Source organism: Piliocolobus tephrosceles, chromosome 2, assembly GCF_002776525.5.
Source record: "Piliocolobus tephrosceles isolate RC106 chromosome 2, ASM277652v3, whole genome shotgun sequence".
Classification (NCBI taxonomy): domain Eukaryota; kingdom Metazoa; phylum Chordata; class Mammalia; order Primates; family Cercopithecidae; genus Piliocolobus; species Piliocolobus tephrosceles.
The window spans coordinates 23,350,001-23,422,089 of record NC_045435.1 but is presented as its reverse complement, the minus strand read 5'-3'; positions in this window follow the sequence as shown (position 1 = coordinate 23,422,089).

Genomic DNA, 72,089 nt, shown 5'->3' with positions numbered 1-72,089 from the left:
AGTGATTGAAACACCCATCTCAAAAAAAAAGAAAAAAAGAAAAGAAAAAAAAGAAAGAAAGAAATATGGAAAAGAAAATGGAAAAATATGGCAAAGAAAAATGGAAATTTCTTCCAATTTTGAAATGGAAGAAAATCGGTTACCATTTTACCATCCAATGGCAGTTTGAAATTTAGTTTATTTAGAAGTGTATTATCGAATAATATATTGACTTATATGAAATTTTCAGTATTGAAAAGGAATGCTAATGTTTGTCTTTCACAGAACTGCAAAGATAATTTTGTCACAGTACTGTTATTTTTTCAACTAAAACTTATAAACAATCTTGACTTATAATGTTGATAATATAGTTTTCAACACATCAGCATACTTTATAAATGCAGGTAATGTACTTGTATATTGTACAAGGAGATTGCAGAACTGGGTTTTGAAAGTAATAATAGTACTGTTTTTTAAGTTAAGTTAGTTCAAATATGTTGTCTCGAACTTCACATGTCCGTAGAATGTACTCAATATATATTTGGTGAACAAAGGTTTATGTAATAATTACTTTATATAATAATTAGTTTATTAATATGAACAAAAGTTTATATAATATGTATATAATAATCAGTTTATAATAATGTAAATGAAAGTTTATATAATAATTAGTTTATATCATTCAGCTGTTGAAAATCTAATTTTATCTAGATGTTATTTCACATGAAATATCAATATCAAATAATAACATTAAAGAAAATTAAATTTGAAGTATAAATTACATGAGAACATAAAATTTGACCATGATAGTCAGAGTTTATGAAATTTGGCATTTCCTCCCTCATTTGAGTTACCCACTCAACCTAATGCTTCCTTACTTTCATTTTATGAATCTGAATAAATGTAGTACTGTCCCTGTGGCAACTGCATATTCGACTTTATCCATCACCACTGCTAATGATTATTTGGCTCTGAAGATTAAGCATATCCTCTTCAGTATGCCCTTTCCTGTACTTTGTGAATGTATTAGCCCCGTTGACCTTCCCTGACTAATCAGGGGACACAGTTGTAAGCTGCAGATTGGGAGCAATTCTTTATTTCTTTGATGTTTTCAAAGCAATTGAATAATTTCATGCTGAGTGTAAAGTAACTGGAGGTAAAGAATGTTTCAAGATACATGAACTAAAAGGTGTGAGATGGATGACTAATAGTATTTCTTTTTAATAGTGTATCCAATTCACACTTATTTATAGCTATTCTCTTCTAAGAAAATTTTTCTGTTAAAAGATTCCTGAAATTTTACATAGAAATGCCAAATAAGAGTTGCAATCAAACTTATAGGTTATAGTATAAATCACTATGTATAAATAGTATCAATATAATGGCTAATCTTTTTTCAACCAGAAACTTACATTGAAATTAATGAGCCAGGCAATGTGTAAAATGCAATACTTGCAGCAAGTAGTGGAGAATAGCAAACGTTATGACAGACTTAGATAGGCACCCCAGTTCTGCATTGTTTTGGTCAGTTTAGGAAGATTACTTAATCTTTAAACCTCAATGTCTTCTGTTGGATAAGGACACTCATATGAAATTCACAAATTGCTATAAGGGGTAAATACTGCAGTCTGTACAAAGCACATTCACAGTGCCTAGCACTTAGTTGTGCTCACTGAATAGCTGCTCTCTCCCCTTTTCCTTTTTCAGTTGCACATAGTTAAGCCAACTAAGTCACAAAATTTTCAATATTTCAAAAATCTGTCTTCAGATATATCATTTTCCACCATTTCATTGGGATACAGAATATTTACTTTAAAATTCAAGTACATATGGGCTATCTTATTTCTGATCATGGATTCAAAAGTATCTCAAAACAAGAACTGTAACATTTGCCTCAGCTGTTGTAATAGATTCCAGAACTGTCATTTTAAGAGGATTGTGAGATACTGACCTATAAAACTCAAAACTCTATGGTTCCTTTTATTTTTGCATTCTTCCCAGATTTTGAGAGCTATATTTATTGACTGCTACAATATCCTTTAAAAATCTGATCTAAACTCACTTCATGCAAAAGCTTTCCTTGAATACACGAAGCTTACCATCACTGCTCATTTCTTCTTTATTCTCCCTGTCATTATGTTAAGATTCTAGAATAACATATTGGAAGTATAGAATTTGATTTTTGCTAATTTTGATAAGAATTGGAATAATGTATACTTATCTTTACATATTAAGAAAGTTTGCTAGGTAAACTTAGAATCTGAGTAAAATATTTTTGTGGGCTAGGGAGATATTGGAAACATAAGTGAAAATATCTTTTCAAGTAACATTTAAAAAAATTTTTGAACTAGTTAAAAATATTGTATGTTAATTTGACAGAATATCTACTCATAAGTGTAGTTTAAGCTAATCTACTGGGCAACTCTACTTTGCTACATAGTTTTAGATATTATGAATAATTGGAAAGATTAAGGTTTTACTTGTTCTTTATAAGAATCTATTATTTAAACATTTGACTAATAAAAAATGTGCATTCAAATTGTTACCTTTTGGCATATTTGAATGTATTAATTGTACTTATTGGCATTTTTTTGTTTTTGCCCATCTTTAGTATTGCAAGTTTTCACATATTTTGAAAATTATACATTCTATAACAAAGAAAACCAGAAGTTCTTTTAAGATAGAAAACTGTTTTTCTTTCACTGGTATCTTTATTTCTATCCCAGTTCCATGGTGTCAGAATATAGTCTTAAATATTGGCCACAATCTGATATTTTTACACATTAGTTCCTCTTTAGTGAAATAAAAGTAAAATTGCCTCAGTGCTTTTCCACATTCTCCAACAATGCTTGTAAAGTATACATTGACTATGGACATGTCCTTATATTTGGAGGTTAAGTATTACTTTTAGAAAAGTGGAAGTGACAATGAGTCCATGAAAAAAAAAATGAGTTAGAATTGTTAGAATTTTATTTTAACTATTTTTAAATTTTATTTATTTTAAGTTCTGGAGTACATGCGCAGGATGCGCAAATTTGTTACACAGGTAAACATGTGCCATGGTTGTTTGCTGCACCCATCAACCCATCACCTAGGTGGTAAGTCCTGCATGCATTACACAGTTTTCCTGATGTTCTTTCTCCTTCCACCCCCCGACAGGCCCCAGTGTGTGTTGTTCTCTCCCTGTGTCTATGTGTTCACATTGTGCAGCTCCCACTCAGAACACAGAACACGCGGTGTTCGGTGTTCTGTTCCTGCATTCGTTTGGTGAGCATAATGGCTTCCAGCTCCATCCATGTCCATGCAAAGGACATGATCTCATTCCTTTTGTGGCTGCATAGTATTCCATGGTGTGTATGTACCAGTTTTCCTTTATTCAGTCTATCACTGAGCACGCGCCTGAGGTCCCAGCTGCTTGGGAGGCTGAGATGGGAGGATCCCTTGAGCTCAGGAAGCTGAGAATGCAGTGAGCCTTGAACAGGCCACTGCACTCCAGCCTGGGTAACAAAGTGAGATCCTGCCTTTAAAAAAAATAATAATACATATAATAATATTTATTATTATTTTATATAATATAATATATTTATTATATAATGTATTATTTATAATATATTATATAATATATTGTTATTTTATGATAATTATATAATTACTTTATAATTATTATATAATAAATATAATATTTATTTATTATTTAAATATAATAATAAAAATAAATAAAATAAAAAAAAAAGAGGAAGAAGGTATTTTCTTAGGGTGCCTCAATTGTTTCCTATTGTCCTGAGAATGTTGTCATTGAAAAATAGCATTGATTCACTATTATTGAGTTTAGATTAATGTTAATCATGTTATGGCCATAAAAACAGTATCACTCAACTGTATTAATTATATTATGCTACAGAAAGTGTAATCCAATGAACTCTCTAAAATAATGATTGACTGTCAACTTCAAGATCAAAATTATCTTTCTTCCTTTACTCTGCCTACTCTACTTCTGCTTTCAAATATGCATGTTTTTTTACCTTCAGTAATTTGAATTTTGTGCATTCACTCAATTCCTTCAAAGTAGTCAAATTTGGTTAGGTTTTATTCTTTCATCTCAAATTAAATTTTTTTTAGAGTTCTTATTTGCTACATTTCAAAATGTCCATTCAGTTTTTCAAAATATTGTGTCAATGGATTCTCAAAATCTATTTTACATGTACATATACCATATGTCCATTTATGTATATATCTGACAAAATTTGATTGTTCCAGTTGTACAATTTAAAAAACAATATTTCATTTTGATGACTGTGACGACCTATCTGGAGTGGCCACTGTGAGGGTGTCAGCTGTAGCAGAGGAGGCACATTTGGGACTCTGTGCTTCATGGTCCAGTGGGAGCCAAGAAAAAGTGAGAGCCCCATACCCTACCAAGTTGGTGGGGCAGGAGCCTGTGATCCTGGGCACAGCTGCAGCCACCCAGCCACAGCTCCAGACCCTAGTGTGCCTGTGCTCTCAGGGGCTCAGGAAGCCCCTTGCCCCTGCAGGTTTGAAACTACCTGCTCCTGTTCCCTGGCCTCGCCCTACTCCCAGCACCTGCTTTGGAGTGGAGCAAAGTTGTGGCTGAACCTGGGTTCTGTCACAACACACCCAGGTGTGAGTGCACTCAGGATGGTGCCACTTTGGCCACCTCCAGACTTTCAGCACTGATGAGCACAGGAAGGAGGCCGAGGGGGTGCTGAGGGTGGCTCAGTGTGGGCCTGCAAGCACCCTTCAGCATGAACAGCCTGAGTGCCATGGAAGGAGGCTGAGAGAGTGCTGAGGGTGGCTCGAGGTGGGCATGCAAGCACTGCTTGGCATGAATAGCCTGGGTGTCGTGGAAGGAGGCTGAGGGGGTGCTGAGAGTGGGTCAGTGTGGGCCTGAAAACACATCTAGGCATGAACAGCCTGGGTGCTGTGGATGGCATGTTGACGGCAGCAGGAGGCAGACAGGCCCCTGGGCAGAAAAAGGTCCCTGGTGAAACTCTACCTTCAAGCCAGGGACAGCCTGAAGCCTACAGGCCAGGCTGCCAGTTCTGGTTGGAGTCCACGGCACAGAGTGAGAACTTATGGTGCTTTTGCCAGGCCTCCTCATGGCTACCCTTTGACCAATCAGTATGCACTTCCTCCCTTCTGAGCCCCTAAAAACCCCGGACTCAGCTAGACTCAGACAGACACTGGGACTACCAGCTGCGGGAAGGAGCTACCCAGTTCGAGTTCGAGTCTCGTTGACTGGAGATGACCTGCCTTCGGAAAGGAGCTACCTGCTAAAGGCCTCCTCTCCGCTGACAGCTGGAAGCTTTTCGGGACAACCTGCCTGTGGACAGGAGCTACCCACTGCGGGTCTCCTGAGAGCCGTTTTGTTGCTCAGTGAAACTCCTATTTGCCTTGCTCACCTACGAGTTGCCTGCATACTTCATTCTTCCAGAACGCAGGACAAGAACTTCGAACCTACCCAATGGATGGAATGAAAGAACTGTAACACAAACAGGGCTGAAACACTCCCTCCCACTCACCATGTTGTGGGCGAGGAGAAGGAGAGAAAAGATGTAGCCCTTTGGGGAGCCCATACTTAGGGGGTCCCCACACCAGGGCCATGACACCCTCTTTGGGGTTCTGCAGTTCCTGGCGTCTCCATGCCTCCAGGTGCCACAGAGTTCCCCTCATCCAGATGCAGGTGCCCACAGCAGAAGCTGCATGTGGTACATCTGGTCCAGCCACAGCCTCACTAGGAGACAGCACCTGTGCCAGCGCCTGGAACTGTCCGCCCCAGCACAGCAGCCAGCATGCCTGGACCCCGCACTCACTAACCCACACGTCCCTCACTGCTCCACGCCTGGCTTGCCCTCGGCAGCTGTGGGATGCAGGCTGGTAGTGCAGGCTGAGCGCTGTCTGCCAAGCCAGGTGGCTGGGATGAGCCCAGCAGGTGCGACCAATACCAGACAGAAGACACTCCTGGCCACGGAGGTTTCTGGTTGGTAAAGCGACACCCCAAGTATCCTGTGACATTTTGTTTGCAGCCATTTCTCATTATTCACAAACACATCAAATGTGGAAAAAATAATAGTTATAAAGACGAGATGCCATTTTATAATTCAGTATTTGTTAAAATTGTAATTTTGGTCAGTTACTGCCTTCATCTGAATAGTTGCTGATTTGGTCACAAACAAAATCTTAAAAAGCAAAGGAAATATGTTTCCCAGTTCAAAATGTCAAACTATGCCTTAAGACCTGATCATTCTAATGCATTGCATAAGTCCTAGAACGTTCTTCATTTTCTCCGTATCGCCAGGCAAGCATCACATGATAAACCTCCACTCATATCTGACAAGTGGAAACTGCTCATTCTTTTTTCAAACATAAATGAAAATAATTCCTTGGATGTAAAATGCATTTATTATTTCTCCATTTTAATATTAATTTTGAATATTAGCTGAATTTTCTACTATTAGCAGATGCAAACAAAGCATTCCTCGGAGAATGCATTAATATTTTCAGCTTTAGCAATAATTTTATTCAGTATCTCTGGAAGAGCAAACTTGATAGTTTGTTTATCTATTTATCTATATTCCTATCGCTTATAGTTGCTAGCATACCAATAAAAACATAATATTTTCCTAGTATTTAACTTCTGGATTGCTGACACAACCATCTATACAACTGCCTCTGATATATTCTAATACTCTCAGAATCATTATTTTTTAATCTCCCTTACAACCTACATATAGCCAGAGAGTGAATCCTGCATATCTTAGAAATAACCTCTTTATTCTATGTTTGACAAAATAATTTGGTTTAGACCATTATATATATATTTGTCACAGCTACTTGTAGTGAATGCTACCAAGCACTACTTATGCTTCTAGTTGCTTGTCATCTCCTCATTAGTATGTAATTTTTAATCACCAACCAAATCTTCTTAAGAAACAAAGCCAATGTTAGATAACATTTGCGTACAGGACAATATATAGACTTCTAAGCGTACCATACAAGAAAATTGATCTTCTCATTTCTAACTACTTTGCCTAAATTTATGTCACTGGAACATTTGTCCATCACCCTTTCTAAACACGAACTTTATATTCCATCCAAACTGACTGCACTGTTCACTGGAAATGGCATTATATTTTATTGTACTATGTGTATATACACAGACATACGTAATTCATATATATGTAAAATTTCATGTTCCTATCTCTCCCTGAATTGTTCTTCCAGCTTCTTTTCCTGAAATGTTCAACTAAAATTGTTGAATTAAGCCTCAAATATTACCACGTGCTATTAAATAATCACAAACCTTCTCATTCAATCTAGGTTAAGTAGTAATTACTTTGGATTCCCAAAGTGCTTTATACCTATAACACTTCAACATATTTATCAACTTATTTATGCATTTCCCTGACTCAACTGAGGTCTTAAATGATCATTGACACTTTGGGGAGTTTCTCTTAAGGTATCTGATAAATGTTGAATAAATGGACATGAAAACGTTTAATCATTCTCTAAAAAACCTGATTTACAGAATGATAAATGATTTTATAAAAAAGAACCAAAATCAGTGAATCATGGATTTTCCCTTTAATTTCCCTTAAGAAATAGTGCAACACTGTACTTATTTTTTACATAATTAAGTAAATAATTTTACATAATTAAAATCAGAGTCAAAACTTCATTAATTACTTGGATTAAAATAAAAAGATATTACACATAGCCTCAAGCTTTTTTAATTTTTGGAGTTCATAAGAAGGTAATCAATTAACTAGAAATATCTTGTGAATGTCCATGTAATTTTTTTCTCTTCTTACTATCAATGTAACAAACTCATAATCCTTGTCAAAATTATTAAAGCTATACCATTTGGAAAATAAATCTTTCACAATTGTCACCCACATTTAATAGTCATATTTCATTTTGTTATTTTCTGTTTTCATTTTTTAAATATAGTAATATAATTTAAATAGGTTGTTTTGACTTACTAAGAAATAATATTATTAAAAACAAGTATACAACATCATTATGTATAAGTATATGGCAAAGACCATTATTCAATCACTAAATTAATTCACTCGTTTCTTCCCCCTGAACAAAGATCTAGAGTGAATGAGGTATACTGCTGAGTGTCTATGAACTGTGGGTAGAATATAATGTATGCGTCTTCCAGGCCTGACCTACAAAACTCTCTGAGTCACGGTCCTCCGTGTTTTTCACACTTTCAGGTGACTGGGATGAAAGCAATGACAACAATCTTGGAAGCTATGTGTTAAAGATGGTAGAGCCTCTGTCAGCCTGAACCAGCAATAACTGCATAGAAAGAACTGCTACTGGCGGGGCGCGGTGGCTCACGCCTGTAATCCCAGCACTTTGGGAGGCCAAGGAGGGCAGATCATGAGGTCAAGAGATCGAGACCATCTGGCTAACATGGTGAAACCCTGTCTCTACTAACAACACAAATTAGCAGGGCGTGGTTGTAGCCACCTGTAGTCCCAGCTACCCGGGAGGCTGAGGCAGGAGAACAGCTTGAGGTCAGGAGGTAGAGCTTGCAGTGAGCCGAGACGGCGCTACTCACTCCAGCCTGGCAACAGAGGGAGGCTCCATCTCAACAACAACAACAAAACAACAACAAAAAGAAAGAACTGCTACTGCAGTAGAAACTCCACCTGTATTACATGAGAAAAACATAAAATCAGCTTTCTAAACCACAGAATTTTGAAAATCTGTTTGTTAATGCAACTCAGCAAACCCTAACTAATACAAACATGCAATTATAGTAACACCATCAATAATAATAATCTCTACATCATATTCTGCCCTAGACAAAATAGTAAGATGTTTACATGCAGTATTGTGCTTATTCCAGTAACTCTCTGTTGGGATTATTATTTCCAGATGACAATTAGATGGCATAAAGAATGTGCACAAATCTTGTATCTAATGAATGAAATGTAAGATTCTTCTTCCTAACAAGATACAATTCTGCCTTCTAAGCCTTTTATTAATTTATAAATACAATAGCAATGAACATTTTCTCATATTTCATATTTTTTCAATTGAGTATTTGTAAAAAAATTACTGGTTCAAAAGCAAGAAACCTATTTAAGGCTTTGGGGACAGATCAAATTAATTTCTATGAAAGGTTAAGCAAATTTACACTTTTCTAAAAAGTATAGAACTTACATGTCTCTTCACTAAGCACCATAATTTTGAATGTTGCTTATTTAAATATGACAATATCTATACATTTATTTTTTCATTCTCCTCCCACTCCTATTCCAGTTCTGTTCCTAACGGCACTAACATTGATGGGTAGTCTTAATTGGACAGTCGCTGTTTTAAAGATTTGACATGCATATATTATTTCATTGTTATCACCACAGCATTACTTCAGGAACAAGAAAATGAATTGTTGATAAGTTTTAACATTTGTATTCTGTATTTCTTCTTGACTAATTTTTATTTGTGAAAACTCTAATCACAGTTTAAAAAATTTATAACTGCCCAATATATCATTTCCTATCTTTTATACTTTTTTTAACTGTACCTTTTCTATGTTTAATGATGTTTAGATATACAAACACCATTATATTACAACTGCCAACAGTATTCAGTAAAGTAACAAACTGTGCAGGTTTGTAGCCTAGGAGATTAGGCTACACCATACAGCCCAGACCTGTAGCAGGGTTTATTATGTGGTTTGGCTCTGTGTTCCCACCCAAATCTCTTTTAATTCTAATCCCCACATGGTGAAGGAGGGCATGTAATCCCCACATGTATAGGTTGGGAAGTGATTGAATTATGGGCCATTTTCCCCATGCTGTTCTTGTGATGGTGAGTGAATTCTCATGGGATCTGATGGTTTTAAAATAGGCAGTTTTCCTGCACTCGCACTTCTCTCTCTCCTGCTGCTATGTAAGATACACCTGCTTCCCCTTCTGCCATGACTGTAACTTTCCTGAGGCTTCTCCAGCCATGGAGAACTGTGAGTCAGTTAAACCTCTTCTCTTTATAAATTACCTCGTCTCAGGTATTTCTTTATAGCAGTGTGGAAAGCAGACAAATACAGTATGCCATCTAGTTTTATGCACGTAAGTACACTCTATCATGACAGTATAAAGATGAAATTGCCTGATAACACATTTCTGAGAATGTATCCCCATCCTGTCATTAAGTGATGCATGACTGTATAAAAATACTTCATCCCACCAGGTGCGGTGTATCACGCCTGTAATCCTAGCATTTTGGGAGGCCAAGGTGGGTGGACCACCTGAGGTCAGGAGTTCAAGACCAGCCTGGCCAACATGGTGAAACCCAGTCTCTACTAAAATACAAAAATTAGCCAGGCATGATGGCGGGTGCTTGTAATCCCAGTTACTTGGGAGGCTGGGCAGAATTGCTTGAACCTGGGAGATGGTTGTTGCAGTGAGCCGAGTTCGTGCCACTGCACTCTAGCCTGGGTGACCGAGCGAGACTCCATCTCAAAAAAAAAAAAAAAAAAAAAAAAAGAATACTTTATCCAAAGATTAAATATTCCCTTATATTTCCTGTTATAATTGATAGTTTTTTTAACATTAATTTGACTGGAATATTATTTTTTGAATGGTTTCACATCATAACTTAAAGAACTAAACATTGTCACACCTTGTATCTCTAGAAAGATAGAGGCACTATATATCATTTTCTTTCTCATAAGGAAATAAAATGGCAACTCTATTATTGTGTATTTAAATTAAACTATATTATCAAATGTCAGATGATTGCGGGTAACTATTATATGGGTAAATAAATAATTTTCATTGCTGTCCTCATGTATCTTGATTTATTTTTAGTATTATTGGGATTTTAGTTTTAATGGTATAATAGAAGAAATGAGAAATATGATTTGCTTAATGTATTAGTCTTTTCTCATGTTGCTACGAAGAACTGCCTGACACTTGGCAATTTATAGAGAAAAGAGGTTTAATAGACTCACAGTTCCACATGGCTTGGGAGGCCTCAGGAAACTTACAATCATGGAGGAAGCCACCTCTTTACAGGGCAGCAGGAGAGAGCATGAGTGTCAGCCGGGGAAATGCCAGATGCTTGTAAACCACCCAATCTCATGAGAACTCACTCACTGTTGTGAGAACAGCATCGGGGAACACCTGTGTAAAACCACCCAATCTCATGAGAACTCACTCACTGTTGTGAGAACAGCATCGGGGAACACCTGTCCCATGATTTAATTATCTCCACCTGCTCCTGCCCTTGACACATGGGGATTATTACAACTCAAGGTGAGATTTGGGTGGGGATACGGCCAAACCATATCAATTAATAAACCTATTATAGTCAATTATTTGATTATCTTTCTATTCATTTTTATGAGGAACATTGCATATGACTGTTGGTTGAATTATTCTTGGTTAGACGTAACAAAATTAAAGGGTGTAGCATCACCTGTAGAGTCTCTTTATGTAAATCACAAAGAATTCAGGAATAGTGAGAATAACCTGATTGTCCCCTGTCAGTGATGGAGCAATCCAGTGACTCTAAAAGCCATATTGGTGTCAGGATCAATAATCACCTCCTAAATATCAGATCAGTTGAATTCTGGTTCCCACCAGCCAATAATTTAATATAAACTTGGACTAATTTTTTTAACCAGAAATTGATAACTTTGATTTCAAGGAAAGAAAACAAATCATTTCCCAATGTTTGCCTTAACTATGTCTTAGATTTATATTTATTCCCAAATTTTGAAATACCTAGAGTGATGAAACTCTAAACAGTGTATATTAAAACCTTCTGTTTAAAGCATTATGTTGTTTTATTATAATGGTGATTAAACAAATACTTTTCTTGAACAACATCTTAATCAGAATATCTCCATCTCACCTTTGCCTAGCTCATGGGCTCTGACAAGTAAATATCTCACTATGGTTTTTTAGGCTAATGATATTGGCATGTATAGGTCATTTTGTTTTACAAGTTCAAATAAATTTTAGTTTTCTGATAAATGAGAATACTTGTAAATAAACTATGAATATGCTCTCTCAAATACTGTAATTACACATTGCTAGAATAAGAAAAAGGATATTCCATTTTTATGAAAATTCGTTAAACCAATAGGCGGTTGCTATATTGTTCATATCTTTCTATTGAAATATAGTCTGTGTAAAAATTAATCTTAAGCTAGAATTCTCCATACAACATTATTTATTCATACATGAAATTGGAAGAAGTTACCCCTAAAGGACCATACGCTATGGCCTAATATTTGCTCCAGATAGCAGAGCAGAAGGAAACAATTCTCAAAGCAGAATAGAAAATGTGTGTTTATTTTTTCTGAAGCTGTTGGAGCTGAGATACAGGAATAGGTCTGAAAACAAAACAGAAATAAATGCAATGCTGTTATTTCCAAGGATTAGTATTAATTTGTTACTTAGCATGATTAAGAAAATAATAACTTTACAGCTAAAGTAATATATCTAAAATTAATAAACATTTAGTAATTATGCTAATTTGTAATGAAGAGTAAAAAAATGACCAGAAGCCAAATGTGACAAACCAAATAATTGTCTAATATACAGATACTGAAAGGAGGTAGAATTAAAGTATGTTCTCCCTTCAAATCTCAATTGTTTCATAAGTATATTTCACCTAGATAAATTTGTTTTTGCCTTTTTAATGTAATTTAAATTAGTTTAACATATGACAAATTTTAATTTATTGTAAGTAAATATGACTCTTCTCATTTATCCTCAGAGAATTGATTTTATGCTAGATTATTAAGCTAAATCATAATGTTCGTCATCCTTAAACATTTATAAAAGGTACTAATCTAAAATAACAGGAGTTATTTGTAGTGAAATAGATAATTCCATACATATGTATCCTGAAGTTTTAAATATTAGGTCATTTTTTAGTAGTATAAATTTGACTGAAACATTTTTCTTAACTTGCTATCAAGAAGCGTATTTGTAAAATTGTGTTCATATGAAGGCACCAAACATGTCAAATTATTTTTCAGGACATTTCATGTTATAAATGACACAAAAATAACTCCAATTGGATTAAAGGGGAAGCAATATTTACTGGTTCAATCAAGTATATAGCTAGGAGACCTAACTTCCCTAACTTCTATACAATGGCTCAAACAATGGCTCTCTGCTGGTAGGCGGTAATCTCCAGTTACCCAGCTGAGGATAAGGCCTCTCCAAAGGTGTTAGCTAAGTGGCTGCAGCAGTTTCATACTCTACATTCTTCCATGAAAGATCTTGGTCTCTCGCATTGAATTACCCGTGGAATATGGGTGTCTCTCCCGACATCTCCAACCAAGATCTCACTGTTTCTCAATGACCAAGAAATACGATCTGTTGATTGGCTTAAACCAATTATGACACATTCTTGGAGCTGAAAACACAATTAATTCTCACACGAACAACATAGGTAAGAATGGGGGAGGAGCAAATTCCTCAAACAAAAGTCCTGTTGATGAGAGAAGAGGGAAAAGGAGAGCCAAGGAACACTTGTCCATTATAAGTAATACTTTAAGTGGAACTAGTGGATTTGAGTAAGTGCAGCTGATGATATATAATCAAAATGCATCAATTTATATAATTTAAGAACACGTCTTTCCCTCCAACCTATTTCACCTAGGTCTTGTTTGCTGGGGGGCTTCCTGGCTTCTTAGAAAAGGATGTGACTCATTTACCCTGTACTCATCCATTTACTCCATGCAGTTACTGATCCCTCCGAGACTGTAGTACCTGGAGACAGCGGGAGAAGGGAAGGAAATATTCTCACCTAACTGAAACCCTTTTAAGATTGCTCAGGCTCTTTGGTAATGGCAGATGCTTGAAATTCACGCTTGGAATCTTTGATGATGTCATGAAATCTTCAGAGGGCTCTTGCTGGATTGGACAGTAACACCCACTGGTAAGGGGCTTCCCTTAGCTCTTGATTGTCAAGTGTTCCCCCCACATCCACTGATATGAATTCTCTTGGGTCAAACCCAATTTTAAATGGCTCTAGACTGACTGCCATGTTTGGCCCACACACGAGGAACACATTGCTACAAGCTTTACCCTGCCATTGTTGGAAGGGCAGGTACTTTTCAAATGTAAGTCCCTGTTTTTTCTCTGCCCAGCTGCTCAGGCTAATAGCCACTTCCTCATATTAAGATTTCTCTGGATAACTCTTATGTAGTCATTCAGTATGCGTTGGTAATTCCAGGGTAACTCATGAGTTATCTAAAGGCATTTCCTTAAAGTTTTTTTCTACTAGCACTTCCTCTCCCTTCTGAAAGAAGGTGAAAAACATTAGCCTTCCCTCAAGAAATTTCTGCACAAATTCTTGTGACGCTTTTAGGACCCTGAGCGAGTGGTTCCAAGTGACAAGAAATACATTCTAGTTTCTTGTAGTACTCCCTTTCTCTCCCATATATTTTTAAACCTTCTGTTCAAGGCAATATATTGTTTTATTACAATGACCATTTCACAAATACTTTTCTTGAGCAACATCTTAATCAGAACTTAATTGTCTTAATTTATAACTTAATTTGTTTCAAAACTAATTTTAGAATTGTAGTATTGGCTATCAAAGCATTGTAGTTTAAATTTGTTAATTTAAATACTATAGACATAGCCATACCTACATATATTATCAACACTTAATAAAAGTAAGTACTATCATCTGCACTATTTCTTAAATTTTGATTTATACAGCAATTGGTCTATTAAATGACTCGACAAAATATTGAAACGTTAGTCGGTGCTAGCAACTATCTATTGAGTTCTTATTATATGAAAGTCTCTTTTGAAAGTGGTTTACATGTGCTAATGCATTTAATCTTTTTTTAGTTGTCCATGACATATATACAAGTTTAATTTTACAAATAATGGAGTGGAAGCAAAACAAAGTGAAATAATCTTGCCCCAAATTGCAGACTTAACATAATATGCAGACCTAGAATTTAAAGTTAGACATCTGACTCTAGATCCACAATTCTTGACTAGCTACAGGATTTCTTTCTAAAGATTTTCAAATGCTTGTATGTCTCTAAGAATTTCATGTTGCCTAGAAAGCAATGTTGTAAGAGGGTTACTTTTGTGAAACAGATAAGCTGGAAGTTAAGAAAGGAAGGGGGTTAATCTTTGACCAAGTATGATATTAACATATTGTTTCCTTTAGCTGAAAATAAGGGGGGAGTCTTTTCACTCAGAATTGCATCTTTTACCAGCTATTTTACACTCTTTAAACTAATTGTCCTTGGAGGCTGCAGCTCTTAGAGGGAACAGTTTCTGGAGAGAATGCAGGCAGTGACTCCTTTAGCACTGCTACCCCACTGCTAAGTGAGTTTAAGGAGTAAGTGCAGATGGAGAACTCGCCTCAATAGAAACACACCACACTCATACTTTTCCGTGATACAAAGATTAGTTTTGTGATAAAAACATAATTCAAAAACTCTGTCATAAGAAGTTAAACTCTTAGGAAAATGACAACCTTACCATGTAAAAGGGTTCCGTGGCTGGAAGTTCCCGGTGATAAAACACGTGTCATGTCACATGAGCCTTTCTTGCTCCACTTGCACACAAGTTGCCATTAGGGTCATGTCATGCCATATTCTGCACACGGTGATTGTTTAACGTTGCACTCCGGTGTTGCACTAAGTACCATATCATTCATCCTAAATGACTCCCTTGAAAATTGCTTCTAAAAGTTTGTGCCAAAAATGCTCATGAAATGAACAATTTACTATCCTTTAGCTATTAAGATACTGAAAACTGTCACTTCAGGAAATTGAATACCGTATACCCTGTAAAACATGTTGTTCTGAAGCTTTGCTTCAACAATTACTACCTATCATCTGTCAGCTTGTGAGTATTGTGTTTAGTCAGTTGTTAAATTTAATACTGTAATCACATTCTGATGTGAGAAAAAGAGAAGTACTGGAATCTCAGTGTAGCATTTTGAATCTGAACAAACTGAAGGTGTTCGTATCCATATTATTGTTTGTATTTTATAAATTCTTGATTGAGCTGCCAAGAAACTCAAGTTATTTTGGGGAACCCACAGGGTTTTTCTAGGTTTTTAATTATGGTTACTTTCATTTACTTCAGTAGACACCATATTGGCCATCATTTGACTATATATCAAGCACTAAGGACTAAAAGTTTCAAATAAAGTCTTTCCCAACAATATCTACTGTTGTTAACTGAATGTCTATAAATTTCTTTAATGTTGAATAGACCAAATTTATTTTTGGCCAATTTAAATGGCAGAAATAAGCTTATAAATATATACATATATTTATGTACACATAAATATATTACATATTTCTACTATATAGAAATATAATATATAAACAATTATAATTATATATAATATATAAATATATCATTACAGTTGTATATATAATATATAACCATATAATTATAATTGTATATATAACATATAACATATATAATTAAAATTTTACATAGAATATATAATATAAATATATATATAACATATGTCACATATTATGGATTATATTTCCATGATACATTTATTTCTCTATATATTTATATATGTGTGTGTATATATATACTTCTTGTTATATGCTTATTTATATAAGATATACCTGAAACAAAATTAAAAAGTTGGATTACAATTCAAATACATATCCAACTTTCAAAGCTCAACTTCAGCTCCTATTCTAGCAGAAAAGTGAAAAGTGTTCCAGACTTTTTCCCCTGCAGTGACTTTTCTTTGTTCTGAATTCACAGCACTTATCCTTTTATCTAACAATTAATCAAGAACAGTCACTTGGCATCTTTCAAATTTATATATTTCCATTTAACAAGTGTTTTAATATTTCATATTTAAAACCCCATAGCAATGAGCATAATAAATTTGTAGTTTGTTGAAACCGTTGTGAAAAATACAGTAAGAATGATAAATTCTAGCTCTGGTATTGAATGAGTCACTTAAAGTCTCTCTAACTCAGGGATTTGTTCACTTTTAAAAATTGAGCTATAATTTACCTGCAATAAAATGTATTAATATTAAATATTCAGTTCAAAGAGTTCTGGAAGTTTCACACACCTTTATGACCATAACTCAAACATCTGTAGCACCCAGAGTTCCCTCATGCCTCTCTTCAATTCCTCCCACCATCCCACTATCTGGGGCAACCACTCTCTAATTTCTATGACCATGGACTGATTTTGCCTGATCCTGACTTCATATGAATGGAATGACCCAGAATGTATTATTTTCTGCCTGTTTTCTTGTATTTAAGATGGTATCGTTGAGATTCATCCATGTTGCTGCATGTATTTGTAATCATTTGTTATTTGTTCTGGATGTTGATCCATTGTTATGAGTAAAGTACAATTTACTTTCTTTCCCTGTTCTTGGATATTTGGGTTGTTACAAAGTTGTTGATATTATTAATCTGTGTTTTAACTTCTCTTGAGTAAAATGAGTATGTTTAGTAGGTCTTGAGTCATCTTCTATGTTACTGTTTAAAACTACAGATAAAATGGTATATTATTTTTGTCATCTTTCTAAATTAACTTATGATGGTAATTTTCTTGGTAGATTTCTTCAGATTATCTAAGTAGACAATCATTCCACATAAGAATAAAGACTGTTTTATTTTTTACATTCCAATATTCATGTAATTAATTTTATGTTTGTGGCTTATTGCACTAGCTACTACTTTGAGTACCATGTTGAACATGGTTAGTGATAGCAAACATTTTTACTTTATGATGATATTGTATCATTAAGCAGGATGTTAACTATAGGTTTTTTGTAGATAGTTTTTAACTAATTAAATAAGTTCTTTTTTATTCCCAGTTTTCTGAGAGTTTTTGTCATGAAAGGTGTGGAATTTTGTCAATGACTTTTTCTATATCATTAAAAGTATTTTATCCTTTATCCCCTTAATGTGTTGAATTTCACTGATTGATTTCAAATAATAAAGCAATCTTTAATTTCTGCCATAAACCCACTTAGTCACGATTCATTCTTTCTCCTACCCTTCCTCTCCTCCCTGAGGGGATATCTCATTTCTTTCATTCTTCTTTAGTATAAGGGTTCAGCTGGCCTTCATACCTCCTTCAGTATTTTCTGAAAGTGTTTTTATAGAATTTGTGTTATATCTTTTTTAAATGGTTGAGAAATTTCACTGGTGAATCCATCTGGTTGTTGAATTGTATGGTAGGAATAATTTTAATTAGGAACTATATTTTTCAATAGATATAGGTATATTGAGATCATCTATTTCTTCTTGTTTTAATTTTGGTAATTTGTATTTTTCAAGTCTTTACCGAAAGCAAAAAAAGTTGTTAAATTTGTCCCCTTTCATTATTTTTTGCCTGTGGGTTTGTCATAGATGACTTTTATTACATTAAGGTATGTTCCTTCTATGCCAATTTTTCTGAGGGTTTTAATCTTAAAGGGATGCAGATTTTGTCAGATGTTTTTTCTGAGTCCGTTGAGATGATCATGTGATTTTTGTTTTTAATTCTGTTTGTGTGATACACAACATTTATTGACTTGCATATGTTAAACCATCCCTGCATTCCCTTTGAGAACTGGAACAAGATAAGGATGCCCACTCTCACTTCTATTCAACATAGTACTGAACGTCCTAGCCAGAGCAGTCAGACAAGAGAAAGAAAGGGCATCCAAATTGGTAAAGAAGAAGTCAAACTGTAGCTGTTTGCTGATGATATGATAGTGTACCTAGAAAATCCTAACACCCCCTCCAAAAAGCTCCAAGAACTGATAATTGCATTCAGCAGTTTCAGGATACAAAATTAATGTACACAAATCAGTAGCTCTGCTATCCACCAATAGAGACCATGCTGAGAATCATATCAAGAATTCAACCCCTTTTACAATAGATGTAAAAAACTAAATTAAAATACTTAGGAATATACCAAACCAAGGAGGTAAGAGACTTCTACATGGAAAACTACAAAACACTGCTGAAATAAATCATGGATGACACAAACAAATGGAAACACATCTATGCTCATAGATAGGTAGAATCATTATTATGAAAATGACTATACTGCCAAGAGCAATCTACAAATTCAGTGCCATCCGTATTAAAATACCACTATCATTCTTCACAAAACTAGAAAAGACAATCTTAGAATTCATATTGAATGAAAAAAAGTCTGTATATCCAAAGCAAGACTAAGCAAAAAGAACAAATCTGGAAGCATCCTGTTACCCAACTTCAAACTATACTATAAGGCCATAGTCAACAAAACAGCGTGCTTCTGGTATAAAAATAGGCACACAGACCAATGGAACACAGAATAGAGAACAATGAAATAAACCCAAATAACAGCCAAATGATCTTTGACAAATTAAACAAAACCATAAAGTGGGGAAAGGATACCGTATTCAACAATTGGTGCCAGAATAATTGGCAAACCACACACACAGAATATTGAAACTGGATCCTCATCTTTCACCTTATAAAAAAATCAACCTAAGATTGATCAAGAACTTAAATCTAGGACCTGAAACCATAAAAATTCTAGAAGGTAACATTGGAAAAACCCTTCTAGACACTGGCTTAGTAAAGAGGCTTAGGCAAAGACTTCACGACCAAGAACCCAAAAGCAAATGCAACAAAACTATGATAAATAGGTGGGACTTAATTAAACTAAATAATTTCTGCACAAGAAAAGAAGCAATCAGCAAAGTAAACAGACAACCCGCAGAGCGGGAGGAAATCTTCACAATCAATACACCTGACAAAGGACTAATATCCAGAATCTACAAGGAACTCAAATTAGCAAGAAAACAAACAAACAATCAAACAATTCTATCAGCAAGTGGGCTAAGGACATGAATAGACAATTCTTGAAAGAAGATATGTGAATGGCCAACAAACATATGAAAAAATGCTCAACATCACTAATTATCAGGGAAATGCAAATCAAAACCAAGATGTGATACCACCTTAGTCTTCCAAGAATGGCCACAATTAAAAAAACTAAAAAAATCTAAAAAAAAAAAAAAAAAAAAAAAAATGTCAATGAGAATGCTGTGAAAAGGGAACACTTTTACACTGCAAGTAGGAATGTGAAGTAGGACAACCACTACGGAAAACCATGTGGGGATTCCTTAAAGAACTAAGAGTGCAACTACCATTTGATCCAGCAATACCACTCCCGGTTATCTACCCAGAGAAAAAATGTCATTATACAAAAAAGATATTTGCACACACATTTACAGCAGCACAATTCACAATTGCAAAAATATGAAACCAGTCCAAATGTCCATAAATGAATGAGTGAATAAAGAGATTTTAATATATACAGACACACACACACCATGGAATACTATTCAGACATAACAGATAATGAAATAATGGCATTCTCTACAACCCGGATGGAATTGGAGAACGCTATAACGGTCATATCGAAGAAATAATGTTTTAATCTGTTGCTTTTCTCTGTTGTTTTTCTTTTACAAAACAAATTTTATCTCCTATAGTTAATTTTTTCTTCTACTTGTGTTGCAGTTAATTTGCCTTTCTTGTTTTTTTTCTTTCCAAAGTGGAATTTTAAAATCCCAATATTGTCTTTCCTTGTTACTGATATACAAATATAAACCTATAAACATTTCCCTAAGCACTGTTTTAGTTGTATCAACAAATTTTTTCTTTATTATCCAGTTCAAAATGCTTTCTGATTTCCTTTGTGACTTCTTAGACTTACAGGAAAACGGAATATTAATTGTTCTGATTAAAAGAAATGTACATACTAATTGTTTGTATATGTTGTGTAATAGTTTTCCTGACAAAAGTATAACTGAGATATTAATTAATAGCTTTTTAAAACTAGGTTATAAGATAAGCAAGACCATCAGCTTTTTGTTTGATTTAAAGTATCTGTAAAATGGCAACTTATTTTTTTAAAGGGCTTATATAGTATTCCTGATAAAGCAGAGACCATCTTGACAAATCAGGTTCAGCTTAAAAATAGCTCTATATCTTCTACCCATTTTATCACCACTTGAAATTTATGCTAACAAAACCTCCTGTTAGCACAATTGTCGATTAATTGCCCATAATTTGAACTTTTACGTCTTAATTTTTATTTTTTTAATGTGTGCAGTGAGTTATCATTTTTCCTCAAATTATATTTGCAAAAATATAAAAATGTGTTGTGTGTTACCCTTTGCTGTATGAAACTGAAACATCTAACTTAGCTTTAACATAAATGTATTCTTGTTGGTCTTTGGCTGGTGGTCTCTATTGAATACAGTCTCAATAAATGTCAAAGAAAAGGTGGTATATAAAACACAGTTGTTGACCACAATGTAACGAAGTTACAGAGCAATGAAAATTTAAGTAGAAATATACAAACTAAAATACCACTATAACCTAGAAAAATGAACTGTAATAAAAATTTAAACTTTTAAAATAAATACATAACACTGAAAGTACTACATTTTAGAACTTGTTGAGTTCTAAACTTGTTAAGCAAATAAGAGTTGTTAGTTGGAATTTTATAGTATTCAATGCTTATCCCATCCAGGTCCCTTTTTTTCCAACATTCAGGTTCTTTGTTAGAAGCTAGATACTCATTTTGATCAAAACACATACAGCCCTGGCCTTCTAGCAGCTTAGAGTCAATTATGTATTTTATTCTTAATCATTTATGCATTTGTTCATCAAATTGAGTCTTTAAATGTAAAAGTTGGTGCAGTAATAAGTGAATTATATACAACTTGTTTTCTAGATACTTGCATATCATTAGAGAGAACATATAATGACTATATTATATTACATATATAATATGACTTTATATTGACACTATATAATAACAATAAATAAATAACTAATAAAAATGAGGCAATACGTAGAAAAAAGATATAGAGAGAAAACATAACATGAGATAAAAGCAGAAAAAATATTGTATTTGGGGTAATTTACCAGGAAAACACACAGAAAAGGTTGAGGAATTATAAAGAAAAAAGAGTTTGTGTAGAAGTAGAATTACAGTATTTCATTTAGCAGCTATAAAACATTTCCAAAGTCATCTGTCATTACTTAAGGTTGTGATGAAGAGAAACTTTTCTGAAGCAACTTCACATGAGAATATACTCAGAGGCATGGCATTTGGGCAGAGTGATGTCTGTTAATTACAGAAACCTTGGTGGTTTGCCTTCAGGCAAGAAGTATTGAAGGGCCGGGGCAAGAAGGATCTTTTGGGAGACAAGTTTCCTTAGATCTCTCATATTTCTGCATGTCTATCTACAAAAGGCACTGAAGGCCTTGGTTCTTACTATCTTTTCAGGGATGTTTGTAGTGCCTACATCTGGAACACCCACCAGATATATTTATTTTTCAGTATAATAAAGATGATATCTCCTCCCAGGGCATAGAACAAGCAGGCTTAAAGTCCATTAAAAAAGATTTATGTTCTCAAAGACAGAAGTTCTCCAACACCCACTGTGTGTACAGCATCCACATCAGTCCCTCCACGGTGCCCCATGAGACATGGGGCTCAATGGGGGAAAAACACACAGACATACACACACACACACACACACACACAAACACAAAGCTTGTTGTGCCATGAGTAATAAGTCCTATGTCTCTGATCCGGAAATCTTATGTCTTCTACCAGCATACATAAACTGTGGCATACTAACACCTCGGCTGACAAGTAAAGGGAGATCTCAACTTGACTCAAACAGGACAGAGTTTGCTTGCATCGAAGAGGTACACTTACGTAAGCTGTCTAAAGTTCCAAACCACGGAGGGGGTAAGGGCTCTGGTAGAAGTGGTTTAAGCACTACCTCCTATTCTTTATCATGTGAGGGATCTTATATGGGTGGACTATACAGCATGCCTGTCGTATACAAGAATCTTTTGCACATCCATCAAAATGTGGTGTTGATGGTTCATCAAGTAATTTGGAGATTGCCTGTACCATTTTCTTCCCCTTCTCCTAGGAACGGCGTTAGTTTAAGGAAGAAAATGGGCATTGTGTCTGGGCATGTTAAATAAAATTATTGATGTCATTCTGGCAGGGCCTGATTCGAATAGTGATGTCATAGAACTAATTCAAAGATGCTCTGCCACAAAATATAAATTGTCCAGTATTTGACACATGGGTTTTAACCACTTTTTTTTTTTTTATCATGATCAAACAATGATGAACCATGCATTTTAACCAGAAATCTGGAAGTGAAACATGGCAAGCTTCATCAAGAACAGATGAGTTCATGATCAATGAGAAATGGTGGGTATGCCAATGTTGTGCGCTCAACAATTTGGCGAGTAGGTAAAATTTGGCAAGTAGGTAAATAACTGTGGAAATAGATGGTGGACAACTGAGCAGGAGAGCAGCGGTGGCAGGAAACAGTCTTAAATCTGATAGCAGCTTCTTCATCCAAATTGCCCTGGACAGGTGGTGAGAAAATAATATAGTCTTTGTTGAATATTAGTAATACATATGATTGTGGGTTGCTCAGACCAGTGCCAAAGGAAAAGAAGTTTGATGTTTCTGCTGAATAAAGAAAAACGTAGCAAGAAAGAATATATTGTATCTCGAGCAGCGCAGGGATGATGTTAAATTTGAAAGACCTCGAGTTAGTGATGGAGTGGAATGCAAGATTGCATCAGCCCTTGTGTCAGACCAGTTTAAAATTCATTCACATCCCTAATGATAGAAATAATTTCACCAAAAGAGGAAAAAGCTGAAATTATGAGAAAAATTTTTAAAAAACGCAGAAAAAACAACCAGGATGGGGACACCAACTAACATTTTTGTGAATGAAGAGAAGTAGCTTGGGAGAGCAAGCCCGTCTTGAAAAAGCTAATAAGGAAATGAAATCCATGCCGTATTTTAAGGGAATATGGAGCTTCTCTGAAGGAACATCCTGTATCTTGATATGAGATATGGTAGTAGAAAAGAATGATGAACTGCATCTTCCTGAGGGAACTTTTCCTAAATGTTGGAAAAAGATGCAAGTCTAGGTGCGTGCAGTAGAGGAGGTATAGAAAGTGAAATTTCTCCTGCTCCCCTCTTTGACTTTCCTGGTCCCTGGTGGATGTTGAGACCACATACAACTCCTCTTACTCAGTCATTCTGTGGAAAACATCCTTTGCTTCAGGTGGATTAAACGTGGCTACACTTCTACTTGTGTCCTTATGATGACCCTGAAATTTCCGGAGACATTTGTGGTGTCAGGAAAAATGGTTACATGTGTTAAGTGTCCAGCCTCGGGGCAACAACTGTAACTATTTTCGTTTTGAATTTGCTGCTTTGCTAATAGCCTGGGGCCTATTGTCCAACTATGCTTCTCATTCATGTGCTGTTGTAAGCTGGCATGTTTCTGAGTTTAGATAGCGTTTATTTCACAGATGCCCAGCAATCAAAGAGCGGACCAACAGAAAAGCAAGACAAAGATACTGAGCAAGTGGAATCACTCTCCTTTACCGGGGTGGGGGGATGTTAACGTGTTTTAGAACCGTAGCATACAGTTGAGCTAAAGAACAAGGTCAAACAGCACATTAGATGTGCCACGAAGGAGGTCAGTGTAGCAGCAAGAAAGAGCTAGGTTCCAGTTTTGGCACTGTTAACAGCAGACATGTCTTCCTGCTTAATGGGATCATCCCAGTCAGGGCATGCATTGAATACCCACTACAGTAGTTACTAATCCATGGAGGGTCATCAGAGACTCACTGGAGCTACAGATGTGGTCCATTGCAACCACCTGCTCCCTGGAGAAGCTACTCAGCAGCTCAGAATCTCCACTCACCATAGATTTCATATTGTTTGAACTACAGAATGTGACTCCAGGTAAGTGTTTTGTAGATTTTTCTAGAGCTTTGATTCTTGAAAAGAAAGAAGGCATTTCCTACAACAATCATGGTGATTTGTGAGGATTGTTTTGATTGTCTCAAGTATAGGTGGGGAGAGATGTCAGGTGCCAAAAGCTTTTAATGGGCAGAGCCAGGAATGTAAGACATTCTGGAATGTCTAGGATAAATTTTCATAGTGAAGAGTTTCTCTGTATTTCACACAATGTAAAACATCCCCCCCCAACTAATCAATTATGAGAAAAGCCTGTTTAAATCCTATAACAAAAACTATTTTGTATTCAAATATAAAATATCTTTATGGATTTAATATGTACTAAAATTGCCATGGTAGGATATTATAATATATATCGAAAGAAGAACATAAGCTTTTTTTTTAATGACCAAGGATTAGGGTTAATTTCAAGAAACTGCATAATTGATGTCAATAATAATCAAGGTACTTCAGTTCTCAGCACAACATTCCTGATTCACTAAGAATTTGTAACCGGGTTTTATTGTGATTATTAATGTGTACGTATCTGTGTGTGCATGTGAGTGTGTATGTGTGCATCTGTAGATATGTGAGTAGTCATCATTCATTAGGTTATTTTAGCATGATCATGCTTGAGGGTTTAAAATAAAATGATTTTGTTATAAATCACATAATCTTTTTTATTCTTTTTATTCCAGTTTGTATGTTATATTTTGAAATTCTGTGTGCAATAAATGAGGTGTTACAAAATATTTCATACTAAGAGAAGACTTCAATTCTGCGATACTTGAGAACTATTTTTCCAGACTATGCATGCATTTCACTGGGCAATACGATCAAACATGCTGCCACCCTCAGTGCTGTCCCCTGTCACTGTGCCACCCACCAAGTGACACATGTAGCTGAGTGCTAGCTGGGCTTGTACTTCCAAACCTTCTGGAAATGATTGCAAGGACACTCAGTAGGATACAATGTTAACTCTGGTTATGCTGGCAATGGATAGGATGTTTCTCTGTTTTCCTCAAGCAGGAATATTAATCCTTTCCTCAACCATTTCTGCACATTCTTTTCTTTGAACTCTCTAATTGTATTCCAGTTTTTTTTTAAAATAATATCAGCAACAAATTGAATGCATTGTCTTTCACTGATGATTCACACTTACTTAGCAAATTATAAAATTTCCCCTTCTGTTGACACTGTTTCACAATTAATTTGAAATTGATAACATTTGCATAAAATTAGAGAATAAATAAAGTGGGCTCTAGAAGAGATATAGTAAACCTTGATTATTATATTTAGTATTTCATGAATTATTTCCTTCAGTGTTTCTTTGGAAAGCTCTGTTTTTATTTTTGACGGAATCAACAATACATTGCCTCATATAATAAGTTCTTGTAGGACCATAGTTGTGTTTGGGTCACTTTGTGCAGTTTTTGATAGAGGGTCATATAAAAATGCTTTAAATACATAAAGACAGGACAGAGCTGATAGCTTCCTTTTCATCTTTCTCTGTCTCTCTCTCTCTCTCTCCTTATTGTAATTTGAAAGTTGGCCTATTTTAAAGCAGTTCTGTTAATGCAACAGTGGTTTTGAAACACTGTATTAAAAGAGACCACTTTAAAGCAGCCACTCAAGAAATCGTTAACAGCTTATAAAAAAAGAAAATACCATATAAGGTACACTTTTATGGCTGAGATCTGACATTCACAACTGAGAGAAAGGTTGGGGAGAAGTCTTTCTTCATTAGCAGCATGACCAAAGCACTTAGAGATTTCACTCCCTCACATCCATTATTCCATCTATTGTCCTAATTTAATTTTCCATGATTTTCCTGACAGTGAAGGTTGGCAACTCTTAAGTATAGTACAAAAGGTTTGCAGCACTCATGTTAATAATTACACAAGCTGCTGAGGTTTTTTGCTGAAGGGTGTATTGTCAAAAATATCAAATTTTAGACAAAAGCAGAAGCTACAGATGTGAGTGGAGCTGGAATCCCTGAGTGCCTTTGTTTTTATCCATAGAAAGAAGCCACCTCATGAGGTCTAAATGTTAATAAAGCATTCATACCATTTGGGGCCTTTGGGGAGCTCTAAACAGGAAAACAAGATCTTGGAGAATTGCCATCAAATTGTTGCTGCTATTGTCTCTGCTGTTGCTTACCAGGGTTGTTCTGACAATGTAGAATCTATTATTTTTATATTCTTTCTTAGTCAAATAGATTTGTTTTCTCATGATTTCTCATGATACGTATAGGCCAGCTTTGGAACACTTAATCTAAAAATATGTCTTCTTAACTGTAGAAAAACGTAAACTTTAGTCCATCAACCTTCTATCTTTGCTTTAAGGATGCAATAATTTGCTTTCCTTTCTTCTTCTGTTTGTCATAGGAGGCTGAATTCCTTGCAGTGTGAAATGCCTTGTACCACCTATGCCCATGAATTACCAATTATCCACACCTGTAAACCATACTCCAAGCAAATAAGGTGGCCATGGCTTATTAGAAGGAGTCATTCAATATCTGTGCTCATTAAAAATTGACCATAGGCTGAATTAATAAGATTCTATTTACTTTGTACCTAACATTTTGTGCCAAACACAAGTAGAAGATTTGGTGACTAATAATACACAAATACACTTAAAAGTATATTTAGATTCCTAACATATTGTAGGTTTATACACATATTTGACATATAAAACCAACACGTGTATCTCATAATTCCACCTTTTCTCCACCCATTAGATAAATACCATTGTAAGCCCAGAGAAAGCTAGAACTATAAACAGAGAGCTGCTCATCTTTGGATTGTAGTTGATGTTCTTGACTCAACTGGATAATAACAATTTTTCCAAAATGTGTCCTTTGGAGAGAAAGATGGTCTTTTTAAATGTCAACATCTTTAAGAACAAAGTTCGCCATAAGTAATTATTTAAAGAATTTGAATACAAGGACTATTTCTTCCCCACAGAAAGGAGTGTGAAGTGCTTGTACGCCCTGAAAGGTAAGTCTAAATGACAGGTTTGCAGGGATATTACCAGGTGACGACTCTGCCTGAGTTGATATAAAGGGTCTTAGCACCAGCCAACATCCCAACCCCCATACCTGTAGCATTTCATATATATTGAAAGTGAAACCTAAACGACAGAAAGTTTGTGCCATTTCTTCTTTGGAGTCCACGAAGCATAACAAAGCAACTGCATTAGGACAGAAGTGATGATAGGACGTACTTAGGCAGGAAGAACATCAGAGACAAGGGTCTGCATACAAATAGATTGTATATGGCATGAAATAGACCCACACATTCTTGTGTCATCAATAAGTAGCTAAGAATTGAATGAGTGGGCCTGCTAGAGTTTAGCTGAGAGCTGAGTCGAGGTGTCCCTGCAACAAAGGCACCCCTTTGAGGGCTGGGCAGATCTAAGCCATTGTCAGAACACAGTGGAGTCACTGGTTTTAGCAGCACCTGAGGGGTGTGAATAGGAGCATATAGTCACCAAGGCAGAGTGTTACCCGAGTGGACTCAAGAGAGTGACTGCTTGAGTGAAGATACAGCATCCTTGGTATTAGCTGTGTGACTTTGAACATGCTTCTCAACCTCACGAGGCTTCCATTCCATCATCCATATGAAGTTATTAAGGGTGTCTTTTTTAGGACTGTTATTAAAGTAAATGCTTTGTAACTATCATGGACTTAGAACAGTACCTAGTAGGCACTACATGTGAGCGTGCTAAATAAGTAAAGTCAGAAGGGGTTAATGGCTCCGCTCCCTGTAAGTAATCATGGTGTGCTGCTACTTCCAAGAGAACAGACGCTCAATTACAGCAGCCACAGGCTCTTTCTCAGTGGATGCTTACAGGACAGAGGCCAATGCTCAAAGCAAGATGGGATGACATTTCCTCACCACCGATTATGAAGGGGAGACAGCAGGTAACAATGTATAGGCCAGATACCCTTCAATGCCACTATGATTTTGTTTAAACTTTTCACTATAATGTGATTTCACTCAAGGGAGGTAGGAGAGAAACCTATTTGAAATAAATCATTAAAGAATGAGAGTATTTCTTCTTAAAAAATAAGAACAAGTTTTCACACCTTTTTTTACTCTTCTGAGGGCATTTGTGAACAAAACACGAAATGAGATTATTTAAAAACTTTAAAAAATTAATTTATACTTTCTTTCAATTATATATAGTATATTTTAGTCATTGTGTTAAATTCAGACTCCAGAAGAATAGCTTTTTATCTGAGAATTTTTAAAAATATTTCTTTTAAACCTCTGCAATTACTAGTTTATTAGAATCATCCAGGACTCAGATGTTCACTAATCCTCCTGAAATTACATAAGCAAATGCAAATGGAAAGAATCCAAGTCAAAATGATATAACAAAACAGCACTTCCTCACAAAAGCATATAAAAATACAAGAACGCTGTTTTAAAATATGGGCACTTTAAGAAAACAATAATCTCAAAAAACACAAAATTGACAAATTGTTTTCTAAACTGCAAAGTAGATAAACAGGACTAATGAATACGTTTGGGTTTTGTAAAAAAAAAAAATATTCAAATACATTGACTAATTCATACTGAGATGCAAAATTTGTCTTCTTTTCTCCTATTTGATTTATGAAGGGGCAACACATGATATAGGAAAATATACCCTATTTTAAATGCAGTATCTTCATTTCAAAGCTGGCCCAATTAATTAAAAAAACTTTTTTTTTTTTTTTTTTTTTTTTTTGAGACGGAGTCTCGCTCTGTCGCCCAGGCTGGAGTGCAGTGGCGGGATCTCAGCTCACTGCAAGCTCCGCCCCCCGGGTTCCCGCCATTCTCCTGCCTCAGCCTCCGGTGTAGCTGGGGCCACAGGCGCCGCCACCGCGCCCGGCTAGATTTTTGTATTTTTTTAGTAGAGACGGGGTTTCACCGTGTTCGCCAGGATGGTCTCGATCTCCTGACCTCGTGATCCGCCCGTCTCGGCCTCCCACAGTGCTGGGATTACAGGCGTGAGTGACCGCGCCCGGCCCTAATTAAAAAAACTTCTAATGGAGAGTCTCAGCTTCCTGAGCAGCCCACATTTAGATAAATGGGAAAAGACAACTACAGCCAGTATTTTCACAGTCTTCACTGAGGCTAACATCAACTCAATACTTAATATGGTCTTGTATTTTTAAAAAATATTTATTTATTTATTTATTTATTTGTTTATTTTTTGAGATGGAGTCTCACTCTGTCGCCCAGGCTGGAGTGTAGTGGCGCGATCTAGGCTCACTGCAAGCTCCACCTCCCGGGTTCACTCCATTCTCCTGCCTACAGGCACCCGCCACTAGGCCCGGCTAATTGTTTGTATTTTTAGTAGAGATGGGGTTTCACTATGTTGGCCAAGATGGTCTCGAACTCCTGACCTCGAGATTCGCCCGCCTCGGCTTCCCAAAGTGCTGGGATTACAGGCGTGAGCCACCGCGCCTGGCCGCAGTCTTGTATTTTAAGCTCACACTTTTGGTAATACAATCTCAGGTCTTCTTTAATATTGGAACTGCAAAATATAGCTGCTATTACATATAAAGATAAAATAGCATATATGTAATATGCTATTACATATAAAGTTACTTTTCTATTAGTCCTTTAAGGACAGACTTTTAAAATGTTTGACTCTAATATCCCCATGCTGTAAATAGATTGGTCACTCTTCAGTTTGCAAATATAAGTGGGCCATGTGAAATTTGTTGTCAACTGATCAACATTTGATCCATGCATTTAGTTATGGACGTAAACTGCCTCAATTTAACTATTTACCCCCATCATGATAGGTAGAGTATGTAGACGAAAGCTTTTTATCAGCTAACTATATGAAAGGATAAACACTGTAATAATTCACGTGCTCTTAAATGGGCAAAAGCAAAAGACTAGCTTCCCCTTAGGAAAAAAAAAAAAAAAAATCAGACTGATGAAAAGGACAATACTAAAAAACAAAAAATTGCATTTACTTAGTAGCATTCAGAATGTCAACAAAACAGCTGCATTTTTTTTTTTTTTTGCAATCACCAAGTGGTATTTAGTTAACAGAAAAACAATTATTTCATATATTCCACATCAAAGACAACCGATGAAAGATGAAAAAACCACCATCTCCATATGTAACTAATTTGTGCTGCACACTAACAAGAAGCTGCTTTGAATTTCCAGCCAATTTACGACCCCCACACTATACTAGGCAAGGTTAGTGGCTATTGAAAATACCACCAGGACAGGGCTATCTAAAGACACATTTGGTAATGTGCTAACTATACATAAAAAGACACTTTACATTTTAAAAACAAAACTTCCACAGCCTTACATTTCAATTTTCTTCTTTAAAGGGAGTGAGTTGTGTACGGGGGGCTAATTGCTTTATAGACAAGAAAAAAATAACTGTGCTAGAACCAACTTATCCATCATCATGACCTTCTTCTTCATCTTTCTTCTCCTCATCCTCTTTATCTTCCTCATTTTCCTCTTCTTCCTTCTTTTTCTTGGGTTTTTAGCCTTGACGACTCCCTTTTGCTGCATCAGGTTTTCCTTCAGCTCAGTATGCAGGGATATCCTTTTGTACTTTTCCTTCAGCTTCACAGCCTTCTTTTCATAGGGCTGCTTGTCATCTGCAATAGTGTTGCTCCTCTTCTCTCCCAGGTTCCTCACAACATCACCAATGGATAGGTCAGGATATTCTCCTTTGATTCTTGGGTGATTCTGGGAACAGAACAAGAAAAAGACTGAAGAAGGCCTCTTGGGTGTGGTGGGATCCTTGAGCTGCTTTTTTGTCTTTCCACTAGGATTCCCTTTTATAATGGGCCTTATCCGCCTTTGCCATGTCTTCGCATTTTTCTTTCTCCTTAGTAAACATGGTCTTCCACCTCTCTGAAGTTGATTGAAACATGTGGGTGCTTCCCCTTTTGCTCGTCCCAAGTTTGCACAGAGAATACCTATGGTGACATTTTGCCTCTCAGCTTCTCAGGATCTCTTTCACCCATGTTTAGCTGTTCTCCCTCTGTGAGGCACAGAGTCGCAGAGTGCCCATCCGACTCTCACCTGCCCCAGTGCTGTCTCTATGGAGTTCAATGTACTGCAATGGCTGAATCAATGGGAAGTAAAAATGCTATCATGAGTCATATCATTACAAAGTTTTTTGGATTTTGCCCTTTTTATTTTGATACAGTGATCTTGATTCTAGAAATATTTGAGAATCATATTTTGGATCTATTGCTTCACCCTTGGCATGACTTCTGTCAAACAAGTTGACCTAAATCTGTTTCATGATTTCTCACTTTACCTGCAAACTGAATACTGAATCACCAATAATATCAGAAACTCCTCTCTTTACGAGAGACAACGTAATATTTATGACACCATGAGTATCATTTACCTAAGGTGTTTTATATTTTCAGATCAACTAAGACAATTGAAGTCTCGTCTAATTGTCCATACTTAGCTCTTAGGTCATTTGACTCAATATTGATGGAATAGTTAATCTGGTATTATGTAAGTTTCCCTAGAATATGTTATTAAAACCAATATAAAGTATGGAATATCAATTTTGATTTTACAGTCTCTACAAGCCTTAAATGCTTCAGTCTTAGAATATTTTATTAATTAAACATAATTATGAATCTTTTAAAATTATATCAGGAAAATAAAGTTTCATATCTGTTTAAACACATAAATTAATGTGAACCTTAAATAATTTTATACGTTTAATTTTAGTAAAAGCACAAATTAAATCCATATTTATATTATCAACAATGTCAATAATATTTTTTGAAATAATATATTAATTTATTATAGCAATTCCCGTTAGGAATAATAGAATATTATTTGTTTTTAACCCATAATATATATGAGTCTCCACCAAAAATAACTTACTGACAACCAGCAAATAAATAATCATCACAATAGAGAATAACTATCCTTTTAAAAGGTATTTTTTGCATAGTGTGTATAATTTTCACTGTATTTGCACATACTTCACTCACTTCTCTTCCATTCTAACCCTTTAAATAGATAAGACAGATAATAAGAGAATAGAGCAGATAGAGAGTGATTTTGTAACTTTTGTCCAAGGTCATCCAGATAATTAACGACAGAGACAAGTATAGAACAAAAATTATTGAACTAATGTAACATACATGTAAATGGTTAGATGATAGTTATGCAGGAAAACTATGAAAAAGCAAGCAGAGAGCTTTTAACCCCAGTTTATGCAGTGGACGCATTTGATTGTGAATCTCAATAATGAACCAAAAGGACAAAAACAGACTGTAAGATCATATTTACCTGTTTAAAACGGGCTGGTTTCTCACCCTTTTTATTGCAGCAGTGGCAAACATTCTCAGGAGATGTAGGTTTTTGGTTAAGAAATTAACCAAATTGTAGAAATTTGGTTATTAACCAAATTGTAGAAATTTGGTTATTAACCAAATTGTAGAAATTGTAGAAAGTATTGTATTAGCAGAAAACACTCATATTCAAAGAAAACACTTTGAGAGTCTCACCTGCAGAGTTCCACAGGACGGAGAACAGGATTATGAACAACTAACCAGGAAAAAAAAAAAAAAAAAAAAAAAATGTAGTGTCTGAAATCTGTGTAATACAATAGATAAGTTATCTATGTTAAAATACAGCATTTAGACCAATCCGAAAACTGTTCCACAATACAAGGGGCTATCAGGGTCAGGACAAGTGATCTGCAGGGTCAAGAGATGTGGCCCCACGACGATGGCCATCTTATAAGCTGTGTTCTGAGGGTCAGGAGATGTGGCCCCATGGAGACCACGGCCATCTTGTAAACTATGTTCTGAGTATCTGGAATCCTTAAACCTCCACTCAGCGGGCCCTGTTCATTGATCTGCTTTCAGGACTTGTGCCTCTTTCCCAGGATAATCCTCCAGAGGGTAGACCACGAAGGCCCACAGGATGCTCAGAAGAAGTCCTTTTATCTGGAGAGGGGGTGTTGGATAAACTAGGATGTTCACATGTGAATACTTGAGGGCTTTCACCACGTAGAAGGGAATCAAAGTTATAAAGGAATCCCCTTGAGTTGTCAGGTTTCAGCATGAAACTGAAGAAAATGAGAATTTCTATCTTCAGTCTGTCTTCCAGGTCATGAAAACATATGAAGGTATGTTTTCAAGGTAAAATGCTAGATATAGTGCATTTAATCATTTTTTTACCTTGATTTAAAACTCTTAGATATTTGGACATGAAGTATATGGCCCTCCCTTTATACTATTAACCCAGGCTCCATGAATATCAGGCATAGCTAATTCTGCAGGCTTGTAGTTATTATACATCTAATTAAAAGTTAATACCAATTTTTCCATTTTGATGGAAGTGCTATTATTAATTCCCTATGCTGCTGTCTTATTACAAGACCATGATTATTTCCCACTTGTCCTATGCACCTGCTTAGACTGAGATCACCCAATCCTCATTTCATCCTCCAACCTCAGGCCTCTTAGCTTGCTGGCTAAATACATTTAATTATAATTAATTAACATAAATTTTGATAATAGTATTCTGTAACTAAAAATAACAGTATGATTCCTTCTTTATTATAGAGTTGTCTTCAAAATATTTAATGTGGCACAAAAAGACATATTTCAAAGTCTCATATTTGCCCATTATCTATGGCTTCTTGACTTCTGTATCTTTGCAAGTATTGCTCCTTTTACCTGTAAACTGTTTCCTATTTTCTCAGCCTGAATAATGCAGACTCATCCTTCAAGATTCAACTCATGCTTTATTTCCTCTATGAAGTTTCTTCTGTGTCCCTCAGACTGAGTTAGGTGCTCTTCTTTGTGCTCCCACCCATGCATATTTCCATCATTGCTTACTGTTGTTACCAATTTTTCTTCTGTCAATTATAGAATATAAGCAATTTAAGATTAGTGGCTGTGCTGTTTTACTTTATTTGTGAAATCATTATACAAACATTTGTTCAGATCTGCTCTAATCCATATACTGTGCAAATCCCTGGCTATATAGTGAGAAAATACACAGGCCTTGTCATTGAGAATGCAACAGGAAGACATGCTCACAGTCTCCAGGCACTGTGATCTGGGCTTAGACGGAGTTAAGTACAGATTGTCATAGCAGCGCAAAAATGTCTACCTATCTTTTACCCCCAGGGGAGGAGGCGTCCTGCAGAAAGGGGTCTAGGCTGAGACCTGTGTAGGATTCATGTTTGATAGACCCACGCTTGGTACATAACATGCATATAACACACCCTTTGTAATCACTGCATTTGCATTCATCCAAGAACACGACAAACCTGCTGTGCTCTGGCATGGGCAGTAGAAGTTATAAAAACAAACAGGGTCGAACCATGAGGATGAAAGAAGTACTGATCAGAATTAGGACAAAGCCACGCTCCAGCCACTCTAGGATGAGAAAGCATGATCAGGAGAGCCAAAATAGCTGAGTGAGAAAACATATAGACCATTTATCTCAGAATTCTACATATCTATATCATACATATATTACATAATTCACAGCCTATTTTAGTTTAAAGAAGGTAAAGCCTTTAATTTTTGCTTCACAGGAATGGCAGTTCATCCTTGTCTCTGGAATGGGATGAAAAATGATGCTAGAAAAAATAATGTAAAAAGACAGTAATTAAAGTTAATGTAATTAAAGTTAATGTAAATGTAATATACAGAGATTTAAATAACTGCATAGACCTATTTAAGACTCATTCTATATGATGGGTTCAGGTTTTCTCTACTGTTTATTGATTATGTTTATAATATAATGTCTCAATTTAAAAATCAGCTATTGTTAAGAGGTGGATATTTACTTGTAAAAACTAACACAAGTACGCAGTCAGTGTTTTTTAAGAGTAAGAAAATGAGTAAATACAACCTCTTACCGAAAGATGCAAAAAATATGACTATTCCATTTTATATGTGTAACACCTAACATATCTCTTTCCTTTCTGAGCAAATCACAATTTGGAAATTTGTAAAATTAGCCTCTGGCACATCCTTGAATAAATATAATTGGATCTGTAACAAATCATACCGTGAGAATAAGACTTTGTCTACATGACCACTGCTGATTTTAGTAATGACCATTTCCCAAAGCAATCTTAAAAGTAGTTTTACTAGTGGATCATATCTGAATATAGTAGATTTAACAAGTTAGCTTAGACCGTGGTACTTCAGGACATAGAATAGGCTTAAGTCAAACATTTTGTTAATATAATTTACTAAAGACAGTTGACAAAAAAAAACCAAACAGCTTTCAATCTATTTAGTGAACCTCTCTGAATACATGTGATTGAAGAAATAATCTTACATTTATTTCAAAGTATTATTAAATATGTTTTTGGTATTTTGTTAAATATTATTCACATTGAACATAAAGTATATTTAGTGTCTCTGGTCAAATAAAAGAGTACATGTATATAAGTTTTGAAAAATATATATTTAATTGTTACATTCTGTTCCCTTTATTGTCAGATATATAACCTGACCCTACCAAAAATCTTAACAATAATAAACTTTGTAACAGAAAACTATGCAGCTTTAGTACATAATAAACTGGACATTTGAATTATACATTTGTATTCTTCAATAAATATACTGCAATTAATAGAAAGAGAGAGATGGAACCAGAAGCTATAATATAAAAGATGTATAAGACGCATCAAACAGTCACAAATGTGACTTTATATGAATCTTAATTTAAACAAATAGATTACAATAAAATTCAACATCTTTTCAAGGTAAAAACTCAACAAATTAGGTATATTAGAAATATACCTCAACATAATAGAGGACTAATATGATAAACTCACAGCTAACATTATGCAGAAAAACAATGAAAAATTGAAAGCTTTTCCTCTAAGATCAGCAACAAGACAAGATTGCCCATCTTACCACCTCTATTAAACATAGTTCTGGAAGCACTATCCAGAGCAGTTAGTTAAGAAAAAAAGAATAAACTGCATATAAATCATAGAGGATGAAGTTAAACGTTCTCTGTTTGCAGACATGATTGTAAATATAGAAAACTCTGAAGAATCCATCTAAAATCTGTTAGAACTGTTAAACAAATTTAGTAGAGTTGCAGGATACAAAACAAAAATACAAAAATTAATTGTTGTATATACTAAAAATGAATTGTTCAAAAAATAAATTAAGAAAATAATCCCATTCACAATACATCAAAAATAATAAATATTTAGGAATAAATTTAACCAAGCAGATAAAAAATCTGTAGACTTACAACTAGAAGACATTGATAAAATAAATTGAGGAAAACACAAATAAATAAAAAAAATTCCATGTTCATAGATTGCAATAGTTAATATTGTTAAAATATCCATACTATCTAAAAGTTATCTATTAATTCAATTTAATATCTATAAAAATTCCAATGGCGTTTTTCACAGAAATAGAAAGAAGTCTTCAAAGTCTTCCAATTTTAATGAAGTCATGAGTAGCTGATGCAATTTTGAGCAACAACAAACCTGGAGGCACCATACTTTCCAATTTCAAACTATGTTACAAAGCTCTAGTAATCAAAACAGTGTGGTACTGGCATTAAAGTAGACACACAGACCAGTAAGAAAAAAATAGAGAGCCCAGAAATAAACCCATGCATATTCAGTCAACAAATCATTGAAAAGAATGCCAGGAATGAATTATGGGGAAAGGGTAGAGTTGGGAAAACTGGATATCCACATGGAAAAGAATAAAATTATATTATAAAACATTAATAAAATTATATTGCCCCAAAATTAACTTGACATGGATTAAGTCTTAATTGTAAGACCTGAAAGAGAAAACTTCTAGAAGAAAACATAGGGAAAGTGTTCCTTGATACTGACTTTGACAATGAATATTTTGGTATGACACCATTAGTACAGGCAACAAAAGCAAAAATAAACAAGTGGGACTACATTAAACTAAAAGCTTCTTCACAGCAAAAGAAATGATCAACAAAATGAAAAGACAATTTTAAAAATGTGAGAAACTATTTGCAAAAAACATCTGATAAAGGATTAATATCCCAAATCTATAAGGAGATTGTACAACACAATAGCAAAAAATAAAAATAAAAATAAAAAAGAAGAAGAAGAAAAAAAAGCACCTGATTAAAAAATAAAATGGGCACAAACCTTGAATGCACATTTTTCAAAAGAAGACTCACAAATAGCCAAGAGGTATATGTAAAGGTGTTCAATAATACTATTCATCAGGAAAATGTAAACCAAAAGCATAATGAGATATCACCTCAAATGGGTCAGAATGGCTATAAATAAAATGACAAAAGATAACAAGTGTTGGCAAGGGTATGGAGAACAGGAGATCCTTCACACCATTAGTGGGAATGTAAATTGGTACACCCATTATGGAAAACAGTAGAACGGTTCCTCAAGAAATTAATATTATAACTACCAGGTAATTATTTAATTTCACTTCTGAGTATACATCCAAAATAAATGACATCAGTATCTCAAAGAGATAGCTGCACCCACATGTGTACTACAGATTTTTCAAAATATCCAAAATATGCAGTCTGTCTATTGACATGTAAATGGATTGAAAAAAATGTGGTATGTTTGTATGTGTGTGTGTGTATGTGTGTATACAATGGAATATTATTCAACCATAAAAAGAAAGAAACCTTACCATTTGTTACAGATGGTTGAACTTGGAGGATATCAGGCTAACTGAAATAAGCCAGATGGGGAAAGACAAATATTGTATAGCCTTCCTTATATGTGTACTCTAAAAATGTCAGACTCACAGAAACAGTAAGTTTTAGAAGCAAGGTTGCCAGGGGCAAAGGATGGAGGTGGTGGAATTAGGGAGATGTCAGTAAAAGAATACCCACATTCAGTTACTCACTCATTTACAATGAGTAAATTTTGGGGATCTTATGTACAACATGATGACTCTAGTTAATAATACTGTATTGTTTAGTTGAATTTTCCTAAGAGAGTAATGAATGTTGTGTCCTCACCACACCACAGACACAGACACAAACACACATAATTAATGGTGATAAATGTGTTAATGTAGTAATCGTTATATATTGTATACCTGCATCAAATAATTGTGTAAACAATTTTTATCAATTATTTTTCTCAATAAAACTGGAAAAAGAGACAAATGAAACAAATACAAATAATCTTTAAAACATTATGAAATTTATTAAATAGCCGGGCGCGGTGGCTCAAGCCTGTAATCCCAGCACTTTGGGAGGCTGAGACGGGCAGATCACGAGGTCAGCAGATCGAGACCATCCTGGCTAACACGGTGAAACCCCGTCTCTACTAAAAAATACAAAAAACTAGCCGGGCTAGGTGGCGGCGCCTGTGGTCCCAGCCACTCGGGAGGCGGAGGCAGGAGAATGGCGGGAACCCGGGAGGCGGAGCTTGCAGTGAGCTGAGATCCGGCCACTGCACTCCAGCCCGGGTGACAGAGCGAGACTCCGTCTCAAAAAAAAAAAAAAAAAAAAAAAAAAAAGAAATTTATTAAATATACTCATGCCTCAATATACATGAGAGATTGGTTCTAGGACCCCATGTGGATACCAAAATGCACAGATGCTCAAGTCCTTTATGTTACATTATGTAGTATTTTAATATAACCTATACATAGCCTCCTGTATAATTTAAGTCATTTCCAGATTACTTATAATATCTAATACAATGTAAATACTACGTAAATAGTGAATTCATTGCTTAGGTAGTAATAATAAAAAAAGAAGTTTGTATATGTTTAGTAAAGAGACAACTATCATTTAAAAAAGTATTTCCAATTCATAGTTGGTTGAATCCACAGATGTGGAACCCATGGATATGGAGGGTCAACTGCAATCAGAAATTTGAATACTAAACCTGATAGTTAATAATATTCAAGTTTATTGTTAAATTATTTAGATCTGATAATAATATTGTGAGCACATCATAAAAATAGAGCCCTTATATTTTAGAGGTAAACAAGAAATACTGAAAAATTATAGTTTGGATTTAGTTTCAAAATAATATGGAAGGAGGATGTCAGATAATATTGATTATGAGTTGATAATTTTTGAAGCTAAGTAATGAGTTCACAGAAGCTCCCTGATATATTATGTATAGTTTTATAAGTTTGAAATATTCCCTCACAAAGCAAAAAAGAAAAAGATGTTGCCATAATACAGATTGATTGTCTCTGAAATAACAATGCAGAATTATAATAAAATTGTTGATATTCTCATTTTACTGTAATCAAAATAAAAAAATAAACAATATTTAACCTGATTTGTTTTTTCACCAAAATAAAAAAAGAAAAGCAAATGGAAATTCAAAATAATAGCTCTAATTTATTTGTTTTTTTTTTATTGTGTTCTATAATATATTCAGTGTGGAAACCAAATTATCTTATTTAATTTTTATAACAACCCTACATTAGATGCTAGTAGCCTCACTTTATATAGAGAGAAACTGAGCTTCAGGGATTGGAAAAACCAGGATTACTCAAATATTTTCAGTTCTAAAGTCAGGAATTTTGTCTCATGCCATATTTGACAAGATCTTTTGATTTGAAAGTGCCTATCTTTCACTGATCATATAATTAAAATATATAAACAATTAAATGAATACTTGCAAAATCAATTGGGAAAATAAAATGTATCTATTTGGATTTATTTAGAAAGTTAAAAACTGTAGGACTTTCAACCAGACAAGGATTTAATATAGAAAATTATGTACTTTCAAAATGATTGGGAATGCTGTAGACACAAAAGTCAAGAGTCTACCACTGAACTGTCCATTTCAAGGGCACTCAAGTGTAGCTAGTGTTGTGGACTAAATGATGGCCTCTCAAAAATGTCAACATCCTAATACCTGGAACTTGTTAATAAGTTATTTTATATATTAAAAGGGACTTTGCTAATTTGATTAAGTTAATGTAGATTATCCAGGATTATCATATTTGATCCAATATTATCACGAGAGTCCTTAGAAAAGAAGGAACGTTGGAATTAGAACAGGTATTGTAGTGATAGGAGGTTTTAGTTCTACATTGCAATGAATGGTGACAATGCAATGTAAAACTAAAAGGAATGTGGGCAGCCTCCTTAGAAGGTAGAAAAGGGAAGGAAATAGATTCTCGCCTAGAGCCTCCAGCATGAATGCAGTACTGCTGATCCATTTTGGACTTCTTACCTATAAAACGATGAGATAACAAATTCATGATTTTTTTTTTTTTTTGAGATGGAGTCATGCTCTGTCACCCAGGCTAGAGTGTAATGCCTCAATCTTGGCTCACTGCAACCTCTACATCCTGGGTTCAAGCTATTCTCCTGCCTCAGCCTCCCGGGTAGCTGGGATTACAGGCGACCACCACTGTGCATGACTAATTTTTGTATTTTTAATAGAAACGAGGTTTCACCATCTTGGCCAGGCTGGTCTCAAACTCTTGACCTCATGAGCCACTCGCCTCGGCCTCCAAAAGTGCTGGGATTACAGACGTGAGCCACTGCACCTGGCCCATGTTGTTTTTAAGGCACTAATTGTAACGCAAGTTGTCAAAGCAGCAATAAGAAACTAATATAACTGGGATCCATATGCTGCTTCTATCTGCTCCCGCTGCCACGGCCACTGGCAGCCAAAAGCTGATGACTGCCCTGGAATCTTGAGCCCGGCCGCCACAAGAACATCTCTTTGAATTTTGATACTAGCAGCAATAGCAGCAAGCAGATGAGCTCTTTCTGAATTTGACCATCCAAATAATTCACGTTCAGTACTCTAATTGCAACGGATAGTAGGATCTTAGTTGTAAACTTTCTAATTACTTTGATACATCAGGATACAAACAATGACAAATGAATGGTTAAACGTGCAAATCAATAAAGATGATACACCACATTAGCAGAATGAAAGACAAAAATCTTATCATCTCAATAGATGCAGAAAATGCATTTGACAGAATTCAACATCCCTTCATAATACAAACTTGCAACAATGTAGGTATAAAATGAATATATCTCAACACAACAAAGACCATATATGACAAATGCACTGCAATATTATACTAAACAGGGAAATGTTTAAAGCTTTTCCCCTAAGAACTAGAATGAGACAAGGATGCTCACTTTCATCACTCTTACTCAACATAGTACTGTAAGTATTATTTAGAATAATTAGGCAAGAGAAAGAAATAAAGGACATTCAGATTCAAAAAAGAGGAAGTCAAAATGTCTGTGTTTCCAGATGACATAATCTTATATAGACAAAAACCTAACGACTCCAATGACAACAACAAAAACCCTTCAGAACTTATCAACAAATTCAGTAAAGCTGCATAATACAAAATCAACATATACAAATTAGTAACATTATTATACATCAATAATGAACTAGCTGAAAGCAATCCTATTTATAATGGCTACAAAAAATAAAAATAAATAAAATAAAATACCTAGGAATAAATTTAACCAAGGAGGTAAAAATCTCTACAATTAAAATTACAAAACATTGATGAAAGAAATGGAAGGGAACACACAAAATTGAAAAGACATCCCATATTCATGGTTTGAAATTAATGTTGTTAAATTGTCCATACTATTCAGATCAATCTACAGATTAAATGCAATGCATATCAAATTACAAATGTCATTCTTCAAATAAATAAAAAATCTCGAGATCTATATAAAGCCACAAAAGACATTGGGCAGCCAAAGAAACATCTCATGTAGCCCATAAATATATACACCTACCATGTACCCATAATTTTTTTAATACAAAATTAAAAATTTTAAAAATGCTTATTAAAAAAGAAGAAATTCTGAGCGAAAAGAACAAAGCTGAAGGCATCACACTACCTGACTTATGAGACACTATAGTCATAGAAACAAAACCATCACAGTAGTAGCATAGAAACAGACACCAATAGAACAGAGTAGAGAACACCAAAATAGTTCCACATATTTACATCCAATTGATTTTTGACAAAATTGCCAAGAAAATATATTGAGGAAAGACAGACTCTTCAATAATTTGTGCTGGTAAAATTGCATATCCATATGCAGAAGAATGAAATTAGACCCCTCTTGCTCACCATATAAAAAAATTAAAATGAATTAAAGGCCGGGTGTAGTTGGTTATACTTATAATCCCTGCACTTTGGTAGGCCAAGGTGGGTAGATTGCTTGAGCTCAGGAGTTCAAGACCAGCCTGGTTAACATGATAAAACTCCCTCTCTACAAAAAATATAAAAATTAGCTGTGTATGGTGGTGCACACCTGTAGTTGCAGCTACTCATGAGGCTGGGGTGGGAGGATTGCTTGAGCCCAAGGAGGTAGAGGCTGTAGTGATCTGTGATTGTGCCACTGCACTGCATCCTGGGCAATCAGATGGACCCTGTCTCAAAAAAAAAAAGGAGTTAAAGACTTAAATGTAAGACCTCAAACTATGAAACTACTAAGTAAAAATACTGGAGAAACTCTCTGAGACATTGACCTTAGCAAAGATTTCTTGTGTAATAGCCCAAAGCACAGGCAACCAAAGCAAAAATGGAGAAATGGGGTTACATCAAGTTAGAAAGTTTCTGCACAACAAAGGAAACATTAAAAAAGTGAAGCGATAACCCCTGGAATGGGAGAAAATATTTGCAAACTCTCCACCTGACATATGTTTTGCAACCAGAATATATAAGGGAACTCAAACAACTCAATAGGAAAAAATGTAACAATATGATTAAAGAATAGACAAAATATATAAAAAGACATTTCTCAAAAGAACACATACAAACGGCAATCAGGCATATGAAAAGGTGCTAAACATCTTTGATTATGAGAGAAATGCAAATTCAAACTACATTGAGATTGTATATTACCCCAGTTAAAATGGCTTTTATCCAAAAGACAGGCAGTAAGAAATGCTGGCAAGGATGTGAAGAAAAGAACTCTCATACACTGCTGGTGGGAATGTAAATTAGTGCAGCCACTATGGAGAACAATATGAAGGTTCCTCTAAAAAGTAAAGATAGAACTACTATATGATCCAGCAACCCCACTGCTAGGAATTTAACCAAAAAAAAAAAAAAAAAAAAAAGGAAATCAGTGTATCAAAGAGATCCACACTCCCATGTTCATTGCAGCAGTATTCACAATAGCCAAGATCTGGAAGCAGCTTCAGTGTCCATCAACAGACAAATGGATAAAGAAAATGTCATATATATACACAAAGGAGTACTGCTCATCCACAAAAATGAATTCTATCTGCTCATTTGCAACAATATAAAGGACATTATATTACATGAAAAAATCCAGGCACAGAAAGACAAACTTCACATGTTCTCACTCATTTGCAGTAGTTAAAAATTAAAAGAATTGAGCTCATTAAAATGGAGATTAGAATGATGATTACCAGAGACTGAGCTGGGTAGTGGTGGGGAGTAGCAGGTAAGAGGAAATAATTATTGGATATAAAAATATACTTAGAAAGAATGAATAAGATTTAGTATTTGATAACACAGAGGGTGACTACAGTCAACAATAATTTATAAATTATAATTAAAATAAAACTAAAAGAGTAGAATTGGAATATTTGTAGCACAAAGAAATGATAAATGCTTGAGGTGATGGATACCCCATTTACTTTGATGTGATTTTTACACATTGTATGCCTGTATCAAAATATCTCGTGTGGCCTGTAAGTGTATGCACCTATTATTTACAAAAAATAAATAAAAATAACACATTTAAAATAATAGTAAAATAACAGTCCATAAAAACAGTGCTGGGAAAACTAGATATCCATATACAGAAGAATGAACCAGACTCTTACTCTCACTGCACAAAAATCCACTCAAAGTGGATTAAACATTTAAATGTGAGACCTGTAACTATAAAACTACCAGAAAAGAAAAGTAGGAGAAACGGTTTGGGACATTTTTCTAAGCAAAGACTTATGGATAAGGTCTCAAAACCACGTGAAACAAACCCAAAACTAGACAAATAAGATTACATCAAACGAAAAAGTTCTGCACAGCAAAGAAGAGCATCAACAAAGTAAAGTAACAACATGCAGAATGGGAGAAAATATTTGCAAATGATTAATGTGACAAAAGATTAATATCCAGAATATACAAAAAACTTAATAGCCAAATAACAACCAATCCAATTAAAAATCTGTAATTTATCTGAATAGACATTTCTCAAAACAAGATATATACACAGCAATCAGGTATATGAAAAAATGCTCAACATCACAACGAAATACTTTTCAGCCATACAAAAGAATGAAATCCTGTCACTCATGGCAACACGAATGAGCAGCACATTTTGTTAAATGAAACAAGCCAGGCACAGAAAGAGAAATACTGCATGTTGTCATTCATATGTGGAAGCTAAAAACATTTGTCTCATACATGTAGAGAGTAGATTAGCGTTTACTAGAAGCTGAGAAGTGGAGGGTAAGGGGCGGTTAGCAAGAGGTTGCTACATGGATACAAAATACATCTAGACAGAAGGAATAATTTATAATATAATTTATATTTTTTCACAGCGCTTTAGGATCACTGTAGTTAAAAATAATTCATCACATTTTTTCAAATAGCTATAAGAGAGAATTTTGAATGATTCTAAAGTAAAGAAAAGATAAATATTTGAGGTGATGGATATGCTAATTACACTAATTTTAACATTGTATACCTGTATCAAATTATCTGTAACTCATAAATTGTTACACACAATTATGATGTGTCAATTAAAAATAATTTAAAAATGCTGTTTTCTTTGTTTCCATGGATTTTAAATTTATCAGACCCTTCTGAATATTTTCGTCCATGATATTGTAAGGATGTTCCGAATGAAGTATGACATATTCTTTTGCATAAGGCCTTTCGAATACCTTGAACTTGGGAATGGCTTCAGGTAAAAATTTACATTACAAAAATCCAAATATGTGAGTCCATGAAAATGAATCATATATAATAAAGTTGAATTTTTATATATGCACTTTATTGTCCAACAGCATATATATATATATACATTTATATTTCACATAATTTTCAAGTGCTTATATATAAAATAATGCATATTATTTGTGGGTGATGTAAAGACTCTAAATTATTATTTTTAATTAATGAAATATTTTCTCCCTCCAAAAAATATACAAAAAAGGAGTGAAAATGGATGTCAAGTACATATCGGCTAGATTCAACACACGCAATTAGTCTATTTAACCAAATGTTACTTAAAACTTGCACAGTTAACTCTTGTAAATAAAACAGATTTCCTTTCATATTTCTATAATTTTAAAAACTGCTAACTAAATATGTTAACATTTAAGCCATTGTTTATAATGTATTCTTGAATCCAGTCTGCAAAAGCCACATGTTTTGCTTACACTTGAAAAAATTCTCTTTTTTTGTATGTGCATGAAAGTCTGCATAGCTTGAATTATTGTTCCTTTTTTATGCAATGGGCAAATTGAACCTGGCTTTCTAAGTGTGATTTGTACAGCTTTTTGCTCTCTGCTCATAGTCAAATTTTATAACTTACTCTACTGTGTAAGTTCTAACTTAATGTATTTTCACAGCAAGCTTCAACAAAGGATTTAATATGTGCTCTAAAATTTAGACAAGTATTAACATTTTAGTGGTATCTTAATGTCAGCATGTAAATATTAGTTTATTGACACAATAGTAAATTCATAACAACTTAAATTACAAGAGACTTCAACGAACATTTTAAAAATTAAAGTGTCTTGGACTTTCTTCAGTTGTCATCCATTTTACAATTTGTACATTGTTTTCTCAAAATTAAAGAATCCTGTTTATGAACTGTGTGTTACAATAGTTAAATGTTATAGTTTAATATTACTTCTGGCTTTTTAGTTTAAAAGAAACAAACAAAAAGGCTGTGAATAAGCATGAAGCAGACATCTTTTAAATAAAAAAAATCTTGTACTACAACAGCTGATCTTACAGTGTTATAAATAAGAATTGTATCTCCAGCATGATTGGAAAGAAATTTCTGCTTAGCTCTACAAACATGTTTAAACAAATATTTGAATATTTCTATATTAGAAGCCATCCTTTTTGCTTTGTGCGTTGGAAATAAGAGAAAAATTGCTAGCATACTATCTTACTATGTCTGTATTAATTTGGGTAAGATCACTCCATCAATTACTAAGAATCATTCATTTAATTCTCAGTAGCTAAGCTGGAAGACGAATCCCATACACAACTCAAATACATAAAACTTTTCAGTCAAGCCTGAAACTACTTCTTATGTAGATTACAAAAAATACCCTTCAAAAGTTGAGAAAACAAAACAAAAACAACCAAAAAATATCTTTCAAGATAATTTTTTTCTTCTTACATTGTGTTTCTCCACTTAGTCGCCTATATTTCATTAATAGGTTTAGTTTAATTATAAAAATATTGAACTCTTAATAATTAGTAATTTTAAAATAAAATAATATTTAATTTTCTTGCAATGCTAAACATTCAGCAAAGAGTAATAAATAATGTACAGCAAATATATAAATTTAATAAAATTAAGATTTATTTTCATTTCTGAAGTTATTCGGCCCACTGTGATTCCTAGTTATTACAGACAATGCACTCATAATAAGCACTTGCAGGCTGATTCTTGTACACAATATGGAGATTTGGGAGCATGGTATCAAGTCACTGGGGTAATTGACACAACCTCTTGAAGGATTCCTCTGCTGTTATCTATTTTATGCCCACAGTGCTGCTTGTATAGTCTTTTATAACTTAAATTTGATCATGTTCATTTCTAAAAATCACTCCATGGTTAATTTAAGGTTAACATCTTACATTTGCAAATCATACAAAGACAAACTAGTCTGCCAGTATCATACCCTGCCTCTTGCCACATGTTTGCTCACGTCTGTTATATTTTATTATGCACCCTGTGCCTGGAAAATGTATTTCTATCCCGCTTGGCTCCTGTGTACCCTTCAACACTTAAGTTGTGTGTTATTTTTTCTGGGAAGGCTTCCAATTCTCCTCCAGACAGAGTTAGTTGCCCCTGCCCTCTGTGCACAGAAACACCCCATGGGGCTTGAGGTGAGAAAATAGCGTGCCAGAATAAATCTTACTTTTGAGAAAATATTCATATGGGTCAAGGCTGTCGTGGTATTTTCTAGGCTTCTCAGTTCCTCAGAATAGCCCTAGAAGAACAATTTTTTTCTCAAGGGTAAGTTGTCTCTTGACTGGTTTCAGTGGCTGTGCTTCAATCAGCATTCCTTACAGAAAACATGGGCCAAGCTCTGTAGTCACTGTGGTTGATGGAAGAGTTGGAATTGAATTTGGAGGTAGTCAAGCCAGTGAGTCCCTTCATAAAATGGAAAATAAGCCACAAAACAATTATCATCAATTTTTTCATTTTTTTTAAATTTTGGTTTCCCTCTGGTCTCTTATGAACTCAGGAGGTTTTGGCTTTTGTAGAGCAAGAATATATTTATAGAAACTTTCATATCAACTTTATTTAACCATGTCTCATTCTTTTTATTTTTACTATTGATTCAAGTTACCATTTGGTGTCATTTACTTATCCCACTACAGTGTCAATCCCACCTGACTGTATTGTGTTATTGTTGTCAAATATATTACACTGCAATATGTAATTGACACAATACAAGTACCTATGTGTTGTTTTAAAATAAATTTAGGAAAAAAGAGAAAATATGCAATTGTACGGTTTTTAATTTTTACACAGTTGTTTTCACTGGTACCGTTGGTGTGTGAATGTGAGTTTTCCTGAGGTAACTTGGTTTCAGCTTTAAACATGTTCTTCAGTGTTTCCTGTAAAGTAGGACAGCCAGCAATGAATTCTCTCAGCTTTTGTTTATCTTGAAAGGTAGCTTTGATAGAGAATTCTTGGTTGACAGTTTTTTCCCTCTAGCACTTTATTAGTCCACTGCTTTCTTGCCTCTATTGTTTTTGATAAGAAATCATCTTTTATCTTACTGGTGATTCTTTTCACATGATGAGTTATATTTCTCTTGTTTCTTGCTACTTTCATGTTTGTATTTTTCTTTGGTATTCCATGTCTTCAATATAATTCATCTAAATGTGGATATATTTTTATTTACCCTACTAGAGACTGTTGTGTTCCTTGATTGTATAGGTTAATATAGTTCATAAAATTTTAGAAGTTTTCACCCATTCTTTCTTCAGGTTTTTTTAATTCCTATCTCTTTCTCCTCACTTTCTGATATTTGCTACCTATATATTGGTAATATTCATTACCTACATGATGGTGTGATTAATGGTGTTCCACATTTCTATAGAGTCTCTTCATTTATAAATTATTTTCCCCCCTCTGACTTTGAATTGCATAATTTCAAGTAATCTACTTCAAGTTCATTGGTTATTTCTTGGACCAGTTTAAATTTATTCTTAAATTCCTTCAGTGAAATTTTTACTTCATTTCCTGTACTTTTAAATCCTAGAATCACCATTTGGTTCTTTTCTATAATTTTTATCTCTGTATTAATATTCTCTGTTTGATGAGACACTGTCATTATAGCTTCTTTTACTTCTTTAAGCATAGCTTCCTTTAGTTCTTCAGGCTTTCTAATAATGGCTATTTAAAATTTTTAAAAAATTAAATTTTTAAAATTTTTATTCTCTCAGAAGCAGCTTATATTACCTGCTTTGGCTCCATCTTTGTTGTTTATTTCCATGTCTCTTTTTTAGTTGATATTTGGAGTGATATATTATAACAATTCTGTACAACGATTGTTTTTCCCTTTCTCTGAGGCTGCTTTTGTTATTGTTTGCTGGTTTATTTGTTTAATGACTTAGTTGCACTATGTAAGTGAAGTCTGCTTCCCCTGCAATGTGAAGCCTCTGACATTATTATTCAGATGATGCAGCCTTAAGCATGCACACAGTCACCCTAGGATAGCAGTGGTTTTACCACAGCTTTCTTTAATTGCTTCTTTCTGTCTATCTCCATTGCACTGTCTGCCTGTCTGCCTCCTTTTGTATCACCCTCAACTGTTAGGATTCATGAATTGCTAGCTGATTGCTCTGTCATTTTAAATAATGTTTGAGGAAATAAAATACTTCACAGTCTAATCCAGTGAAATACGAGCAGGAGTAATTTTTGACCTACTCTTGGGAGTTAGTTTTGATCTCAGAAGAGCTCTTCTTGGCTGCCCTTTTTCATGGTTTTCTTTAATAAACTAGTTGATTTATGATTTAGCTGGTTGCTCTCGTAGAACTACCAGCCTTCTCTTTTTTGTTTACTCCTGCCCCCAAATCTCTATTGTTTTCTGGAATGTCCTTAGGCTTGAAGCTCCTCTCCTTCTGTTTCAAATGATGATAGTGTTTTTGGGAAAAACTTTAGAGCTCTCTGTTCTTATGAATCCATCTTACCATGAGCAAAATATCTGAGTCATTCCTCCCAGTACTGAAGTGGGAGCCACTGATCTTCTCCACTTGCCTCTACCAATGTGAAAACTTCATCCTGTCAGTGAGCTGCTGTCACCCTATTTATTGCTTCACTATTCTTGGCCTACCATGCCTGGGGTAGAAGCTGGTGGAGGAAGGAAGCACAACAACATCAACTTCATGTAGAAGTCCTGTCATGTTGAGCTTGGGTGTGGGGAGGAAGAAGGTCGGTTGTGTCTCAAATGCCACAGACTCTCACTTTCCTTACTGAGATTTAGTAAATTGTCTTGAATGAATGCCTTTTTAAAATGTGTTGTTTCCCTTTAAAGCAACTTCAAGAGCTTTTAAATAGTTGTTGTGTTTATAATTTCCATCAGTTATGGTTGTTTACATGGAAATGACCTATGGAGTTCCTCACCAACACATCTGGCTATTATCTTCTTAACTGTGAAGATGAAAGAAGTAAAAGACAATTATCCAGAGATATAAAAGGAAGCAGACATATAGAAACAGGAAACGACAGTAAATGAAAAGACACATCTCTCTTGGGATCTATGACTTTCCAGTCTTTGGTTTCAGTCAGTGAGACCCAGCTGCATCTTTGCGAACATATTCTGTATTGTCTTGAAACATTCTTAGGACATATCAATTTTTGGAAGGGATTAATGCGAAAAGTAAATCTAATACAATAAAAATATTACATTACAATGATAATAATTTAATGCAATGAATTTCTATAAATTAGCATAGAGAAATTTATTATAGAAATTGGCTCATATGCCGAGATCATGCTACTGCACTCCAGCCTGGGGACAAAGCAAGACTCAATCTCAAAATAAAAAAAAAAAAAAAAAAAGAATTGGCTCACATAGTTATAGAAATAAAAAATCTCATGATCTATCCTCTGTAAGCTGAAGAAACAGGAAATATTGTGCTGTAATTCAGTCCAAGTCCAAAAGCCTGATAATTAGGAGGCTGACGGTCTCAGTCCTAATCTGTATCAGAACCAGGTGCATCCTTGCTACCATGTTCTGCATGGCATTGAAGAGCAGAAAGGCAGAAGAAGATGGAAATTTTGGCTCAAGTACAGAAAGAGAATTCTCCCATACTCTCTCTTTTTGTTCTATTTAAACTCTCAGTCGATTGGATGATGCCAACCCATATTGGAGAGACCCATCTGCCTTACTCGGTTCACTAATTCTACGCTGCTATCGTCCAGAATCATCCTCACAATCCAACCCAGAAATAATGTTTCACCAGCTATCTAAGCATTCCTTAACCCAGTCAGATAATGTTTCTTTTCATCTCCTTGTCAGTGTGTCATCCATACATATTACCTTAAGCCATGTTTAATCTCTAAATAAAGACAACATCAAGGCTATAATTTCAACTAACATTACATGACTAATCAATGTACAAAAAAAATGCACTAATCCCTTCCCCAGAAGAGAAGGTAAAGTCCTTGGGTGATGTGTGTTCTTCTTCTGATATTCTGTAACTCAAATATTATTATATAAAATTAATACTACCTAAATACTGATGTAAAGTCAATACATGTTATGTTACATGATAAGGACATAAGAAAGGAAATAAAACAAATATACTTGCTTAATATATGTGTGTGTGTGTATATATATATATACACACACACACACAAAATGCATTTAAAACAAAATAAAGAGATAATACTCTTGACAATTACTGTTCTTGTTTCTGTAAGTGGTCATGTGGTCATATCTGTTATTTGTGACTATCTTCTTATACTACCCATCTCTATTCCCTTGCCTTCAGCAAGAACCTCAGCTGCTTGTGGTTCTTTACCAGGTGGAGTGACCCTAACTTTCATTACTGAAGGGTGTGGGCCATTTGTAGTCCTCCCTGGATTGGGTTGTTACAGTTTTCCATTTACCTAATCCAAGGGCTGGGTAATACCAAGAAATGCTCTAAGGAATCTTCTGTCTTCCTTATCTCTGGTGTGCAGTAGTAGTCAAATTTCCCATTGGTCATCCTGGATCAATCACCCTAGTCAAAACCTTAACTCCCTTCTTTGCCAGTTGACTAAGAGGCATGAGTCCAAAGTGACAGGGTGGCAGTCTTACTTCCAGTTAAATGGAGTCATTGTGTCTCCTGGTGGAAGCATTCTTCCCTCTGGAACTAAGACTACTGAGCCAGCAAAGCATAAAGTCATGGGCACAAGGAGCAAAAATTTGGTAGTGGGTCACTACGGGTAATAGTGATTCCTGGCCCTGTGAATCCTGGCTCTTGAAGAAATTTCACCATCTATTGGATGCTTATTCAGGGTATATATATCCTTTGGGAAATCCTTACTCCAGCTCTGCAAGGAACTGGCACCAAGCTGAAACTGCAACTAAGTCTTCAAAAGTCAATTTCACTATTCTATCAAGCCAACTGCTTTAGGATGGTGGGAAACATGGTAAGACCAATGAGTTCCATGACCATTGGTTCATTGTCATACACTTTTTGCCGTGATGTGAGCTTCTTGATCAGAAGTAATGGAATGTGGAATACCATGATGATTGATAAAGAATTCTATAAGTCCACATGTGTAAAACCTGGGAAGATCAGTGAATTCCATAACCAGTCACTCATTGTCATACACCATTTGCTGTGATGTGAGTTTCTCAATCAGAAGTGATGGAATGTGGAATACCATGATGATTGATAAGGCATTGAATAAGCCTACAGATGTTAGTTTTGGCAAAAGCAATGTGTGTAAGGAAGACAAATCCATATCCAGAATTAGTGTTCCAGTAAGAATAAAATATTACTCCTTCCATAATGTAATCAACCTACCACCAGGTAACTGGCTGATCAGCCAGGGGATGTGGCATATTAGAGACTTAGTGCTGGTGTCTGCTACTAGCAACTTAGGCACTCAGTGGTGACCATTGCGAGGTTCCCCTCATTGAGTGAAAGTCCATGTTGTTTAACCTATTCATAACCTACGTCCCTGCCACTGTGCCAATTGTCCATGAGCCCATTGAGTGATGACAAAGTTGGCTGGGGAAAGAGGCTAATTGGTATTCACAGACTGGGCCACCCTTTTCAATTTATAATTAAAATCTCTTTCTGCTGAGGTCATATTTTAGCAAGCATTCACATGAGAAAGAAATATTTTCACTTTTTTTTTTTCTCAATCAGGATGGTCCATCTACATACCACTTCTCCAACTTTATTTGTAACCTATATTCCAATCGTGTTTATTCCAAGCCTCTGATCACTGGCTACAACCATGCATCTGTATATGATCTCATATCCGGTCATTTCTATCTCAAAGTAAAATGCACAGCCAGGTACACTGCTTTAAGTTCTGACAATTGGGAAGATTTTCCTTACCACTGTCCTTCAGGGATGTCCCAGAGAGGAGATACGGTGGCGCAGCTTTCTATTTTTGGGTGGTACCTGCCTACTATGGAGAACTAGCTATAAACCAGGCCTGGGTCATCTTGTTCTCTGTCAACTGATCATAGAGAAGTAGCCACAAGCCCACAGGTGAGGACAGAGTGAGGAATTAGTGTAGCAGGAGTGAGGACCACGGACATTTAGACCTCTTCTTTATATAACTTACTTATATCATCAGCATCTGCTTGGATTTGACCAGGTATATATCACTTCTATTGTATCATAGCATATTGCTTTTCGTTTACAATTTTAATTTATAAGTTAACCTGCAGGAGCTTTAAAAGCCAAATAGTAAAGGGATTAGATTTGAGAATGGCATGGCCAGCAGGGATTTCTTAATGAAATTATTTTTACACTATTCTAAACTGCTGAGTGTTCCAACAGAATTGTTTTGAAAATGGTTACTCACTAGATATATGACTTTGGAAGTCTTTCTTCCTCAATTTTCCCATCAGTGATACGGATTTAATAATATCCACCTGAGAGGGCTGCCATGTGGTGAAATGAGCTAAGGCACGTACAACGCTTGTAATAGTGCCCGGCAGAATAATCACTCAGTTTGAAACTAAAAATCCTTCCGTGAAAATTTTGGGGATGATTTTCTTAAGACTTGGAAGAGTTACAATAAAAACTGGTGCAATCAGAATAATATGCTGATGATACATGTACTTCTTAAGTTCTTATTTATAATTATTAAATAATGTAATAAATTGGATTATACTTCAGTAGATTTAAAGTAGCAGCTTGAATCTGAACCCTGTTTGTTACTAAATACTGTATCCACCCTTCACCCACACTGTTTGTTACTAAACATTGGGTCTCATGTTACATTTTCATGTCAATTGTTTTTATCTAAAAAATTGCTAGTAGCCAATTCTGGCTTGCACTGAACAACAAGCTGGACTTCTAAAATTGTACTAGTACTTTTTTCTAATTATGATAAAATAAAATAATTTGCTTCTATACCTCTTTAACTTCATTGAACCATATATGGTCACATCATTTCAGTATTTACTTCAGGATAACAATTTAAACTATACAGCCACACCACAAACTGCAAATTATTCTTGGAAAATGGGACTGTGGTTAAGTTGACAGAAGAATATATCATCTTTCTGGAGGATGTCAGTGCGCAGTTATACTGTGGGCAAATTATTGTTATTCTAAACATAGACAGTTGTACAATCAGACAAGGTAAACAGGGACATCAGTGAAGGACATACTGGTTTTACTACTTTCTTGCTGAAATGCTTCTTTTACTCAGCCATAGAAATAAGAATGTACCATGTGAGTAAAATCTATAAAAGGCGAAGAACTATTTGTTCTTGATAGTATACAGGTAAATATACAAAATTGTTTTTAATTGTAGAAAACCGTCAAATCTTTACCCACACACCAGGTGTAAAGTGAGGTTGTTTTTGTTTGTATTTAGGATTTTTATCCTTTCCTTCCTTCCCTTCCTTCCTTCTTTCCCTTCTTCCTTTCCTTCCTTCCTTCCTTCCTTCCTTCCTTCCTTCCTTCCTTCCTTCCTTCCTTCCTTCCTTCCTTTCTTTCCTTCCTTCCTTCCCTCCCTCCTTCCTTCCTCTCTTTCTCTCTTTGTCTCTTCCTTTCTTTCAAGTCTTCCTCGGTCACACAGGCTGGAATACAATGTTGTAAATATAGTTCACTGCAGCCTTGAACCCCTGGGCTCAAGTGATCCTCCTCCTTCAGCCTCCCAAGTAGCGAGGACTAGGGGAACATACCACCACACCTGGCTAATTTATTTGTTTTTATTTTTATAGAGACAGGATCTTGCCATGTTTCCTGGGCTGGTCTTGAACTCCTAGCATCAAATGATCCTCCCACCTTGGCCTTCCAAAGTGCTGGGATTACAGGCATAAGCAACTAGGCCCAAGTTTAGAATTTCTATTAATTAATAGGGTATGGAAACAAAAAAAGACTGGAAAAAAATAGCAGCAAAATACAAATGATTTCTCTTGGTAATGTTTGATATTTAAGTTATGTTTGCCTTTGTAATACTTTTAGCCACAATTTTGAAAAAAGTGAAAAAATGTTAAAAATCTTAAAAATAATGCCCTAAAACTTCAATTCTATTTTTAACATGTAAATTTATTAAAAAATAGTTAATGCTCACTCAATGTTAACTTTAAAAACTATAGAGTACATTAAAATACATTAAGAATAAATAATGCTTCTTTGGTTACCTTAAATATTATAAATATAGGCATGTATTGAGAGTGTAGGCTAAGGACAAAGCACAGTGCACACTTTATCATTACAGTGATATTTAGTTATCCAAACGAGCATAAAATCCTGACATTTCAATAATGCAAACAAATCACTTCCCTTAATATTTTTTGTGTCTTTATATCATCTACTTTTCCCCTCTGAGTATGAAGGAGACAGACTACAAATAAAGCAAATAACTTTTGCTTGATAGATTATGAAAAAATATTTGATCTTTTGGTCTCATGAAGCTACACAGCCAAAATGCTTTTACTTTCTGGCATGAGTCCCAGACTCCAAGTGTCATTCAAAAGGAACATTTTCAAGATACAGCGCTTGATATTTTACATCTTGTAAATCTCGATTTTTTTTTTCTTTTACTATTGCTTTACTTTTTGCAGGCTTTCTTACACGTAGCTGCAGAAGGTATTATCAAATGGAAAAAATTATAAAACTAATTAAAACATTATTTCTTCAGGATATCTCAGCTGTGAAAATAGCAACACGTTGTAAAGATAGAGAGAGAGATAGCAAGACAGCAAGCAATAGAGAGAGAAAACTACGATTAAACATGTAACAAAAATTACTCACCTGCATTGCTGGCCATTCACAAAGGTTATGCCCAGTCCCTGAACACAGAGTCTACCATAATTGTGAATATTGTGAATACTTGATAAACCCACAGCAACAACACCAGAATAAAAACTCTTAATGTTTGTACAAGCTGAACTGCTCAATAATTTTAACTATGCCAGGAATAAGACTGGAAAATAGAATATGGATCTCTTTTTTCATATGAATTCTAAAACTTCCATTAACTTTTGTATTTGAAATATTAAAAATTACAGATAATTTAATTAACATTAGTTCATTTATTCCTATTTTAAATATCATTTATTTATACTAGAATGTATAATATAATGGGATATTAAAGGAATAGCCTGTTAACAACTATGTTAAAAGGTTTAAGAAGTATATTTCTTCTAAGAATTTAACAAACTTTCTTTGTACATTATACAATTAGAAACACAATATGGAATACTTAGTAAGTACAGTGTAGGCATGCATGTTGATTCTTTAATGCATAGTATTTGGTATATGATATTTGAAATAAGTATATAGGGGAAGTCTTATACATAATACTATCTATTCTATGAAAAATTACATAAAATTTACACACATAAATTTATAAAATATTCAAACAAAACATTTGGAAAGCCTTCTTTGGCAGAAACAGTTTGTAAGTCTTAAATTATTATGAACTTCAAAGTAACACACACTAATTTACTTTTAATTAAAATATTTTTAAAAATACACAGTTTTCTGAAATAAAAACATGGGAGACGTAAAATCTTGTCTTAACTTTCTATCTACCTGATGAAGTAGCAAACTGATTTGCCTTCCAAGGTCTCAGTTCTTTATGGGGTGATTTATAAACTGTATGTCTCCTACCTAAATAAGCAAATTATTTAGGTTATTAGGAAGATGACTGTAGTCACATCTTGCCTTTCAGAGTTTAATCTACAAGGCTACTTTTCTTTGTGAAACCATTATTGTCAAGGGTTATTTGAGACCTACAGCAATGTTGGAGGCAGATAATTTTTATGATAAAGTATGAAGGGGTAGATAAACTAAAATTCTATGACCCAGCTGAGACAACGGGAAGCCATAGGAAAAGAAAAACTCATAGATTGGTGGATAGTATCTTTTGGCTTTTCAAAGATAGGCGAAAAAATATTGATTGCGAGAGAAATTATATTTTGTGGAGGCAGGAGTCAATCAATACCTCTTAGCAAGAAGAAATTTTGAGTGCTCTTGCCATTCAGAGATGCCTGGGAAATCAGAAGCAGGTCACAGAGCAGGAAGGAAGGAAATACCGCAAACACTAAAACTAAGAGCAGAAGAGTAGGCGATTCTAAGGAATATAGGTAGATCACACGCAGTCATGGCAGCAGAGGTAAATTATTCAGTCAGTCAGAAATTGCTGGGAGCTGAATTAATGGTCATTGAGACCTTGAGAGCATGACCAAATTTTCAACCACTGACAAATTATTTTTAATCCTTGTTTCTGGTTCTTAACCTGAGTACAGCCTGCATCAGTGGAAGTCTAGGCAGAATGCAGAATGCTCACTCGGCTGGAATTTTAAAGAGAAGTTAATAAAAGATTATAAATGTATACACAATATGTATGTATATAACATGTGCATATACTGTATTATATATGTGTATTTCTCAAGAATTAAATATATTATTCATACTACATTTAAATATATGTAATACACTTAATATACATATAATATCCCAGTTTGATTCTTAGGACATAATACATGTATGTATCTATAAATTACATATGTATAATATAGCAAGAAGTAAATTTTATCACATATATATAAGATTTTTGTTTAAACTACACTACTGAATTCACTACTAGTGAATACTGTCTTTGACATATTCCCTTCCCCATGTAAGTCTCTTAAGGAAAACAGAGTTCATTGAAATTGACTTCTAAGGTCAAATGTCTTTGGGCCTTGTGTAAGGTCAAGTGTATTAGCTAATGCAAGTATTAACACCAGACCCAAAGAGCTTCTAATAGCAGATGAAATAGTTTCAAAGGGTCCAAAAGGTAGGGACAAGGACTAATGACTCATTCTGCTAAAGATTGATGATGTTTGTAAAGCAAAAGAGATTTATTGACTTATTTATCGATTTGATTTATTGGTTTGGAATGATTTTTTTTCCCATGAAGCATTCATGAATGTGCCACAAACACAATCAGAGAAAATGCAGCGTCTGCATCTTGGTGAAGAGTGAAGCTCAGCAGACAGCTGCAAGTGCAGAGGATTTAACGAAGAAGAATGATTTTTGCAGCAGAGATACATCACACAGCACAGCACTGCGCTCAGTCAATAATGACGACTAACCAAGATGAGACGAGAATTAGAGTAGCAAACAATGCCTGCAGAGTGACTACCATAAAAGAGAATAAAAGACAGTATGTAATCATAGCTGTTTTTCTTTATTTTCCCCCCAACTATGGCATATTATGGCATAAAAATTGGTGAATGAAAAGGAAGTCACCCAAAACAAACAAAATCCGTAAAGCATTTCAGTTTGACTAGATACCCAGATGGCATGCATTTTCCCTATAACCAAATCAAGTAATATAAAATGTGGAAGCCTCAACGATGACTCAGGTAGAGTTGACTGCTTGAGTTTATACTAGCACAAAGGAGGAACTGATTCTGGACAACTGACTCTAGAAAAAGAATTCATAAGAAAGACATTGGAGAGCTCATAAGATCTCCAGAGATGCAGAGAACCAGGTTTGGAGGCCAAAAAGCCAGAAACAGTGCTCAAATCATGCTGCACATCTGGTCCACCAAAGACGTAATTCTGTCTCTGGAAATGAGATGATACTTGTTTATGAAATGGGAACTGTGAGTCAGAGTCCTAGAAACAGTCTCTACTAATGCAGCCCTGCTGAGACTGTCCTCTAGGTTTAGCTGCACTCACTGTAGCTACCGATCACCAGAAAGCATGTCATCATGTCCCTTCTTCTTCAGGTAACTAGCTTCCTTTTCAAAGTCAACGTGTAATCAGAACAACCTTAGTCATGGGTTTGTAATTTTTCTGTGAGGGACTGGGAAAGTAAGACTCCAGTATACTTGACTTCTAAACAAGAAACTGGATATACCTCATTGGTTGGGAATTTCACAAACACAGTATGTAGGTTCAGACGCTGGGTAGACAAAAAGAAGGTTAAGTGATCTCTGAAGCAAACAAGCAAAAATAACTAATGTACCCTGGACAAGACCATTCTTTATGCGAAAGAAGTTATAAATGAAGAAGTCCTGTGCTATGAAAATCACCAACATTCCATGACTCTTGTTACTATCAAATTTATGTAACTGAGTAGAATTACTATTGCAATCTGGATTTTTAAAAGTAGATTAAACCCATCTTGATGGCCTAGCTACATGACCTAGTCAATTATCATTTTAAAAATATGTGTTAATTACAGTATAATGACAGTTGTTGGACTACATATTATTACTTGATTTGGTTATTCTGACCAAATCATACTCTGGATAATATAAATACCACATAAACTAAATTTGCAACTTATAATTGCATTCTAAAATTCTCATTCTCTAGTGGCTACATTTTTTCTGATGGTTCACATCCATCTTATAGCACCATAATTATTACTGTATTTTATTTTTATTTTATTTTATTTTTATGAGATAGAGTCTCGCTCTGTCACCCAGCCTGGAGTGCAGTGGTGCAATCTCAACTCACTACAACCTTCACCTCCCGAGTTCAAACAATTCTCCTGTCTCAGCTTCAAAGTAGCTGGGACTACAGGCGCACACCACCATGCCTGGCTAATTTTCATATTTTTAGTACAGATGAGGTTTCACCAAATTGGTCAGGCTGATCTCCTGACCTCAGGTGATCCACTTATCTTGGCCTCCAAAGTGCTGGGATTACAGGCTTGTGCCATCGCGCCTGGTCCAATTATTACTGTATTTTTGAGCTACCATGATATCACTCTTTAGTCAATGCATTTTAAAATATGTATACTCTGCTTGTCTCTATTTTGTGTCCTTCAACAGACACTTCTGAACACCCTGGAACTTGACTTTTCTTCTTAACACTTTGTTGTATATATTTTCAAGGAGGACAACTAATGACTGTCTGTTGGCGAATCCAGTGGCCCTTTGATTGTCTTCATCCTCCAATGTCTTTGTCATATTTATTTATATTGCTCAGATCACCTTACGTACTTCCCTTCCTTGTCTTCTAACTTATCTAATGGTGCATTTTCCTTTTACTACTGTGGTCACTAATTCTTGGATCTTTTTCTTCTCATCCTCTTCTAAATGCAAATATCTCATCAAATTCCAAATATCCTCTTGTCTTCCATGTAACGCAACCATCTTTGGTCACTCATTCCATAGAATTTGTAGAGTGATCAACAGTCCAATCTAAATGTGTGATTATCCTATATACATCTCTGTGTTCAATTATCTTCCAAACTACCCCTTAATTTCCATAAATATTGCATAATGAAGAATTTCCAAAGCCAAATTTATCACATTTTCTCTCAACTGCTATCCCTGCAGACTTAGTATTATATATATTTTAAGGCATGAGAGAGGCCTAGCTGCAGGTCATTTGGTTCAATTATCCACATATTAAATCTCAATCTCACAGGCCAGAGCCAGGGTTTTTTTTTTTTTTTTTTTTTTTATTAGTGCAAGCACTGTATGTCATTGTTATGTATATTAAATTTTACTTGGATACCAAACCTTTAAATGCTATATAGAGAACATAGAATAATAACAATGAGAGAAATAAGAGGGCTATTAGACCTATTGTCTATGATCAAGAACACAGAACTGTGTATTTTATACTTTAAAATTATAGTTTACCTTCTCCTTTTATTCACCTTTTTCATGAGCTAGGTAATAAAATTGGTAGTCTGTCTTTAAAGAATTTGCAGTGGTAGAAACTTAAAGATTCCAAAGGTGAATGTAATATCTGAAAGTTTTCCTTGCTGATCATCAGCATTCTATAGTATTCTATTTATTCTGATTCTGGTAAAATTCCCTGTTATTCTCCTAGGGACAGCATTTATGTTTTCAAAGTATTGCATCCACCTACCTATGTGCACACACAAACATGCTGCTACCATGGGCTTTTTTGCTGAGCACCATATTTTGTTTGCCTTTTTTTTTTTTTTTTTTTTTTTTTGAGACAGAGTCTCACTCTGTTACCTGGATTGGAGTGCAGTGCAGTGGTGTAATCATGACTCACTACAACCTCAGCCTCCCCAGGCTCAGGTGATCCTCCCACTTCAGCCTCCTGAATAGCTGAGACTACAGGTGCACACCCTCATGCCCGACTAATTTTTCTATTTTTTTTTAGAGATAGGATCTTGCTATGTTGCCCAGGCTGGTCTCAAACTCCTGGGTTCAAGTGATCCACCTGCCTCAGCTTCCCAAAGTGTTGGGTTTACAGACATGTGCCACCATGCTCAGCCTTTGTTTGCCTATTGACTGAAGAACAGAACATAATACTTGATGTGCATTCATTCTACTAGAATGATTTGCAATCTTAGACATGTGTAATATTTTGAAGGTTTTAATAGGTTGGATTAACTAACCCATAACATTGTGGATATGATATAAATTTTGTAAAGCTAAAGCTGTCTAAATCAGCAAAAACAAGTGGTTAAGCCTAAGTTTAATGAAGATGTTGGCCAACTTGTTATAAAAATTACATAACTTAATAAATAAGAGTCAAATATTTTATTTCTCAAAGCTTCAGGAGTACTTATTAGCTACGCTGTAAAAGATCAATAAGTGAGATGAAACATTAAAAATGGTAACTTGTGAAAACCACCAATGTACTGTTTCGTTCTCACTTGTATGATACATTTTAGAAAGGCAAGGATTCTAAATGTATTTTCTGAAGAATGAATATGAGAACAACGCCATTATTACTAATATTTCATATTTGAGACTGTCAGTTCAGTCACTGATTCATAGTCTTGTGTACATTATTGGACAAAATGATTGTTGACCCACATGCATAAGAATAAGTGCTACGAATTCCATCAGTTCCATTAGATTTTTATGTGGAGAAACCCACATTCCTCTAAAAGTTAAGAACATAAGATCATAATCCTGGTTGAAGGTAGAGAAACTCAGTCAGCAGAAAGATAATTTAGGAAGTGTGCTTTTCATCTCTTTTCTATTTAGTTTTCTTGGGATGAAAAGAGAAACAATAACTTTGTGTAGGTTTATTTTTTTTCTTGGAAAGGGAAACATAATTTCATACATTTAAATTTATATCTGCGGAGCAAAAGCTAACAGCCAAATGAGAAGTGGCACTGGAAAAAACGTAAAGAGAATATTTCTCTTTTTTAAATTTGCTGTTAATATTATTTCAAGGATTAATATAAATGCTTATATATAATATTAACAGTATAAAATAATGGAAATTTAGCCTTTTACAGTATTCTCACCTACTCATCAAATATTTTTTATAGTTTTCACTAACTATATTTTTCTTTTCTGTTGCTTAGATTATGACTTTTAATATTAATTAAACCTCCATTTTCTGATCCAGTGACTTTAAACAGAACTACCAATAAAGGATGAATAAAGTAGAATGAAGAATTTTTTTTTTTTATCTTTGACTATTCATCCATTACTTTTTGTAAGTGTGGTAGGCATGAAAATGCTTCCACTTAAGATAAACTAACTTCAAAATTTTTGAATCCTGTGCGTATGTGACTGATTGAAGGTGTGTGCAGGTTCTTGGCATCTTGAACAAAGAATTGACAAAATGCACAAAGCAAGGAAAGAATGAAGCAACTAAAGCAGAGAGTCATTGAAAATGAAAGCACACTCCACAGGGTGGGAGCCGCGGAGCAGAGCAGCTCAAGAGTCCTGTTACAGAATTTTCTGGGGTTTAACTACCCTCTAGAGGTTCCCCATTGGCTACTTGGTGTATACCCTATGTAAATACAGTAGTGGTTCCTCATTTGTCTGATCGGTTGCTTACCAATCAGAGGCTGAAATGAAGTTACAAAGGTTACGCCCTATGCAAGTATCTGATAGGTTGTGGAAAGCAACCAATTATAATGAGGCTGAAGTGAAGTTACGAGGTTGCTCTCCTGTGCAAACGTCTGATTGGTTGCTTTCAGCAACCAATCAGGGATCATCTCAATTTTCCATCTGCCATGCAAAAAAATGGGAGGGGCTTCAAAGAAAGGAGCCTCCTCTCCTTTTGTTGCTTAGGTGTGGAGAGTTGGGGTTTCCTTTTGATTTAGTTCTAAGAAGTCAGCGTGAATCAGCCTTAGGTTCCCTGCGTCCAGACGCTACTCTCTTGTCATATATATATGCGTGTGTGTGTGTGTGTGTGTGTATATGTGTATATATATGATATTTTAGTCGCAAAATAAGGGTCTTGAAAGGTAGATTTTATGCTGGATTTTATCTATTTTATTTAAAATAGATGTTTAAATGCAAACATCTATTCCTATAAAAGAGAGGCAGAGACAGATAGCCAGACACACAGGAGGAGTTTACATGGCCGTGGGAGCCGAGATTCCACGGAAAGAGGCCTAAGCCAAGGAAGTTGGAGGAGGCAAGAAAGAATTCTCCCCCAGAGCGTCCACACAGAGTGTGGCTCTGTCAACACCTTGATTTTAAACTCCTCACTCCCATATCTGTGACAGAATACATGTCTTGCTTTAAGCCACCAAATTTGTCTCTTGAAACACCAATTTGTGAGGTTATTTGTTACAAACCACCGTAGGAAACTTACAGAGTGAGTCATACTTGAGGCTTTTTCATTTGTTTGTTTTGCTTTTATCCATAAGTTAACTTTACAAATGCAGATTAGAGAACATTTCAAATATTATCTTATATATCATATATAAGGTACAAAGTGTTGTGACAAGACTCAGAGAGACAAATATCAGTAAATTTAGGGTGCCTGAAACAGTTTTAAAAATAGATTTTTTTTCCTCTTTACTCCACCAGTTACTCAAAAATCACCTCATGTTTTATTTTGTTTTTGAGCCATGACTTTACTATACAGCTTTTTTCTTGTCTCTTTCTAGATCATTTTTTCTGTCTTTCCATTCACGAAATAAGCACTGCCTTTACTACATTAATCATCCAGTCTGGATAATGAAACCTACTTCATTGCTGGAGACGTTCTTCTCGAATCCTCTGACTTCCCTAGTCCACATTAGATTGATTACATCTCCGACAATTATGCAGCTGTCATTCTGGATATTTTTTATTTTTGTCCTCTTGAATTATTTTCACTATTTCCTATCTCATATGTTTCTATTTTTGTTCATTTTAGGTTTTCTAAATTATTTATCAAATTATATTATTTATCAACTTATTTGTCAAATAATAGTTTAGAAATATTTTAAAGTTTTGAATATTTATATTCTGTTCCCCTACTAGAGTAATTACTTAACTTACTATTACATTCTAGGCACAAAATTATTTTTGCTAATAATTTCTCAACATAGTTTTATTAGATCTTAGCATTTAGAATTAATAATAAAATTTTTGACATGTATCATCGTTTGGGTTTTGCCTTTTTCCTAATTTGTGGCTAACTAATGTCCTTTCTTTTCCTTTCATCTCCTATCTTTTAAAATCTAAGGGTTTTCATTTGTTATTGCTATTTTTTTCTAGTTTAGTATTTCAAAATATTATAGAACTTTGTCTAGGCATGTACCTTTATTTAATTATCTTTTCAGTCTTTGTTTATCCTTGAGAAAACTTTCCCATTATATTTAAAAGCACGTTGTTTTTCTTTTCTCTTTCCTTGAACTAACTTTTAGATAAATATTAATGTTCTGGATTCATTCTAAAAGTCTCTGATACTTTTATTTCTCATGATTTAAGAGACTTTCTCAATTTTATAATACAGCTCTTCCACTGGCTGTACGAATTCAAGCAATGACAACAAGTAAAGGAATATTGGACTAAGATATCGATGACTACTGTCTACACCTGTCAAGTAGCATTCAAGCTTGATCTTAGACTTTAGGCTTCGCAGTGCTGTACATCACATAGGACTGGCGAGCTCAGAAAACAAGACCGTTGAAGCCTAATCAGGAATTCCTTAGGATTAAGCAAAGTTTACAGGGTCAGTCAAGACTTGAAAAATGTAAAGCAGTTCACTCCAAAGGATGGTCTGTAGTCCACTTAGAGTCTTAAACAAAAAGAGCAAGTCCTTTTTATGGTGTTCAATGAGAAATTGAGCACCATTAAATTCTATGCTTTCGTGTTTATGTGCAACAACAGGATATTTCCTAATAATTTACTAAATATATTATTAAATATTAGGAAATTTGGGTATCTGTCAACTAATATTAGTAGGTTGTTAGAATTCACTTATTTTGCATTTCCCCTGCCCCAAAAACAGTGGACACCATAATCATGAGCCCCATGCATACCTCCTTTTCCATCAAGTTGGTCCTCTTTTCTGAGGTTACATTGTGTCAGTTCTTACATTGTGTAAGATCTCATGCTGATGATCATGACAGTGGTGTTGGCTGAAAACTTGTGAGCAGAGAAGGCAGACCCATACATGGAATATATGCCTGTTCGTCTCGGAATCAATTGCTGGCTACTTCAGAGAGTGCTGTTGTGATACTCTGGAAATCAATGTTAGCTCAGATCCAACACGTTTGGGCAGTTCCCTTCTCCAGTGTATAATGTATAAATGGAAATCCTTCCATCTGGAGAACAATCATGGTCATTGCTGCCAGGTACATTTATCATCTAATGTGGAGTTCTTCTTCCTATTGACATGGATTATTTTCAGATAGTGTGTTCTGGGTCCAAACCCAGCTAGGTCTGAAATGTGTGCAAGCGACTGTTACTTTTCACTAAGGCAAATGCTTTCAGTGTCTTGGATAATTCACTTTTGTGGATGCCCATCATTTTATTCCTCTGGGCACTATTTTCAGTTACTATTTTAATAGCACTTTGCTGATCCAGGCCTCTCGACTACCCCTGTTACCTCAGTGGGAGAATTTTATTCACTTGGCTTCTAAGTGCTGCCACATGGACTCGCTGGGATCCTATCATTCTTTTCCGTTACTGTCAGTGAGACAAATTTTGTAACCACCTTTCCTAACATGATCCCAGGTATGCAGAGTAGAACACCACTCAATACTGGTGTCCTTTATAATGGTGCATTCTGTATGGGCTTGATACATCACCTATCCTCCAGACCAACCTGAAAACAACCATTTGGTGGCTTTTCAGCCTTGCATGGTATATCTACTCTAACCTTCCCGCTTCTCTTATACTTTTAGTACCTTCTTCCTCTTTCTGTTATGGCAATTCTTGCATTTTAAAGTAGCGTGGATCATTACACTTTCACACTTCTAGGACATTTCCTAGCAACAAGTTAATTATCTCCTGGAATTCTTGCCAGAATTTTATATCTCACATCTAGGGAAAGTGCTCCTAAATACATGCTTTTTACTCCACTTTTATTTTTGAATTCTTCTCTTGATCAAAGACTCTCAGAAAGCAATCCCATGCTTCCTCTCCATGCTGCTTCTGATATTTCTGTCCAGGTTTTATTGCTCCTTTAAGATACAGTTCCACTTTTATTAGGCATTCCCTCTTTTCTCGGCCTCTTTTATTACGCCAAGTATATCCCTGGCTAAGGTTTGTTATGAGTTCACCCTATGTACAGACTTACCAACCATGAGAGAATTTAGAACAGATTCTGGGAAGGTCATTGGTATTTTGTAGGGTAGAATCTTCTCAATGATTTTCAAGCAAAGGGAGAATGCTAGCTCTTAATATGAAAGTTTAGGTTACTTCCACCAGTTCAAGGAGTTTAGAAAATCCCAGGATTCAAGATTTTCAGGGACATCAACACACGTGTCTCCATTCTATGTCAGTGCCACATTTTTTTCCAATGAGAGTCTTGAATTTGGCATGAAGGACCTGTGTTGGGAGTTTAGTCTTATTTGGAACTTGGCTGTCCTGTTAAGCCTAGTCTCCTATCTTATAGAAGTGCTACTAAGAAGACCTTCTGACTTTCATCTTTGCTTTCAACGGTGATCAATCTTTCCTGACATCTTGCTATTTTTCTAGAGTGCCAGTGGAGTTTAATAAGTTGCATAGTAGCTACTAAATTTCCTTGCCCTTAAAATTACTATTTTGCTAATGTTATTCAAATACCTTATACTTTGCACCAGATAATCTATTATTTTCTTTCAGATACTATCCCAATTCCCTACTAGTAAAATTTAACAATTGGTCTGTCAGTTATGTCAGGAATACTTTGTTTCACCTACCACCAGTGATGGAAACTTGTATCAGCCAGGCTGCAAGAGAGCCAACCAGAACCCATTTGAGTGCCTGCTTTCTCAGACCATTCCTTGAACTAATTATCAGGCTGGATTCCCTGGAGAGCAGATCCCAAAGTAGATTTTAGCATGCATGATATTAGAGTATCTCTAAGATCAATACCTATAAAAGGATGGTAAAGGAAGCTGACTCGATGAGAAGGACTGAAGACTCCTTGACCAATTCAGTCAAGCACGAAGGAAGTTCTAAAGCAACAATGGACTCCCATAGTTGTTTCTCATTGAATTGAAATGATCAGGCTCTTAAACTCCTGCGTTGATCAGACTTTGGGTGTGAACTGCCCAGTGAAGGGATGCATCATTGGACAAGGAGCTGTTGCCTTTGAGACAATCTTTGGGGAGACTGACAGCACTTTTATCAGTTAAGGCAACAGATCCATCCATGAAGAGTAATATGAGCAGCACATCAGAATGTCTGTTACAAACGTACCACATAAGCATCAGTCATACCTACTCCAAGCAAAAACTCTAATTAAAAATTCTATCCCATTGAAATCTCCCAATGCTTACAGTAGGAAGTCTCATACTTTTAGAAGTTTATTAAAGCCAGTTCAGAAAGGACTTCAATTGATATTGATTTTAAATTGATGCAAATATTCATTTTCTCAATATTTATTTTCAGTAATTGTTTTACATGAACTATTTAATTATCCTCACGGTTCATGGTAATGCACATTTACTTTGGTTTCCTTTTGTTTATACTTTGGCAGTACTGAACTTGTTTTAATTTGTGTTTGTTTTTCTTATTTTGTTTTTGCTTTTTATTAACTAAGTGATACATGACAGAATGTTTGGGACCACTAATTTTCAAAAGAGTTCTAGCACCCTCAGAGCAAACACATTGAAGAGTGGGGGGGAAAAAAAACCAACTTGGGTAGAAATTGCTTATTATTCCATCACTTTTTATACTGTTTTCACAGGAATTGGGATGTTTTTCTATAGTAAGGGTGAAAAAATTATGTTGAATTTAAATTTTAGTTAGGACCACAGACAAACGCTGGTCCTTTTTTTTTTTTTAAACCAAAGCAGAAAGATGGGTGTTCTCTTTTTTTCATGTAAATTCTTGATTAGAATCATGTCAGAAATTTTAAAACTATAAAAGTAAATGCTTTTGATTTCTGTTTTTGTTATTGCTTACGGTCCTTAAAATGACAATATATTATTATTCCAAAAAGGACCCAATAGCTTTCCTTCCATTGTTTTCTCCTCAGAGAATTTAGATATATTTTAATCAACAGATAAAAAATGCCTACGCTATTTTAAAATTTAATCAAATTATTGAAAATATTTTATTTCTACCTTTAAATATTAAGTTATAAAAGCAAAATCTAGATGAACGCACCTTTAGTATATTTATAACCACAGTAAACTTGCTGTTGAAATACAGTGTCTCTTAGACTCTGGCTGATTTTTTGAGAAAAATGACATATCTGTAATCTGGAGTTTCTAATGAAAACCATTTACAATGTATCTGATCATTAACGAATTTAGCAGAGTTTTGCAAAAGTAAATGTTTCTAGATTCTTGATTGAGCTGAGATAGAAATCTTGGATTCATATTACTTTTTTCTTCAAACTCTCACTTTTTAAAAATATATTTTGGGGTTAGTTGCATTTCTTACATACCATTTCTTTTAGAATTGCTTTGAGATTTCCTTAAAAGAAATGTTTAGTTTTTTTCTGAACATAGAAACATTATTCTAGTGTAGAAAAGCTAGAAAACAAATTTAGCTAAGAAACAAATCTAATTTTATCTGCAAAATAAAAGAATGTCATTATGTCCTGGGTTTCAAAATATCAAATCCTTGCTTTTGTCTTTCGGCATTGCATAGTGTAGCATTTCTCGCACATTTAAAGAATTGCTATTCCTGTTGGACAGTGATGTTTATAAATTATTAAAAGTGAAAAAGTGAAGAGTTTGTTAATTATTTGATTCTTCTATGATTGGTCTGTGTCAATGCAGTCACTCATCATTACTGTTACATTTATAGTGTATTCCTGGCTTTTTCTGTTTTTCAGTGAATGTTAGAATTTTCAATATAAGAATGCACTTAAACTAACACAGAATTAAGGAGACATCTCTTAGCCTGAATAATATAATTTTAACAAATAATGAAACAAATATTACTGGAGGAAGATACATTTACTTATAGTGCTTTGATATCCTATGAAGATAAACCAAGTTGAGGAGATTAAAAACATATTTAGGTAGACTTTTCATCTTATCACTCAATATTATTCTTAGTTAAGAGTTAGTGTGTTATTAATATTGTGTCTGATAAAACTTGCTTCACTGGAATTTCAAGATTTTTTTGAGTGCCTACATTAGGCAAAAATTGAAAAATGAAACGATTTGGAGAGGTTGATTTTAATTTTAAAAATTAAATCCAATTTAATTTGGGTATATATATTTCAATGAATTATGAATTGTAGACCATGGTGTTCTTTAAATGAGGGGTCAGTAAAGGACCTAGAGGTTGATTATTGTCAACTAAACTAAAAGTGCTAATTTTAAAATCCATGGAGCTTGCAAATTGCTTGAGAAATATTGTTTTATTGTTATGGAAATAAAAATAAAATTTCTAAATATGGGTTTAAAGTTAAATGAACTTTAAAGTTTTATATACCTTCTGAGATGACATTGTCAGGGTCTAATAAGCTGAAAAAGACTATAATTCTTAGAGGGTTTGGATTTTGTCTTCTAATATATTATTTACACCTTTTATGCATGGTTATTTATGATTAATAAATGTTTTCCACATAAGAACATATTTAATGAGAATATTTTTCATTCAAATATAAAGTAATATGAAGTATTAACTATAAAATCTTTCCATTGTACAGAAGGCGATAATCAAAGTCTTTCAAAGCAGAGAGAAAGTATCAGATTTTTACAACATTTTATACTTGTTTTCTAAGAGCAGAACTACAAGTTATGGAAATAGTAGTTTACTAGGTCTGCTGTGTCTATTTGTTATATAATTCAAAGTAGAGAAAGAGTGAACTGCCTTTTACATATTGCTTTTTAAAGTTAAGAATGATATCCTTTTAGTTTATTTGCATCTCTGATTTGACTGATTCATTGAACAACAATTGTTGAAGACCGTGACAGAGAGGATGCTGTGCTAATTCTGGAGAAGAATTCCAAAATGACTTCGACATAGAGCATGGATTGAAAGAGCTTAATGTTTATGTGCTAGCTTGAACACGATTAAGTTTACAACTTAATTCTTTAGTAGTAATAGATTCAGAGTAAATTCAAATTATAATAATAACTTCTCTATGATGCTAAGTATATGTTCAAAGTTTTGAATGGTGACCAAAATGGCTATAGTTCATATTTTCTACAATTAATGGTATTCTAAGTAATAATGTTCAATTAGAATCAACTGTTACACAGTTGTTGGAGAAGCATTTCTTCAGTCTGTCAATATTTTGAATAAAATTTATTTTTTCAGGTGATGCATTCATTTCCTAAAACTGCTGTCATGAAGAATCATAACCCGGGTGGATTAAAGCTCATAAATGTATTGTTTCACAGTTCTGAAGGCTAGCAATCCAGAGTCAGGTTATCAGCAGGGTTTGTTCCGTCTTAGGGCTGTACTGCTTTTCCCTTTTAGCTTCTCATCATTGGCGGGCAATCTTTGGCATCGCTTCTCTTGTAGAGGCATCACTCCAATGCCTGCCGTCATTTTCACATAACATTCTCTCTGTGCCTTGTCACATACTGTTCCTGCTCTGCTTGTCTAATTCTGTGCAAATTTTCTCTTTTTTGTAAGGATACCAGTTATATTGGCTTAGGGCCCACCCTACACTTGATTACCTCTGTAAAAATCCTATTTCCAAATAAGGTCACATTTTGAGGTACTGGGATTTAGGACTGCAACATTTCTTTTCAGGGGGACGCAATTCAATTCATAACAGATAAATAGGGATTATTCAAAACCACAGCTACATTGGCAGCTCCAATATTCAAATAGAAAATTAAATCAAGTTGTTCTCTTTACCTATAAGTCACATTTGCTATGGCATTTTTAAACTCACAGAAAACTGTAAGTTGTATATATTTTAATAAATACATTTTCCTTCTATTAATAAAAAATTTCTAACTTGTTTAACTCTTAGGTTTTTTGCACAGTTGGTTTTTCTAATTATGCATTACAACCCAAGTAATTTTAAAATATAAGTGTCTTTCATCTGCCCCAGTCTATGTCTATATTAATTTTAAAGAGCTTATCACCCCAATAACATTGGATATAAAAAGAAATAAAGATACATATATCTTCTTGGAA